The sequence below is a fragment of the Triticum aestivum genome, chromosome 1D (assembly GCF_018294505.1).
Source record: "Triticum aestivum cultivar Chinese Spring chromosome 1D, IWGSC CS RefSeq v2.1, whole genome shotgun sequence".
Classification (NCBI taxonomy): Eukaryota; Viridiplantae; Streptophyta; class Magnoliopsida; order Poales; family Poaceae; genus Triticum; species Triticum aestivum.
In genome coordinates this window covers 84,114,764-84,186,852 of record NC_057796.1, presented here as the reverse complement: position 1 = coordinate 84,186,852, position 72,089 = coordinate 84,114,764, and positions in this window count along the sequence as shown.

The window sequence follows — 72,089 nt, the reverse complement described above, 5'->3', positions numbered from 1 at the left end:
CCGATGAATATTGAGGCTCGCGGCGGGTATCATTATTTTCTGACCTTCATAGATGATTTGAGCAGATATGGGTATATCTACTTGATGAAACATAAGTCTGAAACATTTGAAAAGTTCAAAGAATTTCATAGTGAAGTGGAGAATCATCGTAACAAGAAAATAAAAGTTTCTACGATATGATCGCAGAGGTAAAATATTTGAGTTACGAGTTTGGCCTTCAGTTAAAACAATGTGAAATAGTTTCACTACTCACGCCACCTGGAACACCACAGTGTAATGGTGTGTCCGAACGTCATAACCGTACTTTATTGGATATAGTGCAATCTATGATGTCTCTTACCGATATACCACTATCGTTTTGGGGTTATGCATTAAAGACAATCAAATTCACGTTAAAAAGGGGCACCATCTAAATCCGTTGAGACGACACCGTATGAACCGTGGTTTGGCAAGAAACCAAAGTTGTTGTTTCTTAAAGTTTGGGGTTGTGATGCTTATATGAAAAAGTTTCATCCTAATAAGCTCAAACCCAAATCGGAGAATTGTGTCTTCATAGGATACCCAAAGGAGACTGTTGGGTACACCTTCTATCACAGATCCGAAGGCAAGATCTTTGTTGCTAAGAATGGATCCTTTCTGGAGAAGGAGTTTCTCTCGAAAGAAGTGAGTGGGTGGAAAAGTAGAAGTTGATAAGGTAACTGTACCTGCTCCCTTATTGGAAAGTAGTTCATCACAGAAATCTGTTTCTGTGACTCCTACACCAATTAGTGAGGAAGCTAATGATGATCATGTAACTTTAGATCAAGTTACTACTGAACCTTGTAGGTAAACCAGAATGAGACCTGCACCAGAGTGGTACGGTAATCCTGTTCTGGAGGTCATGTTACTTGACCATGACAAACCTACGAACTATGAGGAAGCGATGATGAGCCCAGATTCCGCAAAATGGCTTGAGGCCATGAAATCTGAGATGGGATCCATGAATGAGAAGAAAGTATGGACTTTGGTTGACTTGCCCGATGATCGGCAAGCCATAGAAAATAAATGGATCTTCAAGAGGAAGACGGACGCCGATAGTAGTGTTACTATCTACAAAGCTAAACTTGTCGAAAAGGGTTTTTGACAAAGTTCAAAGGTGTTGACTACGATGAGACTTTCTCACTTGTAGCGATGCTTGAGTCTGTCCGAATCATGTTAGCAAAATTGCCACATTTTATGAAATCTGGCAAATGGATGTCAAAACTACATTCCTTAATGGATTTCTTAAAGAAGAGTTGTATATGATGCAACCAGAAGGTTTTTTCGATCCTAAAGGTGCTAACAAAGTGAGCAAGCTCCAGCGATCCATCTATGGATTGGTGCAAGCATCTCGGAGTTGGAATATATGCTTTGATAAAGTGATCAAAACATATGGTTTTATACAGACTTGCGGTGAAGCCTGTACAAGAAAGTGAGTGGGAGCACTACAACATTTCTGATTAGTATATGTGAATGACATATTGTTGATCGGAAATAATGTAGAATTTTCTGGAAAGCATAAAGGAGTGTTTGAAAAGAGTTTTTCAAAGAAAGACCTCGGTAAAGCTGCTTACATATTGAGCAACAAGATCTATAGAGATAGATCAAGACGCTTGATAAGTTTTTTCAATAAGTACATACCTTGACAAGATTTTGAAGTAGTTCAAAATGGAACAGTCAAAAGAGTTCTTGCTTGTGTTACAAGGTGTGAAATTGAGTAAGACACAAAGCCCGACCATGGCAAAAGATAGAAAAAGAATGAAAGTCATTCCCTATGCCTCAGCCATAGGTTCTATAAAGTATGTCATGCTGTGTACCAGATCTATTGTATACCCTACACTGATTTTGGCAAGGGAGTACAATAGTGATCTAGGAGTAGATCACTGGACAACGGTCAAAATTATCCTTAGTGGAATAAGGATATGTCTCTCGATCATGGAGGTAACAAAAGGTTCGTCGTAAAGGGTTACGTCAATGCAAGTTTTGACACTGATCCAGATGACTCTAAGTCTTGATCTGGATACATATTGAAAGTGGGAGCAATTAGCTAAAGTAGCTCCATGCAGAGCATTGTAGACATAGAAATTTGCAAAATACATACGGATCTGAATGTAGCAGACCCGTTGACTAAACTTCTCTCACAAGCAAAACATGATCACACCTTAGTACTCTTTGGGTGTTAATCACATAGCGATGTGAACTAGATTATTGACTCTAGTAAACCCTTTGGGTGGTGGTCACATGACGATGTGAACTATGGGTGTTAATCACATGGTGATGTGAACTATTGGTGTTAAATCACATGGCGATGTGAACTAGATTATTGACTCTAGTGCAAGTGGGAGACTGAAGAAAATATGCCCTAGAGGCAATAATAAAGTTATTATTTATTTCCTTATTCTCATGATAAATGTTTATTATTCATGCTAGAATTGTATTAACCGGAAATGTAATACATGTGTGAATACATAGATAAACAGAGTGTCACTAGTATGCCTCTACTTTACTAGCTCGTTGATCAAAGATGGTTATGTTTCCTAGCCATAGACATGAGTTGTCATTTGATTAACGGGATCACATCATCAAGAGAATGATGTGATTGACTTGACCCATTCTGTTAGCTTAGCACACGATCATTTAGTATTCCGCTATTGCTTTCTTCATGACCTATACATGTTCCTATAACTATGAGATTATGCAACTCCCGTTTACCGGAGGAACACTTTTTGTGCTACCAAACGTCACAACGTAACTGGGTGATTATGAAGGTGCTCTACAGGTGTCTCCAAAGGTACTTGTTGGGTTGGCGTATTTTGAGATTAAGATTTGTCACTCCGATTGTCGGAGAGGTATCTCTGGGCCCACTCGGTAATGCACATCACTATAAGCCTTGCAAGCATTGCAACTAATGAGTTAGTTGCGGGATGATGTATTACAGAACGAGTAAAGAGACTTGCCGGTAACGAGATTGAACTAGGTATTGAGATACCGACGATCGAATCTCGGGCAAGTAACATATCGATGACAAAGGGAACAACGTATGTTGTTATGCGGTCTGACCGATAAAGATCTTCGTAGAATATGTGGCAGCTAATATGAGCATCCAGGTTCCGCTATTGGTTATTGACCAGAGACATGTCTCGGTCATGTCTACATAGTTCTCGAACCCGTAGGGTCCGCACGCTAAAAGTTTGATGATGGTTATATTATGAGTTTATGTGTTTTGATGTACCGAAGGTTGTTCGGAGTCCCGGATGTGATCACGGACATGGCGAGGAGTCTCGAAATGGTCGAGACGTAAAGATCGATATATTGGATGACTATGTTTGGACACCGGAAAGGTTCCGAAAGGTTTCAGACATTTATCGGAGTACCGGGGGTTACCGGAACCCCTCGGGAACTAATGGGCCTTGTTGGGCCCTAGTGGAGAGAGAGAGGGGCTGGCCAGGGCAAGAGGCGCGCCCCCTCCCCTTGAATCCGAATAGGACAAGGAAGGGGGGTGGCGCCCCCCTTGCCTTTCCTCTCTCCCACTCCTTCCTTCCCCTCCTTCTTGGACTAGGAAAGGGAGGGGCAAACCTACTTGGAGTAGGTTTCCCCCTCCTAGGGCGCGCCACCCCCTTGGACGGCCCTCTCCTCCTCCCCCCTTTATATACGGAGGAGGGGGGCACCCCATAGACACAACAATTGATCTCTTGATCTCTTAGCCGTGTGTGGTGCCCCCCTCCACCATAATTCACCTCGATAATATTGTAGCGGTGCTTAGGCGAAGCCCTGCGTCGGTACAACATCATCATCGTCACCACGCCGTCGTGCTAACAAAACTCTCCCTCAACACTCGGCTGGATCGGAGTTTGAGGGACGTCATCGAGTTGAACGTGTGCAGAACTCGGAGGTGCCGTGCGTTCGGTGCTTGATCGGTCGGATCGTGAAGACGTACGAGTACATCAACCGCGTCATGCTAACGCTTCCGCTTTCGGTCTACGAGGGTACGTGGACAACACTCTCCCCTCTCGTTGCTATGCATCACTATGATCTTGCGTGTGCGTATGAATTTTTTTGAAATTACTACGTTCCCCAACATTAGTTTCATCGAACCGCACATCTATAGTATAAAACAACCTTGTGAAGAACGTTGTTGAAGACTCTGTAGGTGCGCGAGTCCTTTCCGTAACCAAGCATGAAACCTTCATGTGCTTTCGGTGCAAATTTAGAGTTGTGATGGGGATCTCTAATCCAGCATTTAGCACCGAAGACTTTGAAATAACTCACATTGGGTTTGTTGTCAGTGAGGAGTTCATAGGCAGTCTTCTTGAAGAATTTGTGAAGATATACTCTGTTGATGATGTGGCACGCAGTATCAATTGCATCAATCCAGAAACGATGAGGCGTTTTGTATTCATCAAGCATAGTGCAAGCCATCTCAGCAAGAGTCCTGTTCTTGCGCTCCACGACGCCATTCTGCTGAGGAGTATAAGGAGCAGATAACTCATGAGTAATACCAAGTTCATCAAGATAGTCATCAAGACCAGAATTCTTGAACTTAGTTCCATTGTCACTTCTGATGTCCTTGATCTTCGCACCAAAGTTGGTTGAAGCCCTCGAGGAAAATCGTTTGAAGACTTCCTGCACTTCATGTTTGTAAGTAACAATGTGTACCCATATGTAACGAGAGTAATCATCAACAATAACAAAGCCATATTGAGATGCTTCATTTGAAACTGCAGAATAATCATTAGGACCGAAGAGATCCATATGAAGCAATTCAAATGGTCGAGTAGTGGTCATGATAGTCTTCGCTGGATGCTTAGCCTTTGTCATCTTTCCAGCTTCACAGGCTCCGCATAAGTGATCCATGAGGAATTTGACATTCTCGATGCCAATGACATGCTTCTTCTTTGCAAGCGTGTGCAAATACCTCATGCCTGCATGACCAAGTCGTCGATGCCATAGCCAGCCTTCTGAAGCTTTTGCAAGTAGGCACACGGCTGGTTGTGGTCCTGTAGAGAAATCAACAATATACAAGTCTCCTCTCCTAAAGCCTTCAAAGACTTTGGAATTGTCAGCTTCCATGATCACAACACAACGGTACTTGCCAAAGACAACAACCATATCAAGATCACAAAGCATTGAGACACACATGAGGTTGTATCCTAAGGACTCGACAAGCATGACTTTGTCCATGTGCCGATCCTTTGAGATAGCAACCTTACCTAGACCCAATACCTGACTTTTGCCTTTGTCAGCGAAGATGATATGCTTCAGATGCGATGGAGATAAGGAAGCATCCATCAATAGATTCTTGTCACCAGTCATGTGATTTGTACATCCACTATCGAGGACCCACTCAGTGCCTTTGGGTTGATCATCCTGCAGATGAATTAGTGCAGCTTACGAACTCATATACTTCATCAGTGAAGAATATGACATCACAATTCATCAGATCAATTTCATCAAGCAATAGAACAGATAAAGCAGTATGAGGACGTGAGAAATGAAAGTTCATTTCTTCATGATTAGCCTGCATCCTTTTAGGCACTCTCAGGTCTCCAGCAAATTCTTCAGACGTTTATGCACGTCTGGAGACCTGACCCTGCAGAAGAGATTAGTTCTTTTTCTTCACCACCCACATCTGAAGGGGTGGCAAAAAGTTCATCACTCTGCGAGCTCCATACGAGAAAGGCGGCATAGAAGCCAGTCCATTTCGTTTCACATAAGAGGAACTAGGATAAGCATATGAATAAGCAGAGAAATTCTTCGAGGACTTATGAACATAATGGTTAGAAGAATAATGCTCATATTCATAGCCCTTAACTCTTCCCTGCGAAACAGAGTTGTTAGCATGATGATATTCATATGAGGACTTTGATCCTTTTAAAGAATTTGATCCACGTGAGGAATTTGGTCCGTATGAGGACTTGGATCCATATGAAGAATTTGATCTAAGGTTCCTATTCTTCACAGGTGGTGTCATGAGGACTTTCACCTGAAGACTTTCAAGGCACCTTTTGGGAACCCAGATTTTTTTCATAGGGGAACCGTTCCTGCAGTTAGTGCCAACATATCTAGCAAATACTTCACCATTCTGATTTTTGAACAGTTTATATTTGGAGTCAAATGACTCATCAGAAGAATGAGGAGATTCACATGTAAAACCAGATAAATTGGATGGATCAACTGGAGGTCCCTTTGCAGCAACCCATTAGGTTTTGGGGTACTGCTCAGGCTTCCAATAAGTACCATCAGCATTGAGTTTCCTCTCAAAGGCAATACCCTCTTTCCTAGGGTTCCTGTTGAGGATCTGCTTTTTAAGCACATCACAAAGAGTCTGATGCCCTTTGAGGCTTTTGTACATGCCTGTCATGTACAATTCCTTCAGCCCTGCATCATCAATGATACTAGCAATGTCCTCAGATGAGGAATTAGGGATAGCAGAGGCAGGTGAAGAATTTGTAACATTAGAAGCATTTGAACATTCAGGTGAAGAATTAGCTGATTCACGTTCAATGCACTTCAAACATGGAGGAACAAATTCTTCCTGAGCAGTGCTGATTTGTTGAGCAAGTAATGAATCGCGCTCCTTCTGAAGATCTTCATAACTCACTCTTAGCTTCTCAAGGTCTTGCTTTCTTTGAAGAAATTCATAAGAAAGCTTCTCATGATCAGATAAGAGAGTGTTATGATGACCTTGAAGGTTGTCAAACCTAGACTGAAGTCTCTGAAGATTTTCAGTCAAGGTTTTAGCGCGATCCATTTCTTCACCCAACATATCATCACTTTTGTCTAGCATGTTTTGACCCTTTTCAAAAGCCTTTTGTTGTTTCACAGCAATCTTAGCAAATTTAGAGTAGCTAGGCTTGAGGTTTTCATCAGATTCATTCTCACTTGATTCAGAGGAGGTATATTTGAGTACCTTGGCACCCTTTGCCATGAAGCAATAGGTGGGAGCATAGTCATCATTGTCTTCATCAGCCTTGTTGGTGAGGTCAGTCTCTTCAGAGTTGAAGATAGACTTACTGACGAATGCAGTAGCGAGGGCTAGGCTCGCCACACCAGACTCGGACTCCTCAGATGCCTCCTCTTCCTCATGTTCCTCAGATTCAGCCTCAGAGTCCATTTCCTTGCCAATGCATGCCCGAGCCTTCTTGGAGCTGCTCTTCTTGTGAGATGAAGACTTCGAGGATTTTGATGATGAAGATTTTGAGGATTTCTTCTTTTTCTTCGCATCATCAGAACTGTAATCCTTGTATTTCTTCTTCTTTGATTCCTTTTCCCACTGAGGACAATCTTGAATGTAGTGTCCAGGTTTCTTGCATTTGTGACAAAGTCTCTTCTTGTAGTCACTGGATGAGGAATCATTGCTCCTTGAGGGTTTTCCAAAGCGACCACGTCTTGAGAACTTCTGGAATTTCTTCACGAGCAATGCTAGCTCATGGCTCAGTTCTTCAGGATCACCAAGGCTGCTACCAGAATCTTCATCTTCAGACTCAGAAACTGCCTTGCCCTTCAGTGCACGTGATCTGCCATAGCTCGAACCATAGAGATCTCTCTTTTCAGCAAGCTGGAACACATGAGTATTTAGCCTCTCGAGGATATCAGCGGGATCAAGTGACTTGTAGTCAGCACGCTCTTGTATCATCAGTGCTAGAGTATCAAATGAGGAATCAAGCGATCTCAGCAATTTCTTCACCACCCCATGGTCGGTGATGTCAGTGGCACCAAATGCTTCAAGCTCATTTGAGATGTCAGTGAGGCGATCGAAGGTTTGTTGAACGTTTTCATTGCCGAGTCTTTTGAAGTGGTTGAAGAGATTCCGAAGAACATCAACTCGAGAGTCACGCTGCGTTGAGACTCCTTCATTGACTTTGGACAGCCTATCCCAGATAAGCTTAGCAGTTTCCAAAGCACTCACTCTTCCATACTGTCCTTTGCTCAGATGGCCGCATATGATATTCTTCGCTTGAGAGTCGAGTTGCTTGAATCTCTTCACATCAGCAGCATTCAGAGAAGGTGTGACTGAGGGAACACCATTTTCCACAACATACCAGAGATCATTATCAATTGCCTCAAGATGCATTCGCATCTTATTCTTCCAGTAGGGGTAGTCCGTCCCATTGAAGGTAGGACAACCAACAGAGACCTTGATCATACCTGCGGTCGACATAACTAAAACTCCAGGCGGTTAAACCAAAATCACACAGAACAAGGGAGTACCTTGCTCTGATACCAATTGAAAGTGCGTTATATCGACAAGAGGGGGGTGAATAGGCGATTTTTATGAATTCTTCACTGAGGAATTTGCGGGTGAGGAAATTCCTTAGCGAATAACTACTAGCAACGGAATAAGTACTCAAAAGTAAACATAACAGAATACAAGCATGGTCATCATGATGAAATGAAGACAAGCACAGAGTACAGAAAGCGTAAACACAGGATAGCACAGGATGAAGACAAACAGACTGAAGAAATTGAACTAAGGAAATTGAGAAAGTCTTCAGTCAAAAATCTTCAAACGCAAATATGAGGAAATGAAAGAGTTGAGGAAATAGAACCAGTAAGCTTGGTGAAGACAATGATTTGGTAGACCAGTTCCAACTGCTGTCTCGGTTGTACGTATGGTTGGAGCGGCTAGGTATTTAAACCCGAGGACACACAGTCCCGGACACACAGTCCTCACCGTATTCTCCTTAAGCTAAGGTCACACAGACCTCGCCCAATCACTCGTGGTAAGTCTTCAGGTGACTTCCGAACCTTCACAAACTCGGTCACTCGGCGATCCACGATTCCTCTTGGATGCTCTAGACCATGACGCCTAACCGTCTGGAAGAAGCACAGTCTTCAAAGGTAACAAGCGTCAGATCCACGCAGGATCAATCTCTTCAGTGATGCTCAATCACTTTGGGTGTGTAGGTGTTTGGGTTTGGGTTTTCCTCACTTGATGATTTTCGCTCAAAGTCCTCGGTGGATGGGATGCTCTCAAATGACAAGTGTCAGTTTCTCTCGGAGCAGCCAACCAGCTAGTGGTTGTAGGGGGCGGCGATTTATAGCCTAGGGAGCAGCCCGACATGATAAGACATAAATTCCCTTCAATGATATGACCGTTAGGTGGGCAGATATTTTGGGACAGCTGGCGCGTAGCACAGCAACAGCCGGAATTTTGAGTATCAAATTCCTCAGGGCTATCATGTTCCTCACTATGTAGGCAATCCACACTGGCGAATTCCTAACTCCTCAGTCAGAACAAATTCCTCAGAGACCAGAAGAACTTTGTCTCTGTCACTGAAGAATATGACTGAACTGTATGAGATTTCCAATGGCTTCATTCTAAGGGATTGGTAGGTGTAGGATTTTGAGTTGAGCATCACATGGAAATTTTTCCTTAGTATTTCCTCGACCCCCTTTAACAGTACAGTGTTTCCTACGACTCAAGAAAGAGAAAATGAAACTACGAAAACAAAATTCTTCACGCTTCATGTTCCTCGAATGAATACCAAGTCTTCAAGGTCACACCAATTTCTTCACTTTCAAAGTCTTCAGAAAGTCTTCAGAAATCCAAAGTCTTCAGTCGAAGAACTTCATTTTTAGGGGTCGACTTTCTCTGTAAATATCAAACTCCTCATAGACTTATAGACCTGTGTACACTCATAAACACATTAGTCCCTTAACCTATAAGTCTTCAATACACCAAAATCACTAAGGGGCACTAGATGCACTTACAATCTCACGTGATGATCGGACATGGTTTAGTTGATATGGATCACGTGATCACTTAGATGATTAGAGGGATGTCTATCTAAGTGGGAGTTCTTTAATAATTTGATTAACTGAACTTTAATTTATCATGAACTTAGTACCTGATAGTATTTTGCATGTCTATGTTGTTGTAGATAGATGGCCCGTGCTGTTGTTCCGTTGAATTTTAATGTGTTCCTTGAGAAAGCAAAGTTGAAAGATGATGGTAGCAATTACACAGACTGGGTTCGTAACTTGAGGATTATCCTCATTGCTGCACAGAAGAATTACGTCCTGGAAGCACCGCTAGGTGCCAAACCTGCTGCAGGAGCTGAACCAGATGTTATGAACGTCTGGCAAAGCAAAGCTGATGACTACTCAATAGTTCAGTGTGCCATGCTTTACGGCTTAGGACCGGGACTTCAACGACGTTTTGAACGTCATGGAGCATATGAGATGTTCCAGGAGTTGAAGTTAATATTTGAAGCAAATGCCCGGATTGAGAGATATGAAGTCTCCAATAAGTTCTACAGCTGCAAGATGGAGGACAATAGTTCTGTTAGTGAACATATACTCAAAATGTCTGGGTATAATAATCACTTGATTCAACTGGGAGTTAATCTTCCGGATGATAGTGTTATTGACAGAATTCTTCAATCACTGCCACCAAGCTACAAGAGCTTTGTGATGAACTATAATATCCAAGGGATAGATAAGACAATTCCCGAGCTCTTCGCGATGCTAAAGGCTGCAGAGGTAGAAATCAAGAAGGAGCATCAAGTGTTGATGGTCAACAAGACCACCAGTTTCAAGAAAAAGGGCAAAGGGAAGAAGAAGGGGAACTTCAAGAAGAACGACAAACAAGTTGCTGTTCAGGAGAAAAAACCCAAGTCTGGACCTAAGCCTGAGACTGGGTGCTTCTACTGCAAGCAAACTGGTCACTGGAAGCGGAACTGCCCCAAGTATTTGGCGGATAAGAAGGATGACAAAGGTATATGTGATATACATGTTATTGATGTGTACCTTACTAATGCTCGTAGTAGCACCTGGGTATTTGATACTGGTTCAGTTGCTAATATTTGCAACTCGAAACAGGGGCTACGGATTAAGCGAAGATTGGCTAAGGACGAGGTGACGATGCGCATGGGAAATAGTTCCAAATTCGATGTGATCGCGATCGGCACTCTACCTCTACATCTACCTTCGGGATTAGTTTTAGACCTAAATAATTGTTATTTGGTGCCAGCGTTGAGCATGAACATTATATCTGGATCTTGTTTGATGCGAGACGGCTATTCATTTAAATCAGAGAAATTATGGTTGTTCTATTTATATGAGTAATATCTTTTATGGTCATGCACCCTTGAGGAGTGGTCTATTTATATTAAATCTCGATAGTAGTGATACACATATTCATAATATTGAAGCCAAAAGATGCAGAGTTGATAATGATAGTGCAACTTATTTGTGGCACTGCCATTTAGGTCAGATTGGTGTAAAGCGCATGAAGAAACTCCATTCCGATCGACTTTTGGAATCACTTGGTACTTGCGAACCATGCCTCATGGGCAAGATAACTAAAATGCCGTTCTCCGGAACTATGGAGCGAGCAACAGATTTGTTGGAAATCATACATACTGATGTATGTGGTCCAATGAATGTTGAGGCTCGCGGCGGCTATCGTTATTTTCTCATCTTCACAGATGATTTGAGCAGATATGGGTATATCTACTTAATGAAACATAAGTCTGAAACATTTGAAAAGTTCAAAGAATTTCAGAGTGAAGTAGAAAATAATCGTAACAAGAAAATAAAGTTTCTACGATTTGATCGTGGAGGAGAATATTTGAGTTACGAGTTTGGTCTTCATTTGAAACAATGCGGAATAGTTTCGCAACTCACGCCACCCGGAACACCACAGCGTAATGGTGTGTCCGAATGTCGTAAACGTACTTTACTAGATATGGTGCGATCTATGATGTCTCTTACTGATTTACCGCTATCATTTTGGGTTATGCTTTAGAGACGGCTGCATTCACGTTAAATAGGGCACGATCTAAATCTGTTGAGACGACGCCTTATGAACTATGGTTTGGCAATAAACCAAAGTTGTCGTTTCTTAAAGTTTGGGGTTGCGATGCTTATGTGAAAAAGCTTCAACTTGATAAGCTCGAACCCAAATCGGAGAAATGTGTCTTCATAGGATACCCAAAGGAGACCGTTGGGTACACCTTCTATCACAGATCCGAAGGCAAGACTTTTGTTGCTAAATTTGGATCCTTTCTAGAGAAGGAGTTTCTCTCGAAAGAAGTGAGTGGGAGGCAAGTAGAACTTGATGAGGTAACTGTACCTGCTTCCTTATTGGAAAGTAGTTCATCACAGAAACCGGTTCCTGTGACACCTACACCAATTAATGAGGAAGTTAATGATGATGATCATGAAACTTCAGATCAAGTTACTACCGAACCTCGTAGGTCAACCAGAGTAAGATCCGTACCAGAGTGGTACGGTAATCCTGTTCTGGAGGTCATGTTACAAGACCATGGCGAACCTACGAACTATGAGGAAGCGATGATGAGCCCAGATTCCGCAAAATGGCTTGAGGCCATGAAATCTGAGATGGGATCCATGTATGAGAACAAAGTATGGACTTTGGTTGACTTGCCGGATGATCGGCAAGCCATCAAAAATAAATGGATCTTCAAGAAGAAGACAGACGCTGATGGTAATGTTACTGTCTACAAAGCTCGGCTTGTTGCGAAAGGTTTTCGACAAGTTCAAGAAGTTGACTACGATGAGACCTTCTCACCCGTAGCAATGCTTAAGTCCGTCCGAATCATGTTAGCAATTGCCGCATTTTATGATTATGAAATTTGGCAAATGGATGTAAAGACTGCATTCCTGAATGGATTTCTGGAAGAAGAGTTGTATATGATGCAACCTGAAGGTTTTATCGATCCAAAGGGTGCTAACAAAGTGTGCAAGCTCCAGCGATCCATTTATGGACTGGTGCAAGCCTCTCGGAGTTCGAATAAACGTTTTGATAGTGTGATCAAAGCATATGGTTTTATACAGACTTTTGGAGAAGCCTGTATTTACAAGAAAGTGAGTGGGAGCTCTGTAGCATTTCTAATATTATATGTGGATGACATATTGTTGATTGGAAATGATGTAGAATTTCTGGATAGCATAAAAGGATACTTGAATAAGAGTTTTTCAATGAAAGACCTCGGTGAAGCTGCTTACATATTGGGCATCAAGATCTATAGAGATAGATCAAGATGCTTAATTGGACTTTCACAAAGCACAATCCTTGACAAAGTTTTTAAGAAGTTCAAAATAGATCAGGCAAAGAAAGGGTTCTTGCCTGTGTTACAAGGTGTGAAGTTGAGTAAGACTCAATGCCCGACCACTGCAGAAGATAGAGAGAAAATGAAATATGTTCCCTATGCTTCAGCCATAGGCTCTATCATGTATGCAATGTTGTGTACCATACCTGATGTGTGCCTTGCTATTAGTTTAGCAGGGAGGTACCAAAGTAATCCAGGAGTGGATCACTGGACAGCGGTCAAGAACATCCTGAAATACCTGAAAAGGACTAAGGATATGTTTCTCGTTTATGGAGGTGACAAAGAGCTCATCGTAAATGGTTACGTTGATGCAAGCTTTGACACTGATCCGGACGATTCTAAATCGCAAACCGGATACGTATTTATATTGAACGGTGGAGCTGTCAGTTGGAGCAGTTCTAAACAAAGCGTCGTGGCGGGATCTACGTGTGAAGCGGAGTACATTGCTGCTTCGGAAGCAGCGAATGAAGGACTCTGGATGAAGGAGTTCATATCCGATCTAGGTGTAATACCTAGTGCATCGGGTCCAATGAAAATCTTTTGTGACAATACTGGTGCAATTGCCTTGGAAAGGAATCCAGATTTCACAAGAGAACCAAGCACATCAAGAGACGCTTCAACTCCATCCGGGATCAAGTCCAGGTGGGAGACATAGAGATTTGCAAGATACATACGGATCTGAATGTTGCAGACCCGTTGACTAAGCCTCTTCCACGAGCAAAACATGATCACACTACTAGGAAAAGGGCTATAGATGGAATGGCCACTAATGGCGCACCGGACATGTGGTGCGCCATTAGTGTGAAAGACACTAATGGCGCACCAGACAAACGGTGAGCCATTAGTAACAATTTTTTTTGCCAGACATACTAATGGCGCACCGGCAGCATAGTGCGCCACTACAATAATTTTTTTATTTTTTACTGTTTTGCAAAACTACTAATGGCGCACCAGGGGCAGTGCGCCATTACTAGTTTAAGCTAGTAATGGCGCACTGCTCCCCCGTGCGCCATTAGTGTATATTTCATGGACACTTGATCTCGATCCCCCTCCATCTCGATCGCTATCCCACCTCGTCAGATACGGTCCCCCTCGCCGCTGAGCACCCCCTGCACCCTCTACCCCGCTCCACCGGGCGCCGCCGCCGACCCCCCGCACCCTCCCCCGCTCCACCGCCGCCAACTACCCACCACACCCTAGCTCCCCTGCTCCACCGCCGCCGACGACCCACCGCACCCTCCCCGGCCCGCTCCACTGCCGCCGACGAGCCCCCGCACCCTCCCCCACTCTACCGCCGCCGACGACCCACCGCACCCTAGCTCCCCTGCTCCACCGCCGCCGACGACCCACCGCACCCTCCCCGGCCCGCTCCACCGCCGCCGACGACCCCCCGCACCCTCCCCCGCTCTACCGCCGCCGACGACCCACCGCACCCTCCCCGGCCCGCTCCACCGCCGCCGACGACCCCCCGCACCCTCCCCGGCCCGCTCCACCGCCGCCGACGACCCCCCGCACCCTCCCCGGCCCGCTCCACCGTCACAAATTATTACTGTTTTTGTAAAAAATTGTTACTGTTTCATATTCATATTCATTTTCTAAAAAATTTATTAGATGCAAAAAAAATAAAAAAATATTACTTATGGCGCACCTATGGCTGGTGCGCCATTGCTACATCAATTTTTTTTACTAATGGCGCACCCGTCGTGGGTGCGCCATTGCTATGTAAAAAAAACATTCTAATGGCGCATCGCTTCGGGGTGCGCCATTAGTAAGTTCCCCCCTTAGCTAATTCCTCCCCTCTCCCTCGCCAGTCCACCCGCGCGCTCACCTGACCCACGACGCCGCCGCCCCGACCCCCGCCGGACTCCACCCCCGTCGCCCCCGTGCCCCCCACCACTGCAGCTCCCCCGCGCCGCCGCCCCCGCGCCCTCCACAACTGCAGCTCCCCCGCGCCGCCCCGCGAAGCACGTGGCCGCCAGCCTCCCCACGACCAACCGAGGCGCCCAGGAGGACCGCCGCTGTCTTCCTCTTCGACTACGAGGACCCGGACGAGCTCGGACGCCCTCGAGCCATCCCTTCGACGCCGCCGCCGACCCCGACCCCAACCCCGACCCCGACCCCTCTGGCGACCGGCCGCGCCCGCCCAGGTACCTCTCCTCCTTCCTCCTTGTCCAGCGCACGCCGCCCCGACAGCATCTCCAGCAGCACCTCTGAGCAATTTGCTCCACTTGTTCATGCAAGCTAGTAAAACTGTTGTTCTTCTTCTTGCTCCTGTGATGGATTTTCTGAACCTTACATTCGTTCCTGCACTAGTACTTCTTCTGCTCTGTTTAGTCTCAGATAAGCAAGCATGATGCAATTATGATCTGGGCAACCGCAGATAAGTAGTAGGAGTAACTATGTTTGTAAATCAAAATTGCTTCACTCCTCGTGATAATCTGCAGATTCAAGTTGTGGCAAAAAAATGTTCTGTCTATTTACAGTGTGGAGTATACAGTTATTACAGTGTCAATGTTGATGATTTACAGTGTGGAGTAGTCATATTTTTCTTTGAAATCTAAGTGCAATTTCTCTGTCTTGTTGCTAACTGAATTTACAGTACTAAGTGGTCTCTAAATTCTGCAGCATTTATGTTCATGACTTTACTGAACTATGTTGTCTTTTCTAACAGTGCCTTGATTTAAATAGTTATATTTTAGCTTCATGGTTTTGTGTAATTTGTGCCTTGATTTTCTGTCATCTCTGAATTTTGCTGTTCCTGTGCTTGCTACTCCTTAATTCACACATGTACAGGAGGTACAAGAGGTTAAATTGAATCTAACCCTCCAATGTTATATGTTTTGAACTCCTTCCTGAAATCCCTTCTATTATTTTTATCCCAAACAAGTACCCAGGTTTATAAAGATCTAGTGAGCATTGCCAGTGTTGGGGAGGGAGTGATCTGAATTGGTTTATGTGACTCATCCTCATTAACTTTTCTCTCTAACCTTTTTTACAGTACAAATAAATTGTTCCCTTCTTCTGTATTTGACCACTGTTTATTGTGGTTTTGATTTTGTTACAGTGTTCTCAAGTATAACAACATAGTGGGATCATTTGTCAACATAGTGGGATCATTTTGCAGATTCCAGCAAACAACATAGTGGGATCATTTGTCAAGGCCAGCATCGGAGTGCTAATTTACAGGTATAAATAGATAAAAGATTCAGAGTGTAGCTCTTTGTGCTCCCTGCATCCTTTTTCTGAGCTGTTTGTGCTCCCTGCATCTTTCAGCTCTCATTTTCAGTGGAGTTGTTGAATTATATGCTCTTATTGGACATGTTTTACGTGTTGATCCATCAATTGCTAGTTTGCTGGGTTTTGTCTGCGACCATCGTGTCGTGATGATTTTGCAGGTACCCCGAGAGGCCCTTGAGTTTGCCGGAATGTCGATTAACTTCCGTTCCGGCAAATTCGGGTACTCCATATGTCCTATTTTCAGCAAAGGTCATGCTGAAATTTTTCCGTGAATTTTAGCATGACTTTGCTAAAAATAGGACATATGGGGCACTTCCGACTAATGCATGGGCCGGGGTATCTTAGTACTTAATTAAGTAGGATCAACTGCCTCTTGTGTTATTCATATAGAAGTGTGATATCTACTCATAGTTATTACTAATGTCAGTTGCTCGTCATCGATAAACCCTAATCTGGTAGGATGACCTACTAAAAAAGCCCATACCACATATTCTATTTGGATGGGCGTGTTTTCACCACACTGTGGATTATCTTATTGGACCCAACAGAGATGATGTAGTTTTGAATTATGAACATAGGAAATGTCGTCATCGGACGACGAAAGTCTCTCGGGGGAGTGCGACTGGTGCCACGACGGTCGAGGTCTATGCGACAGGCCTCACCTGGACGATGATCGGCGCTTCAGCATTAAGCTCGAGGAGACCTTCGAAGTTGAAACGGTACGCAACGACGATAAGTGTTTTTTCATAATTAAGCATGACTTCAACTATTCCAACGTGTAATTTCATCTTTTACAATTCGAGTATAGTTTATCCCATGCCATGCAAGACGCTATGTCTTGGAGAGGATGGATTTTGAAGATCATGAAAATTTTGAAACGAAGAAAATTCACCTAAGGACACATCATGATGTGGATTTTGAAGTAAATCTGTATAATGCTGAGAGCGTAACCCATTTTGGTTGCAAAAATTGGGAAGCATTTTGCAAGATGTATGGTTTTGATGAGGGTATGCTTGTCACCATGGATCTTGGTGATCCTGGCATCGACCAAGACAATATGGACATTTGGGTCCTTGTTGATACGCCTCCAGTTCTACCGCTATGTGAGTTTCTCAAACATAGTTAATTATTAACTAATCTATATTGTTTATTTCAAAATAGTTGACAACTTATTTCCATTGACAGCTTATTTTGATTGTTCAAAAAATGTGCGGAAAATGGTAGACAAAACCCACTACACCGATGGCTCCGAGTTAACTTATCAGGAGAAAAATCATCTGGTCGGATTTTGTACTGATCTTGAGAATTACAATATCTACAATCAAACTCCTCAACATTATGGTCAATACGTGCCACTAGTGCACGTGTTGAACTACGGTAACTACCATGGAGATACCCTGGTAAGATTTTTTACTATTACGACATCCGTGCATCTTTTGCATACTTCTAAAACTAGTACATCATTGCTAACTATGAAGTTATTACTATGTTTTTCAACAGAGAATCCCAGAGGATTGTGTGCCTCATTTGATGTATCAGAATGGCAGCCTTCAAGTTTTGAACTTATATCCAGGTCATCCTACAAATCTCAACTGTCCATACCGGATTTCTAGAAGAAGTGGAGACATGCTAATCAGAGAATGGAAAAAATGTATGGACAGTCGTAAGGAGGTTCTTGGAAGCAAAAGGAAGCGCCGCGCAAGAATTGGAGACAGGATGATCTCCATTCTCCATAATGGAGAGTCAGGGTCTATATTGTTTTATGCTATTTTACCTTAAATAGGGTATTTTAGGTCCTGCCTAATACTGATGATCATGTGCTAAGAACAATTAAGTAGGGTTGGTTCGATGACTATCAGGATGATGATCGTATGACTTGTTATTAATAACGAGTAGAAGTTGTATGATGATGATTAGTAGGACTTGTTAGGATTAGTATTAATTTCGACAAACTCGCTACTCGCGGTCTCGAGACTTGTAATGTTCTATCTTTGTTCGGTCTTTTGATTTCGGAGACTAATATGATGAATTGTATTCGGAGACTAATCTTCTATTGTATTCGATGAATCTGCTGTTGCTGTGTGGTGCTGTTTATATTCTGTCCAATAATATATTTTATAATGTGCAAATATCAGAAAAGAAAAAAATCCCTAATATACATACTAATGGCGCATCACCCAGATGTGCGCCATTAGTATGCCAAAGGATACTAATGGCACATCACCCAGCAGTGCGCCATTAGTATGGCAAAGCACATGCCCACTGGGAGGCATACTAATGGCGCACCGGGGCCTATACTAATGGCGCACTGCCCGGTGCGCCATTAGAGTACCAGATACTAATGGCGCACCAGTGATGCGCCATTAGTAAAAATTACTAGTGGCGTGATGCTAGTGGCGCACCAGTAGTGCGCCATTAGTGGGCAAAACTGGTGCGCCACTAGTAAGCCTTTTTCTAGTAGTGTCAGCACCAAGGCTCCATGGGTGTTAGAATCATTACTGTGTAATCTAGATTATTGACTCTAGTGCAAGTGGGAGACTGAAGGAAATATGCCTTAGAGGCAATAATAAAGTTATTATTTATTTCCTTATATCATGATAAATGTTTATTATTCATGCTAGAATTGTATTAATCGGAAACATGACACATGTGTGAATACATAGACAAACAGAGTGTCACTAGTATGCCTCTACTTGACTAGCTCGTTGATCAAAGATGGTTATGTTTCCTAGCCATAGACATGAGTTGTCATTTGATTAACGGGATCACATCATTAGGAGAATGATGTGATTGACTTGACCCATTCCGTTAGCTTAGCACTTGATCGTTTAGTATGTTGTTATTGCTTTCTTCATGACTTATACATGTTCCTATGACTATGAGATTATGCAACTCCCGTTTACCGGAGGAACACTTTGTGTGCTATCAAACGTCACAACGTAACTGGGTGATTATAAAGGTGCTCTACAGGTGTCTCCGAAGGTACTTGTTGAGTTGGCGTATTTCGAGATTAGGATTTGTCACTCCGATTGTCGAAGAGGTATCTCTGGGCCCACTCGGTAATACACATCACTATAAGCCTTGCAAGCATTGTAACTAATGTGTTAGTTGTGGGACGATGTATTACGGAACGAGTAAAGAGACTTGCCGGTAACAAGATTGAACTAGGTATTGAGATACCAACGATCGAACCTCGGGCAAGTAACATAGCGATGACAAAGGGAACAACGTATGTTGTTATGCGGTTTGACCGATAAAGATCTTCGTAGAATATGTGGGAGCCAATATGAGCATCCAGGTTCCGCTATTGGTTATTGACCGGAGACGTGTCTCGGTCATGTCTACATTGTTCTCGAACCCGTAGGGTCCGCACGCTTAAAGTTCGGTGACGATCGGTATTATGAGTTTTAGTGTTTTGATGTACCAAAGGTAGTTCGGAGTCCCGGATATGATCACAGACATGACGAGGAGTCTCGAAATGGTCGAGACGTAAAGATCGATATATTGGACGACTATGTTTGGACACCGGAAGGGTTCCGGGAGGTTTCGGGCATATACCGGAGTACCGGGGGGTTACCGGAACCCCCCGGGGAGTTAATTGGGCCTCATGGGCCTTAGTGGGAGAAGAGGAGGGGCGGCAAGGGCAGCCGCGCCCCCCTCCCCCTCTAGTCCGAATTGGACAAGGAGGGAGGGCGGCGCCCCCCCTTTTCCTTCTCTTCCTCTCTGCCTTCCTTCCCTTCTCCTACTCCTACTTGGAAGGGGGGAGTCCTACTCCCGGTGGGAGTAGGACTCCTCATGGGGCGCGCCTAGGGAGGCCGGCCTCCTCCCCCTCCTCCACTCCTTTATATACGGGGAGGGGGGCACCCCTTGGAGACACTACAATTGATCATTGATCTCTTAGCCGTGTGCGGTGCCCCCCTCAACCATAATCCACCTCGATAATATCGTAGCGGTGCTTAGGCAAAGCCCTGCGTCGGTAGCATCATCATCACCGTCATCACGCCGTCGTGCTGACGAAACTCTCCGGCGAAGCTCTGCTGGATCGGAGCTCGCGGGACGTCATCGAGTTGAACGTGTGCTGAACTCGGAGGTGCCGTGCGTTTGATACTTGGATCGGTCGGATCGTGAAGATGTACGACTACATCAACCGCGTTGTGCTAACGCTTCCGCTTTCGGTCTACGAGGGTACGTGGACACACTCTCCCCTCTCGTTGCTATGCATCACCATGATCCTGCGTGTGGGTAGGATTTTTTTTGAAAATACTACGTTCCCCAACAGGTAGATCAAAGTGATTGAAGACTTTGTGAAGGTGTTTTAAAAGTAAAGCCTTGTTATAAGTCTAAATATCCAACACACCCAATACTCCTTCTTTCTTCCCCATACAGACCTTCTCCCAGACTAGTAAAGTTGTGCCTCTGTCCTCCATGCCATATTTTTCCTCCAGAAACAGTGCTTGAGGTATTTGTTTAGCTGAACCACCACAGATTTGGATAGCTTCAAAGTGGACATAAAGACGGTTGGCAAACTAGAGAAAACTAACTTGATCAACTGCAATTTCTCCCCATAAGATACTAAGGTTGAGCATCCAGAGAGTCTATTTGCAGTTCTTTTTAAAAAATGGAACAAAATATTCAATTCTTGGCCTGGTGGTGCCAAGAGGTAAACCAAGATAGGTGGGGAAGGAACCAATAGCATAACCAATCATCTCTGGTATCAACTGTAACCTAGCTTCAGGAAAATTAATGGGAATCATGAAGGATTTGCTGAAGTTTATTCTGAGGGCCAGTGAAAATAGAGAAGTGCATGAGCAGATTCTGTTATTGATGAAGCTAAACAGGACAAGCATGCATCATTATGACAGTGTCATAAGCATACTGCACCACAGTGAAATCAGAGTTAGATCGAATTCCCCTGGCGAACATCAGGTAGATATCACAGTTCAACAATTTTACATGGCAATTTTGAGGTTTATATAAATACTAGAATCATTTTCAGACCAAAGTGATGCTAAAGTTATTTTTTGGCACTAAAACGTCTAACCAAATAATAACAATTCATAGGCAAGATTGAAACTCCGGTTATTTCTTGACAAGTGATTAAATTTAAATATGAATTTTATGGCATGGAAGATGCATCTCGAGTCAACTCTCTAATTGTTCCATTGTTTTAACTTCTTGATTATAGTACTCTATTTGCTTTTGTATACAGGTTGCGTCAATTAATTCGGATTAGAGGGAGTAGCATGACTTTTGAGCATAGTGACACAGCACTATCACTCGATATCTGCTCTCGTAGTACCTAGGTTCAAGATCCTCATCGTCAATCTTCGGTGACCCCAACGGAAATAAAATTGCCTCAAAAAATTATGGATATTTAAACATGCAATAGTTAGTCTTCTTTATATACGTGTAAGATGTTTTGGACATAAAAATGTTTTTGTGCTGGGAGAAACAATATTGTCTTGTAAAATTAGTTTGAAGTGCTACTTGTTTGTTCAGACATGTCACAAACTTGTTTTAATGACAACTTATAAGCACAGAAAGACTTCGAAAATCAGTTGTGTATGTTTGTAAACAGTTACAACATTTGCTCTTTTTGACTTTGGAGCATGTGCGCCCAGACGCGTGTGGGTGACCTTCCTGTCACGTTTTCTAAATGTTGAACTAGATTAAAATTCAATTCAAATTAGATCCACATTTTGGCCTAAATTCATCATATTGTGATGAATTTTTGTGAGTAACATTGGAAATTTCGGCCATTCTACTTGAGGGCCTAAACATTTCTGTTATTCTGAATTTTAAACCCTGCGTCAGACAAAGCAACCGTCAGTTCCTCTTCCCCGTCGACCCTCCCCTGCACACTAGGCATGCCGCCGGCCGCCGCTCCGATGGACGACATGGTGGAGGAGATCCTCCTCCGCTTCCCGTCCGAAGACCCCGGGCGCCTCTTCCGCGCCTCCCTCGTCAGCAAGCCCTGGCGCAGCCTCCTCACAAGCTCCGCCTTCTCTCGCCGCTACCACCAGTTCCACCGGACGCTGCCTTTGCTGGGATTCTTCGTCAACAACAACTTCGGCGGCTCCCGGTTCTCCCCCTTATCCCCAACTTCCCCATTCCTCCCGTTCCGTTCCGACGGCCGTACGCTGGTCGTGGTCGACTCCCGCCACGGCCTCGTCCTCCTGAAAGTAAATCTTCTCTGGGAGGGAAAAACCCCACCCTCATCGTATGGGACCCCGTCGGCCGCCGTCAGTGGGAGCTTCCCCCTCCAGATATGGCGCACACCACCAATACCTACAATGACGCTGTAGTGCTCTGCGCCGCCGACGGCTGCGACCACCTCGGCTGCTCTGGCGGCCCCTTCCTCGTGGCCTACATGCGCACCGATCTCTACGGGGCTGTCTACGCATCCGTCTTCTCTTCACAGACTCGTGCCTGGAGCCTCGTTACCTCGTGTCAGGGCCCTGGCGTTTATTTCAGAATCATCAGTGGTAAGCTCAAAGCCTTTGTGGGGAACGCACTCTACTTCATGTGTGATCCTCCTCCTATGACTACAATACTGCGGTGCGACTTGGTCAGCCAGGAACTGTCAATGATCGACGGGCCGAACGTGAAGTGGGATGATTATGTCCTCATGACAACAGATGACGGCGGGCTGGGATGTGCCTATGTGGATAGATTTTCCAGCATGTGCCTGTGGTCAATGGAGACTCGTCCCGACGGAGCTGTGGCATGGATTAACCACAATGCCGTCGGGCTCGAGAAGCTGCTCCCCTCACCTGTCACCCGTGTTATTAATGTTATTAGCTTTGCGGCTGGAGTTGGTGTCTTTTTCTTGAAAACAGAAGATGGCATCTTCACAATTGAGCTTAAGTCAGGTCGAGTCAAGATGGTATCTAAGTCAGGTCGAGTCAAGATGGTATCCACCAGCAGGTTCGGTGTCACTCCTGGGTGTGGGGCCTGGTGGAGGAGTCGAAAACATGTTCATCCACTGGGTGTGCTGCGACATCTGAGCCTGTATGTTGTCCTCGGGATGTTGATCACCCCCCCACGTATCATGTGATGCCGACATAGACGCCTGATATCCATAGGCCCCTACGTGATGGAACGGTTCATCATGAAGAATGAGGTCGCGTCAATTAATATTGAAAACAATAAATATGAAGACACATACCTGCTGGGTGTGACGTCCGCTCTGGCTGAAACACGAAACTAGACGAGGGACCGTGCTGCTGTGGCTGTGGAGAAAACACGAAGCTCGACGAGGGACCGTGTTGCTGTGGCTGTCGAGAAAACACGAAGCTCGACGTGGGACCATAGTGTTGCGGGTGCCACGTAGAACTGCCAGGTTGGTCAGGACGGGGTGGCCTGGTTGTCGGCTGCTGTGCTAGGCGTGGACGTGGTTGATGTCGTTGCATGGAGTGACGCGGCTGCTCCTGCTCGTGCTGAACAACATCGGTTCTCCGGGTGCACGTGATAGCCTCGTACACAGTCCGTATCTTATTCTGAATTCTTTCCAAGAAGGGCTGTACCACTGGACGATGATGAAGAAGAGGTCCAGACGATAGTGATCGTCCAAAGGTGGTCACGTCGTCGTACAGTTCGCGTGTCAAGGTAGCCTGCAAATTTCCATGACGATTAATAATGTCTGTCTCTTGCACGTCAAAGTATGTGACAACATTACGTAAAGAAAAAATATCTTACCGCGTACTGCCTAGAGCCCGAAGTATCATAGCTCGGGTACATATCCGATGGAGTAGGATCCGGTAACTCCTCTGAGTGGGAGTACTCAACAATGCGTAACCGTGTTCCGGTCATGTAGCGCCGCAAATAGAGATTGAATTCATCGAGATCGAAATTGTGATTCTCGTGCCATAGATTTGTGTTTGCTGTCTCCCATTCTAACTAGCCAGTCAGCAGTTGTCCTGTTCATGCCCTTCCTTGTCGTCCTAAAATTGTGGTGTGTGTTCAACAATTACCTAAAGCTTCGAATGGAGTACTATGAAAGAAAATGCAACATTGAAAAACTGGTTAATACCTGTGGATGTCTGCTGGCACCGGGTTCTCTATAGGGGGAGGTAGCTCCAACTGCAGAAGACCAAATTGCCTCATAACCCTCTGTTGTGCCATCTCCTCGACGAAGACATCGAAGATGATCTTCGATTTTGTCATCCAGTAATCTCGGTCCCTTGTGCATAGCACAGACATACCAGCAGGGTATCTCGCTTGTATGGCTGCTTCCGTGTAGGGCTGCCAGATGACCCCGGTGTACGCATCGAACTGCTCGTTCAATGCTGTGTACGCCTTCCTGGTCTGATCACTAGCAAAGCGTCTCTGCAGAGAATAAAAGTTAGTAGCCGCTAGCATCGATCGATCTCTTGTGCAGAAAAAGTTGCATTAAACTACAACACGGTGCATACCTTGCGACGAGTCCAACACAGACAGAAAGTAGGCATGTCGATGCCGTCAACATCAAACATGGCGTCTATAGGCTCATGAACACGTACATCTGGTCGCCCTATAGAGAACCTCTCCCACGACCACAGCTGTAGGAATAGAGGGCATCCAAGAAGGGCTGGCTTTCTCGATGTAAGCTGGCAACCGTTGCACATACCTCGGTATGTAGCCGCTAACACCGCCGAACCCCAACTCCTCTGTCTGATCTGATCCGCCATCTGAGCGCTCGCTATCTCGAGTGCCATAGGGATGTAGAGGGCGCTAATAGTGGTGACATGGTTCTCCGTGAACATCACCTTGCCGAAAAGCCACAGTAAGTAGGCCTCGAGGCTCCGAGCGATCTGTTCCGCAGTCAACGGCGCCCGGAAGTTCTGGATCTGCATTAAGCGAAGAGAAAGTTTTAGTAAGCCGCAATTATTTTCTGTAAAACTTTATGCGCGATAACTTGAAGAGAATAGGTAGGGAAAATTACCCGGAAATTTAGCAACCGCTCATACTTAGGTCCGTGATGCTCCCATACCGGATCGGGAGCATCCGGAAAAACACCGTGAAAACATTCTGTAAGAGCTCGCTCCCAACCAGCCGGTGCGTCCAACGGTCCTACGGCATGACCTGCCAATGGTAGTCCGAGCAAAAGTGACACATCCTCCAGAGTAGGAGCCATCTCTCCCCATCTGAAGTGAAACGTGTGGGTCTCTGGCCTCCAACGGTCCACTAAGCAGCTCAGCAAAGACCCATCGATGGCGACGCGTTTCTCACCCGGGATAGACTCAACCAGACGCGTGAAAGGTAAAAGGCCGGCCCATTTCAACCTTCATCAGAGAACTTTTCAGTTACTGTCTCCCATTTCAACCATTAATATGCATGTCAGTGTGCAAATTAATAAAGCACGTACCGCTGAAGCCATCCTGAGTGTATCTTCCAGTTTTCCTTAGGAGTGCGAGTGACGAGAGGCTCAAGCTTGCGCTCATACCATATCGCACCACGATGACCCTTATCAATGTCCCCATTCAGCAACCACAATCCCGACATTCCTGCACATACAAAATTCAGAACAAAGTGCCACACTTAATAAAAATTCATAACATAGTGCCACACTTAATAAAAATTCAGAACATAGTGCCACACTTAATAAAAATTCAGAACATAGTGTCACACTTAATAAAAATTCAGAACAAAGTGCCACACTTAATAAAAATTCATAACATAGTGGCACACTTAATAAAAATTCAGAACATACTGTCACACTTAATAAAAATTCAGAACATAGTGCCACACTTAATACAAATTTCAGAACATAGTGCCACAGCACACTTAATATAAATTCAGAACAAACTAGTGCTAGCTTAGCTTCTTCCTCTCGCCCTTACTCCTCTACTACCTCTACCTCCTCTTCTTCCCCGGTTGCCTCGTCCACGCCCAGTGACGAAAGTGGGACAATTAGTGTCCCTATGGCCAAATTCATTGCATAGAATGCATTGCCTAGTCGGACCTCCTGCTTCAGATTCATCCATATCATTTCGGATGCGCTGACACTGCCGTCTGCCTCTACTTGTACGCATATGCTCTGGGTTTGGAATGTAACGCCTATCGGCGGGGTTGACGCTGTTGAAATTACCCATTGATCGAAAACCCATCAGCTCACCTGTCCAGGTATTGAGGACAGCCTCTTTCAGAAAATATGGAGACACAAACGATATTGCGTCCATTCCAAGCTGCCCGCAAGCAGCAAGTACATGTGAGCAAGGTAGGTGAAGCAATTTCGGTTTATTGCATGTGCACTCACACGTTGGCCAGGCTTCATTGCCAATTTTCACCTCATGCGTCCTCAACTCATTTGCACATCCGAATTTTTTGTTGGCTAAGCGGACCTCAAACCTTCTTTCTTGATTACCGATGGCGACTACAGTGTGTGACCTAGCTTTTTGCATCTTGTTGTCCATGTACTTTGTGACTCTTTCACAGTACCGTGTATTTGGGTTGTTCAAGATATGCTGCTCTGCTATTTTACGTCTGTCTCTGAAATACTTGACGGTGCCATAGAAAATACCCTCAACGATGGCTGTAAGTGGCAATGCCCGGTTTCCTCTGAGGACAAAGTTGTATGTTTCTGCGAGGTTCGTTGTCATGACACCGTACCTTGCTCCATGTGTGTCATGTAGCAAAGACCACCTCTCCAGAGGCTCATGCTCTATCCACTGCTCGAAGGTTTTAATCGACCTCCCGAGCCTTCTCCTAGTACCAGGTGGGTCAAAGCCTGGCAGGTCACATAGCCCAACAGCCTCCTCCTCCACGGCCGCTGTTCTTGTTGCCAACTGTGCAGCTACTGCTTCAACATGTGCCCTCACCGATGCATCTCTTGCAGCTTTCCTGTCCCTCACCTGTCTCTGCGTGCACACATTAAGTCTGTCGCGTATCAAATTGTACTTCCATAACTGGTTCCGCTTGCAGAGTTTTTTGAACAGATTCATCAGGTTCTTATTTCTAAACTGCGAGAAGAAATTAGCCCCGAGATGGCGCATGCACCAACGGCTCTGCAAGTCCTGCCATGGAACTTGTTCCTCAGGGCCTGGGTTTGTCAGTGTCCTTATCGCACTGAGTATACCTGCATGCCTGTCATGAAGGATGCACACATTCGGCTTCTCCTTGACAACTGATATTTTCAACTGCCTGAAGAACCATGTCCAACTTTCAATGTTCTCACTCACCACAAAAGCAAATGCCAGTGGGACGACTTGATTTTGGCCGTCTTGACCTATGGCTGTCAGTATCTGACCCTTGTACTTGCCTGTGAGAAAAGTACCGTCAACACATATCACCGGTCGGCAATGCCTGAAAGCTTCGATGCATACACCGAAAGAGAAGAAGAGACGATGCAAAACCCTCACAGTTGGGAACTCTGGCATGAACATGTCTTGGATATCGATATAGGTGCCTGGATTCCGCTGCTGCAGGGTGTGGAGGAGGTGGACAACAGAGTCATATGCACCAAAATAAGAACCAAATCTCCTCTCAAGCGCTGCATGCTTAGCCCTCCAAGCCTTGCCATAAGAAATTCTGTACTTCAACCTGGCGAACACTTTTGTCTGCACTGCCTTCACTTCCATAGCTTTGCCTTGCACTATCTCATCGTAAAACAGTCGAGCAATAAGCGTGGATGAAAGGTTGGCATGATCTTGAGGGATGCAGGGAATAAGACAAGTGTGATTAACTAAGTCACTTATCACCCAACTTGTGCCATACTTAGGGAGAAAGCCGTGCACCCTTGCGGGACAATCTGCATTCTTGCATACCATTGTGAGGAATTTCTGACTGGACACCTCAGCTTTGAAAACCCTTTGCGTGGACATTGCCCAATTAATTATTGCATCCTTCAGGGCTTGCTTGTTCGGATACATAGCACCCGTCGCAATATTGTTCTGGTGATATTGCCAGGCTGAATCATGTCCATCATTCACGGTCATTGCAGATGATAAGTCATGATTCCACCATGCAGGATTCGGGACCTCCTCTGCATTTTCTTCTTCATCTGACTCGTCAGAATCATCGGCATGACCCCTTTCAACATCGGTGTCTTCTTCTTCCATCTGGTTCTGCATGTGCCCATCTACCTCGTCAGCGTCCACCTCGCCATTGTAATCACCATCGGCATTTCCTCCTTCTACCTGACTACTCTGTCCTGGTTCATAACCATAAGCATTTCCTCCTTCTACCTGACTGCTCTGTCCTTGTTCGTAACCATAAGCATTTCCTCCTTCTACATGACTGCTCTGTCCTTCGTAGCCACCCTCCCCTTCATGTGCAGTGACCTCCTTCACGACGGGAAGCACTAAAGCAACAGGATTGCATCCCCTTCGTTCACAACCTTGTAACCACCGCACCCAATCGGAGTCTCCCTCTATTGGCCTCAAATAAAAGTAAATTTTTAAACTTGACCGTGTCCACAATGCATGAACACCGACGGTGTGTGTTTCAGTATCAAGACCTAAACTTGCCGCAATCCATTCTTTCAACTGACTAACAGACCATGTTTGTGGTGCGCTGATTGCAACCTCTATGTGAGTAAATTCACTCAGATCTGCTCCCAACTCATTTGTTTGGACAGTACCAGGACCATAGTAAAATCTCAACTTCACTACATCGGACATCTCGACTCACCTATTTTTTTTCAACATAGAAATACAAGTATTAGACATGTCTATATATATTACCAGGACCATAGTAAATAATATAATAAATAGGCCCATGTTTACTAATAATAAATAGGCCTCAAATAATAATAATAATATAACTGACAAATATGATAATTCAGTTTATTTGAATTATATGGCCATGTTGATGTATTTTTTATTTTAATCTATGTTAAAATAATTTAGAAAAAGGCATGCGTCTTATTTCTACGATCATGTAAAATTCTTCCTTGCAAAGAAGTTTTTTTGTTAAACTACAGCGTGGCCGTTTAAAAAAAAACAGTGTGGCATTGCTTGTTATGGGTTAAACTTTAGAAAATACGCATAATAAAGGTTAGCGGGTAATCCGCTTCATATTGGCATCGGGTACGGACTGAAACGTTTTTTAACATGTAGTTCTACTTTTCCTATTTTTTGTTTGCTTATTAAATTTTCATCAAACTGACATGCTATGCACATGCCGACCCCAACTCTTCAAAAAAAAACTTGTCTCTTCTTTCCAACTTTTTATTCATGTTTCCAACTTCTTATCCCGCACCTGTGTACGTGTCAAGTATTAAGCAACAACTTATTATCCCACTAACAACTAATACAATTCACACACCTACAACTATATTACGAATATTTGCCGTAGCAACTACAAATATTTACGTATACTACCGGGGCAAATAACAATAATCGCACACAAATTTATTTTCACATCGAACGAAGCGTGCGTGCGAACGAATAATATTTACGTATACTACCGGGGCAAATAACAATATTTCCGTATACTACCGGGCCAAAAAACAATAATCGCACACAAATATTTACATATACTACCGCGGCAAATAACAATATTTACGTATACTCCCGGAGCACCTACGAAAAATAAAATGAGGGCTGAAATATACCCTTAAAGCGTGCGTGCGAACGAAGAACGAAGAACGAAGAACCACGAACGACGAACGACGAACGACGAACGACGAACGACGAACGACCTCCACCACCACCACCTCCACCACCTCCACCACCTCCACCACCACCACCACCACCACCACCTCACCACCCCAACTGCCCCAACTTCACCACCACCACCTCCACCAAAATGCTCACCACGACCACCACGAGCTACCCCGTCAGTAGATCGACACCTCTTTTGGCTGCCCTAAATGAGTTGAACCCATTCACGGTGCCAAAATCGCGAAAATGTAGCTCATTTAGGTGTACAAATGTGTGCCATTTTTCTGTAGAGAGAGGAGGAGGAAGAACACAGCAGAATGAGCCACGGGAGAAGAATAATGGAGGAAGGAGAGGATATGGGCGGGCAGGGGAGAAGAAATAATGCAGGAAAGAGAGAAGGAGAGGATAAGGGCGGGCTGGCCAGCGCGCGTCAGGTCGGCAGCACCCTGTCGGCCACCAGGTGGCCGATCGGCGGGCGGCAGCCCGACAGGGGCGCACCACGCCGACAGGCCGCTGCCTCCCCCCTTGCGACGTGGCACGACCAACCACAGGCCGCCGCGTGGCTGCCCGGCCTGCAGTCGGCCTCCTGATAGCCGATCGGCCTGCTGTGGGCCGACTGGGCTCAGTCGGCCTGCAGTGGGCCGACGGTGTATTATTCTTGTAAATTCTTTTTTCTGCGTATTATTTCTGTAATTTAAAAAAAATTGTATTATTTAAAAAAATTTAGCTACTCCAGGTGTGTGCTAGCTTTATTTTCATCTTCAAACATGTACAAGCTTGCATATATTTGCTTTGATTTCTTTAATTTTGTGAATGATTACGTAGTCCAAGTAATGTTGTTTCTGCCAGATCAAGCTAGGGCCATGACGCTGCCATCAACCATGGCATCCTCCTTAGAGAATGTTGAGGCGGCTCGAGATTGGTACCATGATCAGCCGCTGCTGCAATCAAGCAGGCAGATGGGTGACCTGGAGGGGAAATGGGAGGAAAAGTGCGATAATAAGGCGGAGGGCGATGACTATGAGGAGGAAAAAACTGCGTAGGAGCTGTTCGGCAAGGGTTCAAAGGCAATAAAGATGGGGACTTCGTTGGCGCTGTAGACTGCCTTAGCCGCGTCCTCGAGATCAGGTTAGGCCATTAGCGTTCTTCATTTCCACCTGCTGCTCTTATTCCAAAGCCTGGCTGAGGCGTAGATACATATGGATTGTTGGATACAAATTTCCAATTCGTTCATATCTCCTTGTGGATATTATTGGTGTGTTTTCATCATATGTTGGATACAAACTTGCAATTAGTTTCTTTGCAATTTTGACTTATGTAGCCTGGTCTGGGAGATGAGTTAAGCTAGGTTTAGGATGTTATACACTTATACTGATCAGTGCAAGGTGGTTAATTACTAACACTATTTGGGAGTTCAAACTTGGCCTTCTTACGCTATGATGTGTGCATTATAACAAGCACCCCACCAAAGTGTATGTTCTTCAGCCATAGGTGTTATTCTACTTAGGTATTCCGTCGCAGTACTGTTTATACTTGAAAAAGTGACACTTAATAATCTGCATGAGCAATAGGCAGTTATTAGAACTTACAAATCAATAATGAACATAGTTAGCACCTTTGTCCTGAGATACTGCGGCAGTTAGTTTTGATTGCCGCGTTCTTTCACGGTCTTATGTTATATGCTCAACCGTGACGCGCCAACAAATTTACGGCCTGCTATCACCTAGGGGGTAAATTAAGTTTCTCCGAAGTGTTTTGGCACATATGGAAAATATGGATATAGCTATACAGAACCCAAGAGTGCAGTGAAACAAAAAAGTGAAGGTAGGGCCGGCACTATGTTTCTGAGAGCCCTGGGGTGGAGTCGACCATAGGGGCCCTTAAGGCTATATATAAGTATGTGTAAACACGTATATATACATGTATGTGTCTACTTTCACCTGCAAAATATTAAAATTAATTTCCAGCCACACATTCTTAGTTTGAGATGTCTAATAATGATTGTTGAGCAACACCATACTGCGATAAAAAGACTAAAAGAATAGTATGGTTATCTGAGATAAGAATCAAATTTGGATAACTCCATAGACAATAATACTTCTGTGCTTTAGAAAAAAGCTTCTCCGGGCATTCCTTGATGCAAAATAATTAATGACAAAATTAAGATTAATGGTGTCTAAGATATCCCCCTATTTTCTTTGTGCTTCAATAAACGGGTCCACATTTTAACACCTGAATTTGTGAAGGAGAGTAAATACATAATAAAATTATAATTTTAGAAACTAGAACTCCAACATGCTTGGGTGGGGTACTGGTAAGGAGATGAGGATAAATAATTGATGGACGTACATGTACTAATGTACTAATGTGTGGGTGGCGCTCTTAGTCTCTCGTCTGTGTGGAGGCGCTCCTGGGAGGAGATAACGGCCAGCCCCTCCTTTCCTAGGTCAGTCATGGGCTGGGCCCTATGAGCTGAAATGGAGATGGGCCAAGCCCTATACCGGTTCAACACTCTCCCTCAATATGGGTGGTAAATATCTATCAACCCCATCTTGTCACATGCCAAGTTAGAGTCCTTTGTTCCCAGTCCCTTCGTCAAGCAATCTGAAACCTGATGCCCAGAGCTGACATGAGTAAGGTTGATGATTCCAACATCTTCTCATTAATGAAGAAGCGATCAATTTCCACATGTTTTGTCCTATCATGTAGAACTGGGTTATTGCTTTGCTTATAGCTGACTGATTGTCACACCACACTCTCAAGGGTCCCTTCCTCAGAAGTTTCAACTCGCTCAGTAGGTTCTTCACCCCGAGCATCTCACTCAACCCTTGAGATAAAGCTCTATACCCAGCTTCTGCTGTTGATCTAGATACAACTGCTTGTTTCTTGCGTCTCCATGACACCAAATTTCCTCCCACAAACACACAGTAGCTTGAAGTTGATCTTCTATCATCTAGATAACTGCCCCAATCAGTCACTATAGCCATCCACATCAAGGAGTCCACTCTTCACATACTACAACCCTTTACCCGCAGTGCCCTTCAAGTATCTCAGGATTCTGTGCACTGTATCACGATGCCCACTCCTTGGTCCATGCATGTATCTGCTCACCACTTCCACGGCATACGCAAGCCTGGTATGACACAAGTATAGTACCTCCCAACCAGTTTATGATAATCTTCCTTATTTACTAGCTCACCTGATTGAGCTGTCACTTGATAATTTTGTGCAATCGACATAGGGGTTGCACGACATCCCATCATGCCCATGTCACTCAAGAGATCGAAGGTGTATTTCCGTTCTCACAAAGATATTCCCTTCTTTGTTCGGTCCACTTCAATGCCATGGAAGTATTATAGGTTGCCCAAATCCTTTACGCACCCCTTCAATCTCTTTATTTCCTCACCATCTCTAGCGATGACAATGTCATCCACGTAAACTGCAAGAATGGTGATCTTCCGATGAGTGTATGTAGAACACCGTGTGGTCACCATTACATTGACCATTCCCCGTAGCATAGACAACACATTTGAACCTATCGAACCAAACCCTCGGCGATTGCTTCAGTCCATACGAGGATTCTTCAGTCTACGTACCTTCCCTGTAGTCTGTTCCGTATCAAAACCTGGTGGTATACTGTTATGACCGGCTTACTGTATAGCCGAAGGAGGCCCAATGGCGCAGGCAATTAGGGGCCTGGCCCAAGTTATCTTATCGTTTAGGGGCTTAGCCCAATTATCGTATTACGAGGATTATATAAACTCATGTAAAGACTCGTTTTGAAGTTAAGCAGAAGCATTCATATTTGCTCGGCTTCCTTAAGGAGCTGGGAACCCTAACCCTAGCCGCACCCTGCGCCCCCCCTCTCTCTCTCTCTCGCGATCACGGCGCCCCAGCGCCATCAGCCGCGCCCTCCTCCTCGCCAACCCTCCTCCTCGCCAACCCTCCTTCCACCCCTATAACTTGAGAGCTCGTCCTGGTAGGGGCCCGGTTCCTATCAATCTGGTATCAGGTGTCTCAGGCTCGATCATGTCTGCGCCGCCGCCCACCCCCTCCCTCTCGCTGCCGATCGCCTCTTCGTCATCGCTGACCACCGCGGCCGGTACGCCGTCCCTCACCGCTCCGCTCTCCTCCGCCGCCGGGACATCACCCGTGGCCGCCCCTGCCGTCCTCACCCCAGAGGAGATGTCGGCGGCGCCCCGCGACCTTACTTAGGCGGTCCAGGGCATCCGCCACTTCCTCGCGGGGCCCTATGGGCCGCAGCCGGCCACCCCTATCGCCGCCATCACCGGGCCGCCGCAGCTCCCGTGGTAGCCGCCACCCCCGGCGCTCTCAGTCGCCCCCAGCCTACCGTTGCTGCAGCAGCTGCAGCTGACGCCGCTGCCACCGGCAACCTCGGGGCCGAGCCTTCCGCTGATGGCGGCCGGGTTACCCATCCACCAGGTTCGGTTTCCCCCGTCGCCTTCTCCGCTGCGCGGTCCTCCGCATCGGTCTACACCATGGCTCCGGGCCAGCCGCACGTGTTGTCCTTGCCGGCGTCGCCCCCGACCATCCCGTTCGGCGAGAGTCCGGGCTCCGCCGAATCCTACGCCGGCGTCGACGGGCCCCTCTTCCAGGGTGGCCCCCTCATGCCCACCTACTCGGCGGCATCGTCCTTGCTGCTCCGCGCCGATGAGGTGTACCCCTTCGTCGTCCACGGCCAGACACCACCGCGCTTCTCCAAGCTTGAGTTTGGCACCTACGACGGCACCGTGGACCCCTGAACTAGATCAATCAGCACGACCAATTTTTCAGGGGGCAACGCACGCTCGTGTCTGACCGCACTTGGTTCGCTTCCTATCATCTACGAGGCGCCGCCCAGACGTGGTATTACGCCCTCGAGCAGGACGAGGGCGGCATGCCCCCATGGGAGCGCTTCCGCGAGCTTTGCCTCTTGCGCTTCGGGCCGCCGGTACGCGGGAGTCGCTGGCGGAGCACGGGCGCCTACCCTTCACCTCTACGGTGCAAGACTTCACCGACCGCTTCCAGGCCCTGGCATGCCACGTGCCCGGCGTGACGGCTCGCTAGCGGGCCGAGTTCTTCGTTGGCGGTCTGCCGGATCATATCCGCGTGGACGTGGAGATGCGGGGCCCACAGGATCTCCAGACGGCCATGTACTATGCCCGTGCCTTCGAGCGCCGCGCGGTGACCATCCAACAGGCATCACCATCCTGGGGCGCCCGCCCGGCTGCCCGGCCGCCACCGACACCACCAGCGCCGGGGCATCCTGCCCAGGCTGCCGCGGCGCCCAACCCCCTGGCAGCGCCACGCCCTTTCCGTCGGCTCACCCCTGCCGAGCAGCTCGAGCGCCGTCGCCAGGGTCTGTGCTACAACTGCGATGAGCTCCACGTGTCGGGCCATGTCTGTCCGCGACTCTTTTACTTGGAGGTTGCGGATTACATTGAGGACACCGTCGCCGACGGGCTCGGCGATCTGCCCGCCCTAGTCGCCGCGGAGGTAGCGCCGGCACCCGCTCCGGCGACCGCCCTCTTGGTCTTCCTCCATGCCCTAGCGGGTATACGAGCGGAGAAGGCTGCTGCTGCCGGTGATGATCAACGGCGAGCGCCTCCTGACATAGCTGGATACGGGCTCCACCCATAACTTCCTGCCAGCGTCGACCATGCGTCACTTGGCGCTCCAGCCGACGGGCGGGGAGCAACTCAGGGTTACCGTGGCTAACGGTGATCGCCTCCACTATTAGGGGATTGCGCGACATGTTCCCATCATCGTCGGCGACGAGCACTTCACCATCACGTGTTGGCATTGACTTGGGCTGCTTTGACTTCATCCTCGACGTCGACTTTTTGCGGACCGTGGGTCCCATCCTCTAGGACTTTGATGCTTTGATGATGGTCTTCTAGCGCCTGGGTGGCCCTTCTTCAGCAGCGCTCCATCCACAGCTGACGGCGACCGCCGCCGAGCCCAAGCAGCCCCTGTTGGCGCGTCTCTTGCAACAGAACAATGACCTCTTCGACGAGCCCTAGGGCCTCCCGCCAGCCCGAGTCTACGACCACAGCATTCACCTGCTCCCTGGCACAGCTCCCGTGGCGGTCCGTCCATACCGCTACCTCCAGCTGCAGAAGGACGAGCTGGAGCGGCAGTGTGCGGTCATGCTTGCCCTGGGCATCATCCGGATCTCGACCTCGCCGTTTTCGGCGCCGGTTCTCCTCGTTCGCAAGGCGAACGACACATGGCGCTTCTGCATCGACTATCATGCTCTTAACGCCAAGTCGCTCAAGGACAAATTTCCCATTCCGGTCATCGATGAGCTCCTGGATGAGCTACATGGGGTGTGTTTCTTCACCAAGCTCGGCCTCCGTTCGGGAAATCACCGGGTGTGGATGCATCCGGATGATGTCGAGAAGACGGCCTTTCACACTCACCACGGCCACTTCGAGTTTTTGGTGATGCCTTTTGGCCTCTCCAATGTCCCGACGACATTTCAGGCTTTCATGAACGATGTCCTCTGCTCCTACTTGCGCCGGTTTGTGCTCATTTTCTTTGATGATATTCTTATCTACAACTCATCGTGGTCGGAGCACCTACATCACGTGGCCATCGTCTTCAACGAGCTTCGAGCGCACCATCTGCACTTCAAGCGCTCGAAGTGCTCGTTCGGCACGATATCGGTTGCCTACCTCAGCCACGTCATCTCGGTGGAGGATTCGCTATAGATGCCGAAAAGGTGGCGGCTGTCGCAGCTTGGCCGACGCCGCACTCGCCGCGGGCCCTCTGCGGTTTCCTGGGCCTCGCGGGCTACTACCGGAAGTTCATCCGGGAGTTCGGCCTCATCGCGGCTCCGCTCACGCGCCTGTTGCGCCGCGACGCCTTCTCCTGGGATACTGAGGCGACCGAGGCGTTTTAGACCCTCAAGCAGGCTCTCACTACGGGGTCAGTCCTCCAGATGCCTGAATTCGACAAGTTGTTAATGGTGGACTGCGACGCCTCGGGCGTGGGGTTTGGCGCCGTCCTTCATCAGGGCGACGGGCCACTCGCCTTCTTCAGCAATCCTTTCGCCGTGCATCATCACAAGCTCGCGGCCTATGAGAGGAAGCTTATCGGCCGCAGCCTATGAGAGGAAGCTCATCGGCTTGGTACAGGCTGTGCGCCACTGGCGGCCATATCTATGGGGGCGACCGTTCCGTGTTCGCACGGATCACTACGGCCTCAAGTTCTTGTTGGACCAGTGCCTCTCCACCGTGCCGCAGCATCAGTGGATCAGCAAGTTGTTCGGCTTCGACTTCACCGTCGAGTACCGCCCGGGTCGCCTCAACACTGTGGCGGACACGCTGTCCCACCGCGACGCCGACCCCGACTCAGACGCCGTCGACACCGCGGGGACGGTGCTCTGCATCCGCTCGGGGCCCTCCTTTGCCTTCATCGACGACATCCGCCGTGCCACCGCGAGCGCCCCGGATGCACAGCTCCTCCGTCAGCGCCTCACGGACGGCGACCTGGAGGAACCATGGCGCCTGGACGACGGCTTGCTTCTGCACGGGCGCCGACTCTTCGTGCCGGATCACGGCGACCTCCGCCACCAGGGCCTGTTGCTGTCTCACTCGGCCGGCCACAAGGGTGTGCAGAAGACCCTCCACTGTCTCCGAGCAGATTTCTACATCCCCGGCGACCGCGCGCTGGTACGAGACTGGGTGCGGTCTTGTGTGATTGTGCCAGCGCAACAAGACGGAGACACCGCAGCCGGCGGGATTGTTACAGCCCCTTGAGGTGCCCTCTCAGATCTGGGCCGACATCTCCATGGACTTCATCGAGGGCCTTCCTAAGGTGGGCGGCAAGTCCGTCATCCTTACGGTGGTCGACCGCTTCTCCAACTATGCACACTTCATCGCGCTCGGCCATCTCTACACCGCCACCTCCGTCGCGCGGGCCTTCTTCGACGGCATCGTCCGCCTCCACGGGTTCCCCTCTTTGATTGTCAGCCCGTGATTCAGTGTTCACTGGCCATGTCTGGCGCGATCTTTTTCGGATGGCGGGCGTGCAGCTGCGCCTCAGTACGACATTCAACCCCCAGACGAACGGCTAGTCCGAGGTGTTCAACAAGGTGATTGCTATGTACTTACATTCTGTTACATGTGATCGGCCACGTGCTTGGGTGGACTGGCTCTCTTGGGCGGAGTACTGCTACAACACCTCCTACCACTCCGCCCTGCGTGCCACGCCCTTCGAGGTGGTCTATGGTCGCCCTCCACCACCCATCCTGCCGTTTCAGCCTGAGACGGCCCGGACTGAGGCGGCGGCCGAGCTTCTCCGCAGCCGGGATGAGATCCTTGCCGAGGTGCACCAGCGTCTTCTCCACGCCCTTCGAGGTGGTCTATGGTCGCCCTCCACCACCCATCTTGCCGTTTCAGCCTGAGACGGCCCAGACTGAGGCGGCGGCCGAGCTTATCCGCAGCCGGGATGAGATCCTTGCCGAGGTGCGCCAGCGTCTTCTCCAGGCCCAGCAGTTGTCCAAGAAGTACTACGACGCACACCACCACGAGGCAGAGTATGCGGTGGGAGACTGAGTGTGGCTGCGTCTGCTCCACCACACTACGCAGTCACTGGACCCGCGCGCTAAGCGCAAGCTGGGTCCCCGCTATGCGGGGCCGTTTCCGGTGCTGGAGCGCATCGGCAACGTCGCCTACTGCCTTCAGCTGCCATCTGGCGTTCGCATCCATGACTTCTTCCATGTGGGCTTGTTGAAGCCTTTCCGTGGCGAGCCACCGGCGGCCACGCCGGACCTCCCTCCGACCTCCGAGGGCCGTATCCTTCCTAGTCCAGTGAAGGTGTTGAAGGCACAACAGAGTTGCGGTGTTTGGCGCTTGTTGATCCACTGGCAAGGCCTTCCGAAGAGGACGCCACTTGGGAGCTCCTCGACGAGTTTCGCAAGCACTTCTCGGACTTCCAGCTCGAGGACGAGCTCTTTGCGTAGGCCGGGAGAGATGTTATGACCGGCTTACAGTATAGCCGGAGGAGGCCCAATGGCGCAGGCAATTAGGGGCCTGGCCCAAGTTATCTTATCGTTTTAGGGGCTTAGCCCAATTATCGTATTACAAGGATTTTAGAAACTCATGTAAAGACTCGTTTTGAAGTTAAGCAGAAGCAATCATATTTGCTCGGCTTCCTTAAGGAGACGGGAACCCTAACCCTAGCCGCACCCTGGGCCCCCTCTCTCTCTCCCTCGCGATCACAAGGGCATAGCAATCAGTTTCAGGTGCATAGAATTCTCATGCCCTTGTGAAGGAGGGTTGGCGAGGAGGAGGTCAGTCTTGATCACCTGCACCTGAAACTGATTCTTCACAAGGGCATGAGAATTCTGGAAACAACTAAACGCCTCATCCTTATGACGCATCAAATAAATCCAAGTCATACGAGAATAACATTCGATAAAGGTAACAAAGCACTTATTCCGTTCACTGCTGGGCCAGTCCATACATCCGAATGAATAAGCATAAAAGGAGCTATGCTCCTAAGCCCCTTCCTCACATATGAGGCTCTTGTGTGTTTTGCATATTCTCAAGCATCACATGTCAACTTGCCCTTGCCTATTCCACACATAACATCCGGAGATATTCTACTCATCTTATCAAGATACATGTTCCATCCTACAGTGATGGATTATCGACTGCTTCTCCTTGTCCTCCATTGTCGCAGCACACCAAGTCCGGTTGCACCCCGTTGTCCATATACTAGAGCCCCCTATGCCTAGTGCTAGTCCCAACTGTCTGCCTCGTTTGTCGCTCCTCAATCAAGCAAATGAACTTGTCAAGAGTCACACGACGGTCTATTTGCTCAATTAGAGCACTAAAAGAGACCAAATTGACATGAAAACCTGACACATGTAAAAACATCTGATAGGGAAATGGTCGAAGTGCACTTTACTGTGCCAACCCCTTTGATAGGTTGTTTTGTACAATCGACACTTTGAATGGTGCCGTTATGAGTAGCAGGGTGCTTATTGTAAGACTCAAACACACCGACTTTACCCGCAACATGCTTATATGCACCAGAGTCTAGAGCCCACTCTAGACCAGTCCTGTGAGCAGCAATTGTGGCCTTCTCACTGTCACCTTCATCTTTCCCTAATAATAAAGCTTGGATGTCTGAACCCCTAAATTTAAATGTAAAACTGGGATCAAAATTACAATTTCTGCGCTCCCTATGTTATAGGAAGTAGAATCAAGATCTTTGTTTATATGTTAGATAAGATTGTTGGTATAATCTTTGTGTGGTCCTTTTCTATTGTCAAATTATATTATGCAGACTTTCATGATACACACAGATTGACGTCGCCTCTGACCTCCGCCTGTTGTGCTCCTGTTGATGTCCACGCCACCCACATCCACCCGGCAACTGCCCGTGTCGGCTGCCATCGTCAGTCTACCACGAGCCCACGCCGTACCCATCCGCATCTGCCTCGCCTTGAGGCCACAGCAGCACCCCTGCCCTCCTGCCCCTGCTGGCAGCCGCGACCCTCGGCCTATCGCTGTAGCAACACTGCTCCCATGTGTTGGCCTCACTATCTCATCTCACTACCGGACTCGCGCCCTATGCCTACAGCCCAGGGCCGTCGGCATAGGTCCTTTGCCGTCGGCATAGATCTATGCCTACGGCTGCCGTCGGCATAGCCCCGTCGGCGTAGATCACGTCAGCGTAGTCCTGTCAGACCGTCGGCGTAGTATAGCCGTCGACATAGTTTAGCCGTCGGCAGTGTTTTTCGCCTGACGGCAACGGGCGGCGCCGTCAAAAGAGCTAACGATTCACGGAATGCCACGTGGCAGAGGTATGCCGACGGCCAAGCCGTCGGCATACCACTGCCACGTGGCACTCCGTGGTGCCTCCTGGTGGCAGGGCTATGCCTACGGCAAAGCCGTAGGCATAGATGAAATCTATCATCTATGCCTACGGCTTTGCCGTAGGCATAGCCGTGCCACGTGTCGTCCCCTGGTGCCTCTTGGCGGCAGGGCTATGCCTACGGCAAAGCCGTCGGCATATGTTTCCATCTATGCCGACGGCTTTGCCGTAGGCATAGCTCTGCCACGTGGCGCGTCCTGGGAAGTCCTGGGCTTATATATGCCGACGGCTTTGCCGTAGGCATAGTTTCTTTTTTTCCCTGTTTTCTCTTTTTCAATTCATTTGACAGCATTTCAAAGCACAATAATATGGGATTATGCAGAAATATGACAGTTCATCATCTAAACATACTCAAGTCCATCATCATCATTTAAACATAGTCAAGTTCATCATCTAAAACTCATCATCGGCGAAAGTTCATGAACATAAAAGTAGTGCAAGACATGGAACATCATAAAAGTAGGAACATGAAAGGTATGGCACGACGGCCACATGCACGGAATCATCATCGACATCAAGCAAGACCACCTCCGCCAAAACCACCACCGCCAAGACCACATCCGCCAAAATTGCCACCGCCAAAACCGCCACCGCGACCACCATCACTCTGGAAGATCGGAGTGACTGGGGTCGATGGAGCAGGAGTCGAGCCACCGGTCCCCTACATGTTTGAGAGAAGATTCTAACGGTAAATATGATATGATAGTGTTGAATGAATGAGAACTAGTTTGTCAGTAGTTAGGCAAATGTACTAACCAGACTATTACTGCCTAGTGCCACCCATTCATCGAACGTGGGCACGTGTGGGGGTTCTCCCGCAGGTGGTGGTGGGGGTCCCATTTGTGGTGGATCCATGCGGTTACTCCAAGACGCCAACATAGCCTGGATGTTAGTTAAACAAGCAAACTAGAAGGTCAGAAGGAATGAAAGTGCAAAAATTTAGCTTGGTTTTAAGAGGGCAAAACTAACCGCCATCATATGACGGTTGTAATCATCGTTTGCCTTCACTCGTTGCAAGTACTCTCGCACCTCGAGATTCCTATGCTCAACAAAGGCCTTATATGCCTACATAATTTAGGTTGTTTCTAAGTGAGCAATGCTGAAAATAAACTGAGAATGCTAGAGAGAAAAAGATAAAGGGGAAGTACTTACAACATGTTGGCGGGCTAAGGGAGTCTGTGAACGCCCCGTACTCTCTAGCTGGCTCGAGTAGGTAGACCGAAGTCGTGTGTACGAGATCGAAGGAGTGATCAAGCCATCGAAACACGGATACCGGCCATGTGACTTCCCCTGGATGGCCACCACCGCCGTGTCATCGATCTGAGACTGGGCGACCTCAGCAACAGGAACATCCGAATGCAACTTCTGAAAGTGCTGAGTGTAAGACTCCAGGTGCTCCTCGGTCTTGCCGTAGTACTGGCTCTCGCCCTCCTTGGGATCACTCCGCTCGCGGGCCAGCTTCCACGACTCAATGTCTGAGAGGGGCCTCTTCAACTTGTCCTCCTGCAACGTCAAACAGAAGTTAGCCATACATAAGAACATGACGGTAAAGAAGAACAAAAATGCATCATGCATATAGATATACCTTCATGGCCTTGAAGCCCCAGTGGTTCCTGTTTCCTTGGCCGTGTGTCCCGTTTTTTCCACGGTTAGCCCGGGCCTTGATGCTCTTGGCAGCAAACTCTGCATCGTCGCCGAGCCACCTATCCACCAAACTCGCCCATCCGTCATGCCTTCCGTAGCACCAACGAGGAACAACCTATGCAAATTTTGGAAGCATGACATGTGAGCACGAAACATATAGTTGACTGCTTGAAACAATGAAAAGTTAGTAATAGTTACCATCATGAACTGCTCCCTATTCAAGGTAAGTTGTTGCTTCTGCGCTTGAGTTTTGGTCATCTTTTGGTGCAGGTAGGAGTGGTAGTACTGCGAGACGGCAACCCAGCGCACCTCGTACTGCAACTGACGAGCTTTTTTCTTCACAGCCGCAAGCAAGACCACGTCGGCTCTGGCCTTGTGCTCATCAAGAACTCTATAGAGTTGCTGCAATCATGCATAAACCAGAAGCAAACAAGGCATGAGTTGAGTGATTCAATGATAAACTATGAACGAAACTGAAGACAAGTGATTCAGAAGAGAACTTACCCAAAATTTGGTGATCACGGCCTTAGCGGCCGTCCCGTACTCCGCGTTGCTGCGAGCCTCGTAGTGGGCCCAGCTCGTGGCCAAAACCCGCAGCTGCGGGTCCCTGTCTGGCCGCGGGCAGAATAGGCCAGGCCAAAAATCCTTCAACAGGACAGTGATAATGCCGTTCGGTTTACGGCCCTTTCCGCGAAGGATCCAGTTACTACAAAAGAATCAAAGGATTGCCATGTGTACAATAAGAAAATGTTGTCTTGTGTTGAAAATATGATTGAGAGGCACTTACTCTGTCCCCGCGGGTTCAATGAGCCACTTGTGCGCCTCGATAGAAGGTGGTGTAAGTAGTCCGGCATTACCACGCAGCCACCCCTGCGGAGCACCTGGTGGCAAGGTACCCCACAACTCGCGATCAACCTCCCCTCCACCACCCTCCTGGCCCTCCTCCTCACCCTCCTCCTCGGCCTCCTCCTCCTCGGCCTCCTCCTCCTCGCCCTCCTCCTCCTCACCCTCCTCCTCCTCAGTCTTTTTATAAAATCAAGATACCGAAGAACCTTCACAGGGATTTTTAGTTGCTGCTTCTGACCATGCTTATCGACCACCTCAATATACCGAGAGGAACCGCACTTCCTACAGTAGTTGTCATCCGCATACTCATGCCTAAACAAAAGGCAATTCTTTGGACAAACATGTATTTTCTCATAGTCCATGGAGAGCGCCTTCATGATTTTCTTCGTAGCGTACATGCTTTTTGGCAGTTCATGGCCCTCAGGCAGGCTGTTAGCCCATACTCCCAGAAATGCTTCGAAGCAACCTCGACTACAGCCGTACTCAGCCTTGACTGCCATCAGTTGCGAGATGGCATCCAGCACAGACAGCTTGGCACCCTCATAGAGAGGTTTCTTTGACGAGGCCAAGATTTCCAGGAAGGCCTTTGCGGTTTCCTCCGGCTCCTCCGGTTCATTCGCTGAATGTGACGGAGGTGTCGGCTGTGCAGCAAAGACATCATCTAGCATGTCTCTAACCCCATCGTCCTCATAACCAGCGACGCGTTGTCGTATCACCTCCTCTCTACCACGGTCCCGTTGGGCAAAGTTTATCGGCATATTAAAGTTGGGCATAAATCCATGCGTGCGAAGGTGCTTAGTCATTTCACTCTTATCTCTGCGGATATGTCTCTTACATTTGGCACACGGGCATTCTGGCACCATCCTCATTGGACTACGGAATATCTGTTTCAAAAACACATCAGTTTTCTCGACCCACTCTGTTGTTACTTGATTCCGACGGAAAAACCCACTATACATCCACTGATTATCTGCCATCTCTGCTTTATTGGAAGCCACACAACAAAATTAAGGATTCATTTAAATTACTCACATCAATATTTTATTTTTTTACAAGGTTGACGAGAAATGACATTTAATCCACCTACATCTCTAATAGGTAAAGATGGGTCCTAATCCCACCCGAGAATGTGTAGATTGAGTACGTTGTCCATGCTCTACCCCATTCCGAGACAAAATTTCGGCATCACCTCCCCGCTGTTCTCCAAATACACGTCTCGGCAAAATGCCGAGAGAATGTGCATCCGGAGAACAACAGGGAGGCGCCGCCGAAATCCTGTCTCGGAACGGTGTAGAGCATGAACAACGTACCCAATCTACACATCCTCGGGCTGTCCTTGGAAAGCGCTGGACAATCCGAAAGAGATGCGATGATAAATATGCAATTGAATGCATATTTATCGATGCAACCCTTTCGGACGGGAGACCTAGGTTACGCGACTAGATGTGAAAATTTAATCTAGTGACATGGAAAAAAAAAGTGGACGAGGTCATGGAATTGTTGCTCACCCTCTGATGTAGTCGATCAAAGGAGAGGGACGATCGTGGACCAACACCTCCAACGTCGACAATCACTCCACGAAGATGGAACACTACAAATCCTGTTAATTACACCGAGTGGAAAAAATTTAGGTCATCACCTCACATTAAGCATTGATACTTTTAACTATGAAAAAAAATCATGTTTCGTCAAGTGTCAAATTTTGTCCTTCAATTTTTTTAGCAAGATCATCATGATTAAATAACCACTCATCATATCATAATTTTGCAGCACATCTCACATAGCTACTTAACATTAAGCATTGACACTTAAAACTATGAAAAAAATCATATTTTGTCAAGTGTCAAATTTTGTCCGGTTTAATCACATCCAACATCTAACATCTCATCCATCTAACATAACCACTCACATCCAACATCTCACATAACCACTCATCACATCCAACATCTAACATCCAACATCCATCTAACATCCAAATGACAAGATCTCAAATGACAAGATCATCATCTAACCTAACAATCTAACATCCAACATCCATCCATGCATTCATTCATCCATCCAACAGTACCAAAAAATGAAAAAAAAAATGAAGAAAAAAAAGTAGCTCACCGAGAGGGGCGTGGCAGGGGGCGCGGCGGTGGAGGGGATGGTGAGGCAGGGGCGGTCGGGGACGGGAGGGACGGGGCCGGACGGAGCCGCGGCCGGCTGCAGGAGCAGCGGCGGGGTCGGGGGAGGCCGGGGCAGCACGCGGTCGGGGGAGGCCGGGGCAGCGGCGGGGTCGGGAGAAGGCCGGGGCGACGGCGGGTGGAGACGGCGGGTGTGGAGGCGGGGGCGGCGACGCGGCTGGAGTGGGAGGTGCGGCGGCGGCAGGGGAGGGGTGTGCAGGAGAGTGGGAGGTGCGGCGGCGGCAGGGGAGGGGTGTGCAGGAGAGTGGGAGGTGCGGCGGCGGCAGGGGGCGTGCTGGAGTGGGAGGTGCGGCGGCAGGGGAGGGGTGGGGCGTGCGGCGGCGGCGCTCAGCTGGTCGGGGTCGGGGGAGATAGAATGAGTGGCCCGGGGTCGACGCGAGGGGATAAGGGGTATCTATGCCGACGGCTAAGCCGTCGGCATCGCTGAGGTCGCCACGTGGCACCTATGCCGACGGCTTAGCCGTAGGCATATATATATATTATTTTTTTATTTTTTTTGAATGACACATGGTATATAATTATATTAAAAATGATACATGGTATACATATTTTTTACATGCATGAACATTATTTACAATGTACAACAATTTTCATGATCCTTTTTTTTAATGGTTTGAAACATTATTTTTAATTACATGATCCTTTTTTTATATTGTACAACAATTTTCTAAAATATCACGTATATTTTTTTCTGAACCGAATTTTTTCTATGGTCAGCAACATTTCTTTATGATATAAATATTTGCTAAATTGTACTAACAAAAAATGTACATTGTGTTAAAATATTTCGAAATAAATTGAGGGGGGCAACATTTCTTTATGATATAAATATTTTTTATGGTCTCGCGAAAGGTGATACATAGGAGAGCAACTGACTGAGGGGTACCGTTACCGAGTGCCTGATCCGGTAACTATGCGAGTGCCTGATCCGTCTACTACCGTTTCCCCCCTCCAGGTGCCGGCGGCGGCGCCGTCCGTGAGGGGGGGCACACCCCGGAGACGCGTGCCGCTTCTTCGGACACGCCCCGCACGTATGAGGGCCGGGTACGACGCTCCGGTGGCATTGCTACCCCTAGGGCCCCCGTCCCGACTAACCCAGGAGCGGTTGACCACGAGATCTAGCCCTTTGACTTCCCACGGACGGGCTTTGACCAGTGGACCTCTCCACCCGGTTGTGTCAGGTCCGCCCATAGGGACACCCGGGAGCAACATCCAGGCCAAACCCACAGCTAAATCCACTCCGTGTAGACCCGACGCGTCTGTTTCCCCCTCCAGGTGCCGGCGGCGGCGCCGTCCGTGAGGGGGGCCACGCACCGGAGACGCGTGCCGCCTCTTCGGACATGCCACAACACCATCCCGCATGTATGAGGGCCCGGTACGACGCTCCGGTGGCATTGCTACCCCCCAGGGCCCCCGTCCCGCCTAACCCTGGAGCAGCTGACCACGAGATCTAGCCCATTGACTTCCGACGGACGGGCTTTGACCAGTGGACCTCTCCACCCGGTTGTGTCAGTTCGGCTCATAGGGACACCCGGGAGCAACATCCGGGCCATACCCACAGCTACATCCACTCTGTGTAGACCCGACGCGTCCGTTTCCCCCCTCCCGGTGCCGGCGGCGGCGCTGTCCGTGAGGGGGGCCACGCACCGGAGACGCGTGTCGCCTCCTCGGACATGCCACAACACCACCCCGCATGTATGAGGGCCCGGTACGACGCTCCGGTGGCATTGCTACCCCCAGGGCCCCCGTCCCGACTAACCCTGGAGCGGTTGACCACGAGATCTAGCCCTTTGACTTCCCACGGACGGGCTTTGACCAGTGGACCTCTCCACCCGGTTGTGTCAGGTCCGCCCATAGGGACACCCGGGAGCAACATCCGGGCCAAACCCACAGCTAAATCCACTCCGTGTAGACCCGATACATCCGTTTCCCCCTCCAGGTGTCGGCGGCGGCGCTGTCCGTGAGGGGGGCCACGCACCGGAGACGCGTGCCGCCTCTTCGGACATGCCACAACACCACCCCGCATGTATGAGGGCCCGGTACGACGCTCCGGTGGCATTGCTACCCCCCAGGGCCCCCGTCCCGCCTAACCCTGGAGCGGTTGACCAAGAGATCTAGCCCATTGACTTCCGACGGACGGGCTTTGACCAGTCGACCTCTCCACCCGGTTGTGTCAGTTCGGCTCATAGGGACACCCGGGAGCAACATCCGGGCCAAACCCACAGCTACATCCACTCTGTGTAGACCCGACGCGTCCGTTTCCCCCCTTCCGGTGCCGGCGGCGGCGCCGTCCGTGAGGGGGGCCACGCACCGGAGACGCGTGTCGCCTCCTCGGACATGCCACAACACCACCCCGCATGTATGAGGGCCCGGTACGACGCTCCGGTGGCATTGCTACCCCCAGGGCCCCCGTCCCGCCTAACCCTGTAGCGTTTGACCATGGGATCTAGCCCTTTGACTTTGCACGGACGGGCTTTGACCAGTGGACCTCCCACCCGGTTGTGTTAGGTCAGCCCATAGGAACACTTTGGAGCAACATCCGGGCCAGACCCACAGCAAGATCCCCTCCGTGTAGACCCGACGCGTCCGTTTCCCCCCTCCAGGTGCCGGCGGCGGCGCCGTCCGTGAGGGGTCCACGCACCGGAGACGCGTGCCGCCTCTTCGGACATGCCACAACACCACCCCGCATGTATGAGGGCCCGGTACGACGCTCCGGTGGCATTGCTACCCCCCTAGGGCCCCCGTCCCGCCTAACCCTGGCGCGGTTGACCACGAGATCTAGCCCTTTGACTTTGCACGGACGGGCTTTGACCAGTGGAACTCTCCACCCGGTTGTGTCAGGTCGGCCCGTAGGGACACCCGGGAGCAACATCCGGGGCAAACCCACAGCTACATCCACTCCGTGTAGACCCGACGCGTCCGTTTCCCCCCTCCAGGTGCCGGCGGCGGCGCCGTCCATGGGGGGGCACACCGCGGACGTGAGGGGGGTCACACTCTGGAGACGGGTGTCGGGCGTTTGCAACCGCCACAAAACTTCTGTCGGCATAGCTGTTTTTGATTTTCATAAAATATAAGGATCTACATTCAAAAGAACATGACCGCACATTATTAACGTGCTCGAAAAATACAAACTATATATATATATATATATATATATATATATATATATATATATATATATATATATATATTCATAATATATGAAAAAAAATACAAACTACATATATATTCATATGTATGTTTATATTTAACATGCTACATGTTAGTTGATATAATAATACATAAAAAAGCATAAAAAATATATAGGAAAAAAATATCTAACTATGCCGAGAGACGGCCAGGGTTTAGGCGGCGGGCGGTGTGTCGCGGATCGCTGACGTGGCATATATGCCGACGGCAGCCGTCGGCATAGGTCCTGGACGGTGCGGCCCGGATCGGTGACGTGGCATGCGGACCTATGCCGACGGCCCCTCGTCTCGGCCGTCGGCATAACTCCGACGACGTTAGCCGCCCGTCACCAGCGGGGTCGCCGGGCCCACTAGTATGCCGATGGCTGTTGTAAGCTGACGGCAGCTGTCGGCGTACTTGCAGCTAGGCCGACGGCCGTTCTATGCCGACGGTTGCCGTCGGCTTAGCTCTGTGTAGCCCGACGGCCAGAATACGCCGACGGCCAGGGCCAGGCTGTCGGCATAGCTCCGAAGAGGCCGACGGGAGCCGTCGGCATTGTTTTGGCCGTCGGGGTAGCACCCTGTTCCGGTAGTGTCTCGTCTCTCTTATGTTTGGGTCTGATGTCAGTGTGATGTGTGTGGGGATGGATATGGTCCTATCATGGTGTCTGTATTGCTTCAGGGGAAGTTTTTATAACTGTTTTGGGGTTGTATTTATGTCAAAGAGGCATGGAGGGAGCTGGAACAAATTTGTGATTTCTCATGGACACTTTCCTCTAAAAGGAAAAGGGCAGATTGCCTTGTGATCTAAATTTGTGGATCTTAAATACAACCTCTTCCCTACAGGAAGAGCACCAGTGTATGTGGCTTAGAATGTTGCATGAACAGAGGTGAGGCATTCCATAATCCAAAGTAGTTGCCCAGGAGGGTGTGTCATGCTACGGAGGGCTTGGCAAGCATTATTTTGCTGCTGATAATAAGCAGGTTAAGGAGAAGGAGAAGTGGGTGCTTGGATGCAGATGGTACCGGAGCAGTAATTCGAACCTGGTTTTGCTGAGTTATTAGCAGTGCATATGAGTATGACAATGGAGTATGCGTATGACAATCGAGCATGACTATGCGGAGGTAGTAAAAAATTAGTGTAATGGGTTAAATAGATATCATGTTGGCTCTTCTGTTCAGGAAATTAGGGAGATGTGTACGGAGTAATATTCAGGTGGAGTTGTTTGATGCAGAGTAGCAAATACGTGTGCTCATCTTTTAGCTAAAGCTGGTGTAAGGCTGCTGAGTGCTAAAGATGGTCCACTCTGCCAATGCTGGAGCATTTGTATCATGTGCTATATGAATGGAATACAAGTTTTCTCGACACAAACAAACTGCTGCAAGTGAATTGTTTGTATGAACCTACATAGTTTTCGCACAAGCTTCGTTTGGCACTGAGAAGATGAACCATCTTTTCTTAAACAATTTGTTATGTTCGCTTCAGAAGCTGAATCCACCTATGGCTAACCATTTTTGCAAAGATAATTAAACGACACAAATCGGAGCTATGTATCCTTACACATCTGCAATTCCTTACTGTTTGTGTAAGCACAAACAAGGTAACCCACCCAATGCGTAAAGCTCAATTCCATCAGATGTTATGGTTTAAGGGCCAAGTAAATAGGCCCCATTTTCTTGCAGTAATTTAACTTGGAGATGGGGATGACTCTCGAGCCCGCACCGCTACCATGCTAATGATCTGCTCTCCACTATGTCACCTCCTACCTGCCCGGTTGTCATTGCGCCACTGAGCCCATCCCACCATGATGCCTTCCATATCCCAACGATGCACGACAACAACACCCCACTCACGATGCCGGTTCCCTCGACGGCCTCTTGCTGCGATTGCAGTGCGATGCCTTAGACCAGGTGCATGTATGGTGTATTTTGTGGAGGGCGGCCCTCACATCTAGCTCAAGGAGAATATATTTTGTTTCTGCCAAAAAAGGAGAATATAATTTTCTGTTTCAGACATTCCCTGACACACGTGCCGTGCATGGTTGGGAACTCGGAATTGACATGTGGGGTATTGAGCTGTGCTTATTAGATTGGTGGTGTGATTTTTTCCATTGAATTAGAGGTGTGCGATTTTTTCCCCATTGCAACGCACGAGCATTTTTGCTAGTTAGTATAAATAAAAAGGACCGAACTTATCCTCGTTGATCGCTGCCTATTTGACATCCCTGATGAAGGTTGTCGTGTTCATCATGCGAGCCACCCTTGCCCGCGCAGCGTCGAATGTCGCTTTGGCGGAGGCCAGACGTGCGCGCAGCATAGCTTCCTCCTGGATGGCGGTGAGCAGGGCTTCCTCCAAGTCTCTGCTTGCTGAGGCACGCAGCCCCCAACACCTGCACCCAGCTACATCTCTGCCTCCTCTCAGCACTTCATCTCGTACATGCCTTCCTCCTTCCTCTGCACCACACGAACATCCATCATCCGACCACATTGAATCCATGACCCTGGACTCCTCACCAAGTCGTTGAACATATCCATGACCTCACCACTTGTCATCTTCCTCCCAGGAAACCACACGCAGCAGCAACATCCCCTTCTCCTCCTGGCGAGCAGCAGCAGCCACTGCCACCTTCTCTCCAAACAGCAGCAGCTGCAACACACAGCAGTGCAGACCATCAGCAGCAGTTCCAGCAGCACACTCAGCCGCACCAACAGCAAGCAGCAGCGACTGCAGTTCTGCGAGCCTCCATGCTCACCGCACCAACAGCAAGGAGCAGCTTCAGCCCTTGCTCGACAGCACAGCCCTACTTCTTCCTCCCACGCAGCAATAGCAGTAGCAACATCCAGCAGCCACAACAGCAGCAGCCTTCACGGGAGGGACACCACCATCCAGCCGCTCGCAGCAGCTTCCGAGCAGCTGGCACAAGTCACAGCACCTCGCACCTGCGCCAGTCGCTGCCCCCTCCCAGCCGCCGCCACGAAATTAGCCCCACCGCCTCCTCTTCCCTTCAGGTCCTATGGGCTGAAGCGCGAGCAGAGGACGTCGAGCGATCCGGCGATGACAACCAGGGTATGTTTTTCCTTGGCGAGCAAGCCCTATTCACGACGGTTCATTTCCTCCCTAACATTCATGCACACAACAGTCCATCAACCTACGGGCCTAACAGGGTCATCAACCGTGCTGCCGGCTGGGCTAAGCCATGGGCCTTTTCTTTAGAACAGCTATGATCCTTCTATGTATGGATATGTGTGTATGCAAATATATGGATTTATGAGCGCCTCCCAAGGATTGCGCCCTAGGCGGTCGCCCCTCTGGCCTAGCCCACAGCCGGCCCTGAGTGAAGGATACAGCCATCAAGAACGATATTGAAGTGTATGCATTGCCCCTTGGCCTCATAGTCACACACACTGAAAAACATTGTTATTCTCTACATGTAGTTGATAACGTTACTGGTTATGATTTAAGATTTTGTCTCGTCATCATCTTTGGGATTCCACTTGCATTTTTTTTTAGAAAAGGAGGATGACACCCCCCCCCCCCCCGGCCTCTGTATCTGGGAGATGCATACGGCCACTTTATTGATTATTCTTAAGGACCTTACAAAGTATTACAACAATGTGCCTGAATCCACCATCTTGGCAACATATGCCGCTACTCCTATCCAAAATGATGAAGGGGTGCTAGCTGGGCCACTACCCAGACCACTCACCTAAGCCTAACATCAAAAGCCGGAAGCCGAAACACATTCGGAAGCCCCAGCCGAGCCACATACCGGGTCTGGGGCACAATCCGATCAGACGCACTCGTGTGTCGTCGCCGCCATCTTTCACAGGTCCGTCTTCAGATCAAATTGAGGCTTCTACCTTGTCTGGCCACTCAGCCATCGGCGTCACCACGACACCAGACAGCTTCGTCCTCCTGCGCGAGTCCATCGTCACACATCGAACGCCGAATCTCCACTGCGCCACGCCGCCGAGATACGCCGCCATCAATGAGTAGAATGAAGCACCGCAGCCGAGACCGGCAGGGCTGCTGAGAACCAATCCGCCGCCAAGCAACCAAAGCATCACATCCACCCCAAGCTCACCACAAACGACACCCCCAAGAGGGTGACGACGCCCGGAGTGCCGCTGTCGCTCGATCCGGCAAGGATTTGGGCTTTCGCCCGGCATACGAGCTGGGTGGAAGGAAGAGGGGAAGGAGGCAACCTGGACGGCGCCTGCAAGAAGGGTACGGCGCCCTCGGGCGTCGCCGCCGTCGTGACCAACACTGCTGGCCTCGGATTTCTCCGGAGCCACCTCCCACCTCCAGCCGCCAAACAGGTACAACTACGGCGACAAAGGCCGCCCAAAGCAGGACCATCGGAGGCAGCCCTGGTTGAAGTAGACGGAGGCCTTCAGATCTGGATCGGGCGCCGCCGAGACGCCCGCACCACAGCCGCCACCTTGCATGGCCATCAAAGGTTTTCATATCATTCTGCACCTGCAAAGGAGTCTAATTTCACTATCCAGCAAGTGGTTCTCCAGGAGTATATGGAAGCTTTATTTTATTTACCTCTGTCCCATGCGGCTTATCAGTAATCTGTTCAAATGCAAGAATTATGTACATATGGCCCTATTAGCACAGCATGTTCAATCAAAGTATTTTGGGGGGTTTTCTTAGTTATTTTGCCATCAAGATTTATAATCTCCTAATATATTGGTCATCAGCCATTTCAGCGCCCCCCCCCCCCCCCCCCCCCTCCTCATATTAGCTGGATATGGAAATTTTCTTGCCAGGACAAACACGAAGTTTCTTGTAGGTACTTCTCCATGATCGGCTAAATACAATGATTTTTCTTCATCGGAAGAAACTTGTCCAATCATATAATTTGCTTTGCTAGATTGTCAAACAGAACTTCAAAGTTTATTCTGGACATGCCCTTTTCCTATCACCTATGGTGTTAAATTAACTTTATCCAAAGTGTTTGAACACATATTACAAGCGCAATTTTTATTCCATGTGCTCCTAGTCACTCTGTCCTAGCCACGCTCTCTCCCTCACTAATCACGACCTCCTACCTCATCCCTCCTAGCTAAACCATGGCGGATCTAGCTGCATCACAGCCCTTGTTCCAGGTCACCGCCCGACAATTCCTCCCTTAGCCGTTGGGACCTTCCCTCCAATCCTCTCCTGCTTGCTGCCGTGCCAAATACCATCAGCATTGCCAAGGAGGAAGTCGCCTCACCCTCGTCCTTTGCCAAGCTGGAGACGAACGATGTGTCCTTGCCATCTCAGGTGTTTCCTTGAAGTTCCCTTCCCCTCATCAAGCGGCGACCGTCAGCTCCATCTTGATATCTTACATCCTAGTGCTATGACAACTGAAGCAGCCAGGAATACCGTCCATGAGGACCATGATAGCCTCTTTGACAGGCAACGAGTTTGTTTCATCACCGTCTTGATACCATGGCCGGTATCCTGTGTAATGCATGCGACATGCTCGATGATTTTCCTGCTACGTTCGTGTTCGCCTACCCCAATTTGTTTGGGTCTAAAGGCTTAGTTGTTGTTTGTATTCTAGCCAAGTTGTTTTCAGGGTGTGGCATTGCAAACAGTGGCGGATCTGGCAGTCATGGCATCATTTTTGGAGGTGTTACCGCTAGATGTAAAAAAAAAAAAAAAAAAAAACTGCGATGAGTAAACTTCTATCCAGGATCGGTTTGGGTCAACCTTTTGGTACAACTAAAAGATACCCCGCGCGTTGTTGCGGGAACTTAGAGCAAAGAATTTGCAAGATAAAAATATGGACTATGTTATATACATGTGATAGCAAACCATGTTTTAAAGTAGTAGAGCCATGTATTGATGATCAGTGTATCAAATGGTGTTTCAAACACAACATGTCATATGTGGTAAACTATCTCGAACCCCAATATATATATATATATACCAGAAAATGGTGTTTCAAACATTCAGAATAAATTTTCAAAACGTCTAAAAGCAGTGAGTATAAAAATTAATCTTTCATGCTCATGCTTCGGGTTAGGCTAAAGGTTTCATAACATAACATCTCGGCATTCTCACATTTGCAGAAGTCAGTCAGCAGCTAGCAAACTTCAAGCCCTCAAATGACCAAAAATACTTTAGTATGTAAGTTCACTGTCTCCAATTCAGTCTAAATGCTGCAGAAAAATATCAGATGGATGCCATAGGAAACAATGAAATATGTTATCAGTAAGTATTTGGGAAAAGGAATTGGCACCTGAAACCAAAACTTCCTTTGGCTACTTGTGTCTTCTTGTTTCTTATATGGCATAACACTGCAGCGGCAGGTGCTATACTGAAGTTACTATCTGTAAAAAAAAGAGCCATTTCAAAAATATGTTTGAACAACTGCATGATCTATTTGATGGAATGAGATAGATGGAATTAACTTGACTAATTATTGCAGAAATTGAATTGGATAGAGCAAGTAAAGATAGTGATAGCTAGTCAACAATATATTCTAAAAAGATAAGTATATTTTTCGTCCTCGAACTCTTCCGAGTTTAGAAATCATCCCTCTACTCCAAACCGGATAGTTTTCGTCCCTCAACTATCAAAACCGGATAGTTTTCGTCCCTCGTGCCGCTTCGGGCTGTTTTAGTACGTAGTGAACAGTAACTGAAGCCTCTTTGATGCCAAAAAGTTTCATATATGCTTTGCTTTTTTTAAAAAATTTACTGTTCATCGACGTATATATTTACAGTTTTTTGTTTGCCATGAGCTGCTCGAATGTCGAAACACCACAAATTTTGCACGGGTCTTGCGCACCAGAGTATCTTCGATGCTGTAAAATTTCAGATTTTTTTGATATTTTTTCTTTTTTTTTTCGATTTTACTGTTCACCAAGTTAGTGTTCACCGCGTACTAAAACCGCCCGAAGCGGCACGAGGGACGAAAACTATCCGGTTTTGATAGTTGAGGGACCAAAACTATCCGGTTTGAAGTTGAGGGACGATTTCTAAACTCTCGGAAGAGTTCGAGGACGAAAAATATACTTATCCCTATTCTAAATACTACAAAACAGAGAAACGTCCTTACCTCCTTTAGGATTACAAATTCTGTAGGCAGAATAGCATTTTGTCATGCATCATCAGACAATCTAGCAACCTTTAATCAACATTTGTTTTCAAATAAAATGGAGAGTACAGTACATAAATTAGTAAATGCACCCGCAAAAAAGGGTAGTGCATTCATGTGTAGCATGACTGTCCAACAAAAATAAATTTGTAGAATAGGAAGTCATCAGAGAGCAAACAACTTTTTTGTGATCAGGCAGGCAAACCATTGATGTAATGCTTGAGGGAGAAACCGCAGCAGTCACAAGTGGTGCGTGGTGTCACCAACAGATGAGTGTTGTTAGCTCTGACACAAAGACCAGTGAGAGGAAACAAATAATCAGAAGGGATAACAAAACACACAAATGATTATGCAATGTAGATAAGAAGGGGCTACATAGTTGTCGGATCATAGCTTTAATTAACTGATGAAATGCCAAGTAGTAATCTGTCAATCCTTGAAACGAACAGTTCATTTGGTTAATCTAACCACAAATGCATGGCTAAAGATACAACCAAACCTCCCATCTACCTCGGTACAGGACATAAATCCATCAATCTTTCTCATCTTTCTTCTGAACTCTAAAAAAGACTCCAGTTGGTAGCTAAAAGATCCCAAACACTAACTGAGCTGGAGTTGAGAAATTGTACATAACATATCACTGCTGTACATATTATATCAGATGGTCATACCTTCAGTGTATACAATATAATGTACTGGGAAATCTCCAATAACAATCTAATATTAAATGGAGGAGGTGTCTTTGCATATTCTAACAAACAAACGATCATATGTTACACAACCATGTCAAGCGACCCCATTACCTATGTGCATACGGGTTGACTTCAATCCAAGGGCAACATGAAAAAAATGGAGGATAATGAAACTGAACAACAGAGGCGTAAATAAAATAAAATATGAGGAAATAAATAGAAATACACGCAGTCACACACTAAAAAAGAGAGGTAGGAATCAGAGAAAGAAGGTGAGGGAGAAAGAGCCTGAAGAATCCCTCCTGATCCCCAACAGTGCGCCTCTGAGGCATGGTCGGCGGCGGCAGACAGCATCCTTCCCCAAGGACGTTCCCAAGCAACGGGCCACATCTAGCGTTGGTTGAGACTTGAGACCCCTTCCTCTCCGCCCAAGGAGTGAAGTTCGGCAACCGGCGCTGCTGGTCTGCGGAGGAGGCACGTCGCCCCGATTGGTGGCAGATTTGACAGGCGAAACAAGCAGATGGCGCAGCGGAGGCCGACTTGGTTTGGAATAAGAGGACTGAAACTGAAGGGGAAGAGGCCATGGTGGCTGCGTTCTAGGAGGTGAGGAGCCGAGATGTGATTGGATGATGACGTGGCTATGTTGCATGTTGAAATAAATCAAATAATGGGGTGAACTTCTTAAGTGTATAGGATTAATTTACTTACCTATTAAGACTTGCTTTTGCTATGCTTCGGTGGGTTCCGTTCCCTTAACCAAGCCACTGCCTATGAGTCGCCGGCTCATTCTTCAACAGGCACGAGGCCAGAGATCACTTTCCCCTCTCACTGTTGGGGAGCTCAACACGGTTTCACGTTCCATTTCACTATCTACTGGGGGTTCTTTTCACAGTCCACGAGGTGTTGCCAAGATCTCTGATGTAGATACCCGTACTCGAGTGTTTTCTTTTCTCTCTTGATTTAGATTCCCTTGATGATTAACGAATAAATACATTATGTGTATTTTTTTTTTGCGAGAAACTTTCAATCTATTCATCTTCAATCATGACACTACAAAGAACAACAGAGCTAATAAAAATTACAACCATGTCCGCGGACCACCTAGCGACAACTAGAAGCACCGAAGCGAGACGAAGGCATGCCGCCGTCCTCGCCCGTCCCTCACCGAAGTCGGCCAAACCTTGTTGTAGTAGACAGTCGGAAAGTCGTCGTGCTAAGGCCCCATAGGACTAGCGCACCAGAGTAGCAACCATCGCCGATGAAGAAAGTCGTAGATCAGAAGAATCAACCCTGTAAACACCTAAACGAAGACGAACGAAGACCAGATCCAAATAGATCCACCGAAGACCAACACCGACCTAATCCCGCAAGATCCGACAGAGACAAACCTTCACACGCTCTCCGACGATGCTAGACGCACCATCGAGACGGGGATAGAATGTGGGAGGCATTATTCCTACTAAGGGACGTCGCCGCCGCCACACAGCCCCAACCAACACGCTGACTCTAACAAGAACGGGAACATGGTCCCTCCCGCCGGCGGGGGGCCGGGATGCCCGCACCTCCATGGCCTAGAGGCCATCGGAGACGGGACGGACTGGCGGCGCCGACGGGAGAAGAGCTTTTCTTGTGGAGGAGGAAAGAGATCTCTCACTGGTGAGTTCTTTGATCGCCACGTTTAAATTTTTTTATCACTATGGGCGTGTTTGGTTGCCTGCATGAGGCCCAACCAGACCCGCGCGGGAAGAAAATGGCCTGTTTGGTTGGCTGCATACACTGTTGGGCCTGCATGGCACGATGTTTAAAGCACTCCTGGGCCTGGCTCCTTGGGAACGCTCGAATCAATAGTTTCTCCAGAGCCAGGCCCGAGCGGTGCATGTGGGCAGCGGTGGCTGCACGCGTGCGGCCATGCTCGAGAAGCCGCGTTGCTTCCCGAAGCACTGACAATTATTAGCCTCACCGCCCCTCACCACTCCCTCTCCCCACTCTCGCCCACTCTCCCAACTCTCATCGGCGGCGGCGGATCGGAGGAGAGCAAGAAGACCACTGGACTCCATCACCGGCGAGCGGATCATCACCTGGCCCGCGGCAATGGCGGTAAGCACATCTCTGTTCGTCATGCACTGCTTTTCCGCGTTCGATCCGGCGGTACATTCGATCCACGGCGAAGAGGGGAATGGGGAATAGAGGTAGATAAGCATGGCCATTCATACTAGTTCATACGAGTTCATACTAGTTCATGCAAGATCGGAATAGAGGTAGATGCGGATGGAGTAGAAGGGGGATTGAGGGATTGGGGGTACACAACAGACACTGGCTAACCGCGGTGGCCGTTGAGGCGTGCGGGGCGGCGGGTCGAGTGGCTAGCCTTCATCTTCTTGTCCATCGTCGTGCGGGGCGGCGGGTTGTCGTCGTCCTCACCGGAGTCGAGGTCGATCTGCCAGGTAGGACGGCCTGGCTCCGGCGCCCTCACTGGCATCTGCACTGGTTCTTCCTCCTCCTTAGGCTCCCCATCGTTGACCGCCGGCGGCACGATTGTCGTCTTCCAGTACACTGCGGCACAGCGGTCATTAGGAGCCCATTAGTTCTTGTACTTGGACCACCTCTTCATCTGTTTAGCGTCGTTGGAGACGGCCTGATTCATGGCCCAACGAATGATGTCGACTGCCATCGTGCCCTTCGCTGGGTTAGGAATCAACGTATGACGCCTAGATAATTAAGCTACACTAATCTCCTGCTAATGATGCCATGTCATCACTTTTACGCTTGCTAAATCACTTGATCCAAATCACTATTCAAATTCAAATTCAAATTAAAGTCCAAAATTCAAATTTCTCAAAAAGGCAAAATAAAAAGTTCAAAGTGTGGCAAATATTCCATAACTAATTATGGTGGTGACCCAACACTTTTGTAGAGTACTTAAATACCCTTTTGTGAATGTAATAGTGGCTAAAATATAATTATTAAATGCTTTTTAAACTATAAAAATACTAAACTATTTTATTTTAACCTCAAACTAAATGTGGCAGTGGTATAATTAGTAAAACCAATTTTGGTGCTCTTCCTATGTTTTATAAAGCTATTTATAAATACATGAAAGGAAACTTAATTGAAAACAAAAACTACAAAAAGAAAAAAAACAACAAAACGGTTAAAACAAAAGGAAACCCCCTGGCTCCTCCCGGGCCTCGGCCCACTCCCACCCATCCAGCCCAATCCCCCCCCCCCGCACCGGGTGCCCCTCTCCCTGCTTCCTGTTCCTCGGTCTCAGACCGCAACAAGGACGTGCTCCCGCCCGACCACCTCGCTGGCCACGCCGACGAGGGGATAAGGACGCCGTCGTAGCGCCCCCTCGGGTTCCCCTCCCCCCTTTCCCCACACCCTCCTCTCCCCCTGTCCCAGATCCACCCCGGCCGCGCCCCGTCATCGCTGTGGATCTCGCTTCGCCGCGGCGACGTCGACCGCCGGCCCCCGTCCCTCTCCGACGCGTCCAAGGACTCCGCCGGCCTCGACCTCACCCTCGGCCTACACCAGCTGGAGCCGGGGAGGCCCCACGTCGTCTGCATCGAGCTCGCCTCCCCGCCGGGCGTCGTCGTCTGCCGCGGTCGATCCGGCCACTCTGCTGCTACTAAGCTCCCGCCGGCCATCGTGTGCCTCAACGTGAGCCCCTCCGTCGTTCCCCTCCTCCCCCCTCTCGATTTCGTCGCTGTAGCCGTCGATCCCAAGCTTGTGGCCGCCACGGCCGAAGCTCGTTCGAGCTGCCGTTCGCTGCCGCTTCCGCGTACGCGTCCCCGCTGCCTGTTTCGCTATTGCTCGTTGATGCTGCCGCTCCTAGCCGCTTCCTACTGCTACTACTACTGGTTGTTGCCATTTTGCTGCTGCACTACCCCGCGCCACTCGCCACCGCCGCGCGCCCGCCACTGCTGCCGATCGCGCCATGCCTTCGCCGCCCGCGACCGCTCAGGCCGCCTCGCTCGCCCCGCTGCCAAGCCCCTGCCTCACGCGTACCCCGCCGTTGGCCGCCGCTGCTGCCGCCCGCCGGTGCCTCGCCGCCCCGCGCCCACCTCCGCAGACGCCCGCCTCCTCCTAGCGCTCGTGCCCAACCCGGACACGCCCCGTGCAACCGCCCGTGCTGCCTGCACTCGCCGCTGACAGCCATGGCCGGAGCCCCGCTCCCCTGCGCACGCCCACACCCCTGCGCCCTCGCTCGCCCGAGCCGGCGCCCAACGGCCTAGCGCGGCCGCGGTCGCCTCCGCCGGGGCTGAGCCGGCCCCCCTGCTGCATGTCGCGCCCCTTGGCTGGCCATGGACGCCCGTGCATGGGCTGTGCCTCTGGCCACTCGGGCTGTCCCTTTTAAAGAAAAATAAAATTATTAAATAAAAGAATTAATTAGTGAAATAGTTAATTAGTTGATTAGTTAATCTAGTTAATTAACCTAATCACACTGACTTGTGGACCCCCCATCTAAATTATCTTAACTAGCTAATAAAACTCCTGTTAATAAAACACCCTATGACACCTGGGCCCCACTGCCCACTTTGACCAGTCAACTGGGACTGTTGACTGCTGACTCAGCAGTCAACAGGTCCCGCCTGTCCTACACATACACACACTGCTGGGTACACTTCTGTGTACCCATAGCAGTTTCTGTTTATTAATATTTTAAATTAAATTAAATCCAGGAAAATAGGAAATCTTTTAAAACTTTAAAAATTGATAGAAAATAACGCGTAAGTCAGATAAAAAAGTTTTATACATGAAAGTTGCTTAGAACGACGAGATGAATCGGAATACGCTCTCCGTTCATCTGTCACATGCCCCTAGCATAGCGAACATCGAACTTTTCCCCTCTGGTTCGTCTGTCTGAAAATGCCTAACTCTGGGAAAACTTTCCGGATGTTATCACCCTTCGCCGGTATCGTGTAGCACTGCGTTAGAACACGTCTAGCTCTGCATGTTGTCCTGTTATGCTCTTGCTTGCTATGTATTTACTGTTTCTCTCCCTCGTCTCTTCAGTAGACCCCGTGACGGCTGCCGATGCCACTGTGATCGACTACGTCGACGACGACCCCTCCTTCTCGCCTGAGCAACCAGGCAAGCACCCCCTTTGATCATCCCGATATCGCCCATTCCATTCTCTAATGATTGCATTAGATTTTGCTACTCTTATTGTTTGCTCCTATTCTGATGCATAGCCTGCTTTTGTACCTGCTATTGTTACCTACCTGCTTATCCTAAACTGCTTAGTATAGGTTGGTTAGTGATCCATCAGTGACCCCCACCTTGTCCTTGTTGCCCATGCTTCATCATCGACGACTCGATCAACGTGATCGACGACCAGAGCCCGACACCTCACATCACATCACGCCCCTTTTTGTTGCTCGACTCTGCAGAGTTACCATCGAGTGCCGAGGGTGGAACCTCATACATCACTCCTGATGAGATCTCTGTAGTGTAGCTATTCGGTCGTGGTCATCGAGGGTGATTCCTCTTTAACCACTTCCGGTACGACTCTGTTGTGCAACACCTCAAGTGTGAACCTCGAGGGTGGTTCCTCTTACGTTCACCTTGATGATTACATCGAGTGGAATACTCCGAGGGTGATTCATGGGTTTTCCCCTTGATATTTGGACACACGGTTACCTTGACTTTACTTGAGACATTGGTGAAAGTCGGGCGGGCACGGAGAGCACCCGAGGAGTTACGGTGGCGGCTGGCTGTTTAGCGGTATCACCCAGGAGGGGGTGATAGCTCCAGACTTGTCCCGACAGCCGTCACTTATTTTAATAATGCACTAACAGGTTTGGGTATTTGTTCTGAGTTGGCCTCTGGCCTTTACGCACTAACCACCACGCGAGAATAGTTATGGGCCTCGACGTCGCAGTATCAACCAAAGCTTTGTCAGACGTCCAGTTCAGTATTGTGGCATGGTCGGATCGTACTGGCCATCCGAGGCGGTGCTGGTATCCACCATGCACACAACGACACGGAGTGCAACGGGCAACGGGCCTAGACCCCGGAGTGCTTAAGATATAGACCGGCGGGGACCTCTCTGCTGAGCCTAGGTAGGGCTACGACGTGTTGATATTCCGAGGCATTGACCTAGAAAAGTGTGTCCGGCCAGAGTAATCAAGCGTGTTGGAAAACATGGTGCACCCCTGCAGGGAAGACATATATTCGGATACCGTGTCCACGATAATGGACGTTCAGACTTGTATCCTGATCTTATACAACTAGAAATGGATACTTGATATGTGATGGATATGTGGCCCCGGGATTGCTTCCTCGCAGGGAGTCGAGGAAGGATCTCTGGGCATTAATATTACAACATGCTTATTAATATAAAATGCTATTATTTACTCTTCTACATGTTGCAAGATGCTTGGAGCTGCTTGAAGATGCTAGTCTTCGATAGGCTAGGCCTTTCCCTCTATTCTGGCATTCTGCAGTTCAGTCCACAGACACAACCCTTCCATTTGATATCATTGCATACTTAGTTTAGATCTGATGCTTGCGAGTACTTTGGATGAGTACTCACGGTTGCTTTGCTCCCCCTTTCCCCCCTTCTTTCTTCTTTCTAGTTGTTGCAACCAGTTGGTGGATCCCTGGAGCCAGATGCCACCGCCGATGCCTACTTCTACGTCAAGACCACCGACGACCAGGAGTAGTTAGGAGGTCCCAAGCAGGAGCCCTTGCCTCTTCGATCGTTGATATTTGTGATAGCCTTCTTAAGGCATCCTTGTCTAACTTATGTCTGTACTCAGATATTGTTGCTTCCGCTGACTCTTGTGTATGGAGCTATGTATTTGAGCCCTCGAGGCCCCTGGCTTGTAATATGAAGCTTGTATTATTTTATTTGTGTCTAGAGTTGTGTTGTGATATCTTCCCGTGAGTCCCTGATCTTGATCGTACACATTTGCGTGTATGATTAGTGTACGGTCGAATCGGGGGCGTCACACAACGTCTTCAACTCTTGTGTAGTGGCCCTCATGACCACTGCATCAGATTCCTTTCTGCATGTCACGCAATGAGGGCCACTGCATCAGATTCCTTCTGCATGTCAGGCATGGAGCCGAAGTTCGAGCACACCTCCATGGTGTTCTCGAACTTGGTGCGGTCACCACCCGACCACCCGAGGAAGAAGGCCCTCCAGCCAATACCCCAAAGGAAGGGGTTGGCGTCGGAGCTGGAGCTGGAGCTCATGGCGATGGAGAGGAGGAAGGTTGATAGTGAGAGAAGAGAGGGGGTGGGTAAGTGCTACCTCTTGAGCACTGCGTTGGTTTTTCCTTGAAGAGGAAAGGGTGATGCAGCAAAGTAGCGTAAGTATTTCCCTAAGTTTTTGAGAACCAAGGTATCAATCCAGTAGGAGGCCACGCACGAGTCCCTCGCACCTACACAAACAAATAAATCCTCGCAACCAACGCAATAAAGGGGTTGTCAATCCCTTCACGGTCACTTATGAGAGTGAGATCTGATAGATATGATAGAATAATATTTTTGGTATTTTTATGATAAAGATGCAAAGTAAAATAAAAGGCAATAAAAATAGCTAAGTGTTGGAAGATTAATATGATAGAAAATAGACCCCGGGGCCATAGGTTTCACTAGAGGCTTCTCTCGAGAGCATAAGTATTACGGTGGGTGAACAAATTAATGTTGAGCAATTGACAGAATTGAGCATAGTTATGAGAATATCTAGGTATGATCATGTATATAGGCATCACGTCCGAGACAAGTAGACCGACTCCTGCCTGCATCTACTACTATTACTCCACACATCGACCGCTATCCAGCATGCATCTAGAGTATTAAATTCATAAGAATAGAGTAACGCTTTAAGCAAGATGACATGATGTAGAGGGATAAACTCATGCACTATGATATAAACCCCACCTTGTTATCCTCGATGGCAACAATACAATACGTGCCTTGCTGCCCCTACTGTCACTGGGAAAGGACACCGCAAGATTGAACCCAAAGCTAAGCACTTCTCCCATTGCAAGCAAGTCAATCTAGTAGGCCAAACCAAACTGATAATTCGAAGAGACTGCAAAGATAACCAATCATACATAAAAGAATTCAGAGAAGATTCAAATATTATTCATAGATAAACTTGACCATAAACCCACAATTCATCGGTCTCAACAAACACACCGCAAAAGAAGATTACATCGAATAGATCTCCACAAGAGAGGGGGAGAACATTGTATTGAGATCCAAAAAGAGAGAAGAAGCCATCTAGCTAATAACTATGGACCCGAAGGTCTGAGGTAAACTACTCACACATCATCGGAGAGGCTATGGTGTTGATGTAGAAGCCCTCCGTGATCGATGCCCCCTCCGGCGGAGCTCCGAAAAAGGCCCCAAGATGGGACCTCACGGGTACAGAAGGTTGCGGCGGTGGAATTAGGTTTTTGGTTCCGTATCTGGTAGTTTGGGGGTACATGGGTATATATAGGAGGAAGAAGTACGTCCGTGGAGCAACGTGGGGCCCACGAGGTTGGAGGGCGCGCCAAGGGGGGTAGGCGCTCCCCCTACCTCGTGTCCTCCTGGTTGATGTCTTGACGTAGGGTCCAAGTCCTCTGGATCACGTTTGTTCCAAAAATAACGTTCCCGAAGGTTTCATTCCGTTTGGACTCCGTTTGATATTCTTTTTCTGCGAAACTCTGAAATAGGCAAAAAACAGCAATTCTGGGCTGGGCCTCCGGTTAATAGGTTAGTCCCAAAAATAATATAAAAGTGTAAAATAAATCCCATTAATGTCCAAAACAGACTATAATATAGCATGGAACAATACAAAATTATAGATACGTTGGAGACGTATCAAGCATCCCCAAGATTAATTCCTGCTCATCCTCGAGTAGGTAAATGATAAAAACAGAATTTTTGATGTGGAATGCTACTTGGCATAATTTCAATGTAATTCTCTTAATTGTGGTATGAATATTCAGATCCGAAAGATTCAAGATAAAGGTTTAATATTGACATAAAAGTAACAATACTTCAAGCATACTGACTAAGCAATTATGCCCTCTGAAAATAACATGGCCAAAGAAAGTTCATCCCTACAAAATCATATAGTTTAGTCATGCTCCATTTCCGTCACACAAGAATGCTCTCATCATGCACAACCCCGATGACAAGCCAAGCAATTGTTTCATACTTTAGTAATCTCAAACTTTTTTCAACCTTCACGCAATACATGAGCGTGAGCCATGGATATAGCACTATGGGTGGAATAGAATATAATGATGGGGGTTATGTGGAGAGACAAAAAAGGAGAAAGTCTCACATCAACGAGGCTAATCAATGAGCTATGGAGATGCCCATCGATTGATGTTAATGCAAGGAGTAGGGATTGCCATGCAACCGATGCACTAGAGCTATAAATGCATGAAAGCTCAACAAAAGAAACTAAGTGGGTGTGCATCCTACTTGCTTGCTCACGAAGACCTAGGGCATTTGAGGAAGCCCATTGTTGGAATATACAAGCCAAGTTCTATAATGGAAGGTTCCCACTAGTATATGAAAGTGACAAAACAAAAGACTCTCTATCATGAAGATTATGGTGCTACTTTGAAGCACAAGTGTGGTAAAAGGATAGTAGCATTGTCCCTTTTTTTGGGCCTTTCTCTTTTTTTGGGACAATGCTCTATGAATGATGATCATCACACTTCTATTTATTTACAACTCAATGATTACACCTCGATACTAGAACAAGGTATGACTCTATATGAATGCCTCCGGCGGTATACCGGGGTAACAATGAATCAAGAGAGACATGTATGAAAAATTATGAACGGTGGCTTTGCCACAAATACGATGTCAACTACATGATCATGCAAAGCAATATGACAATGATGAGTGTGTCATAATAAACGGAACGGTAGAAAGTTGCATGGCAATATATCTCGGAATGGCTATGGAAATGCCATAATAGGTAGGTATGGTGGCTGTTTTGAAGAAGATATAAGGAGGTTTATGTGTGAAAGAGCGTATCATATCACGGGGTTTGGATGCACCGGCGAAGTTTGCACCAACTCTCAATGTGAGAAAGGGCAATGCATGGTACCGAAGAGGCTAGCAATGATGGAAGGGTAAGAGTGCGTATAATCCATGGACTCAACATTAGTCATAAAGAACTCACATACTTATTGCAAAAATCTACAAGTCATCAAAAACCAAGCACTACGCGCATGCTCCTAGGGGGATAGATTGGTAGGAAAAGACCATCGCTCGTCCCCGACCGCCACTCATAAGGAGGACAATTAAAGAACACCTCATGTTTCAAATTTGTTACATAACGTTTAACATACGTGCATGCTACGGGACTTGCAAACTTCAACACAAGTATTTCTCAAATTCGCAACTACTCAACTAGCACAACTTTAATATCACTACCTCCATATCTCAAAACAATCATCAAGCATCAAACTTCTCTTAGTATTCAGCACACTGATAAGAAAGTTTTTTTACTAGTCTTGAATACCTAGCATATTAGGATTATTTAAGAAAATTACCATGCTGTTTAAGACTCTCAAAATAATATAAGTGAAGCATGAGAGAATAGTAGTTTCTATAAAACAAAACCACCACCGTGCTCTAAAAGATATAAGTGAAGCACTAGAGCAAAAACTATATAGCTCAAAAGATTTAAGTGAAGCGCATAGAGTATTCTAATAAATTCTGAATCATGTGTGTCTCTCTCAAAAGGTGTGTCCAAAAAAGATGATTGTGGTAAACTAAAAAGCAAAGACTCAAATCATACAAGACGCTCCAAGCAAAACACATATCATGTGGTGAATAAAAATATAGCTCCAAGTAAAGTTACCGATGGAAGTAGACGAAACAGGGGATGCCTTCTGGGGCATCCCCAAGCTTTGGCTTTTTGGTGTCCTTAGATTATCTTGGGGTGCCATGGGCATCCCCAAGCTTAGGCTCTTGCCACTCCTTGTTCCATAATCCACCAAATCTTTTACCCAAAACTTGAAAACTTCACAACACAAAACTTAACAGAAAATCTCGTGAGCTCCGTTAGCGAAAGAAAACAAAACACCACTTTAAGGTACTGTAATGAACTCATTATGTATTTATATTGGTGTTAAACCTAATGTATTCCAACTTCTCTATGGTTTATAAACTATTTTACTAGCCATAGATTCATCAAAATAAGCAAACAACACACGAAAAACAGAATCTGTCAAAAACAGAACAATCTGTAGTAATCTGTAACTAACGCAAACTTCTGGAACTCCAAAAATTCAGCCAAAATAGTAAGACCTAGAGAATTTGTTTATTGATCAGCAGCAATTGGAATAAATATTTTATCACGTTCTGGTGATTTTTAACAATTATTTTCGTGAACAGAAAGTTTCTGCAATTTTCAACAAGATCAAATAACTATCATCCAAGAAGATCCTATAGGTTTAACTTGGCACAAACACTAATTAAAACATAAAAACACATCTAACCAGAGGCTAGATCAAAGATTTATTCCTAAACAGAAGAAAAAAAGCAAAAAACTAAAAATAAAATTGGGTTGCCTCCCAACAAGCGTTATCGTTTAACGCCCCTAGCTAGGCATAAAAGCAAGGATAGATCTAGGTATTGCCATCTTTGGTAGGCAATCCATAAGTGGCTCTCATGATAGATTCATATGGCAATTTTATTTTATTTCTAGGAAAGTGTTCCATGCCTTTCCTTAACGGAAATTGGAATCTAATATTTCCTTCCTTCATATCAATAATTGCACTGATCGTTCTAAGGAAAGGTCTACCAAGAATAATAGGACATGAAGGATTGCAATCTATATCAAGAACAATAAAATCTACGGGCACATAATTCCTATTTGCAATAATAAAAACATCATTAATTCTTCCCATAGGTTTCTTAATGGTGGAATCCGCAAGGTGCAAGTTTAAAGAGCAATTATCAAAATCACGGAAACCTAGCAAATCGCACAAAGTCTTTGGAATCGTGGAAACACTAGCACCCAAATCACACAAAGCATAGCATTCATGATCTTTAATTTTAGTTTTAATAGTAGGTTCCCACTCATCATAAAGTTTTCTAGGGATAGAAACTTCCAACTCAAGTTTTTCTTCATAAGATTGCATCAAAGCATCAACGATATGTTTAGTAAAAGCTTTATTTTGACTATAAGCATGAGGAGAATTTAGCACAGATTGCAACAAGGAAATACAATCTATCAAAGAGCAATTATCATAATTAAATTTCTTGAAATCCAAAATAGTGGGTTCATTAATATCTAAAGCTTTGATCTCTTCAATCCCACTTTTACCAATTTTTGCATCAAGATCTAAAAACTCCGAATTTTTGGAACGCCTTATAGGTAAAGGTGGATCATATTCAGTCCCATCATTATCAAGATTCATATTGCAAAACAAAGATTTAATAGGGGACACATCAATAACTTTTAGATATTCATCTTTATTTTCATAGAAACTAGAAGAACACGCTTTCACAAAGCAATCTTTCTTAGCACGCATCCTAGCGGTTCTTTCTTTGCACTCATCAATGGAAATTCTCATGGCTTTGAGAGACTCATTGATATCATGCTTAGGTGGAATAGATCTAAGTTTTAAAGGATCAACATCAAGAGAAATCCTATCAACGTTCCTAGCCAATTCATCAACTTTAAGCAATTTTTCTTCAAGCAAAGCATTGAAATTCTTTTGCGAATTCATAAATTCCTTAACACTAGGCTCAAATTAAGAAGGCACCTTATTAAAGTTCCCATAAGAATTGTTGTAGGAATTACCATAATTATTAGAGGAATTACTAGGATAAGGCCTAGGATTAAAGTTTCCTCTATACGCGTTGTTACCAAAATTATTCCTACCAACAAAATTCACATCCATAGATTCATTATTATTCTCAATCAAAGTAGACAAAGGCATATCATTAGGATCAGAAGAAACACTCTTAGTAGCAAATAATTTCATAAGTTCATCCATCTTTTCACTCAAAACATTAATTTCCTCTATCGCATGCACTTTTTTACTAGTAGATCTTTCAGTGTGCCATTGAGAATAATAAACCATAATATTATTGAGGAGTTTAGTAGCTTCTCCTAAAGTGATTTCCATAAAAGTGCCTCCCGCGGCCGAATCTAAAAGATTTCTAGAAGCAAAATTTAATCCGGCACAAAAATTTTGTATGATCATCCATAAATTCAAACCATGTGTAGGACAATTACGTATCATTAATTTCATCCTCTCCCAAGCTTGTGCAACATGTTCATGATCAAGTTGCTTAAAATTCATAATATCGTTTCTAAGAGAGATGACCTTAGCGGGAGGAAAATATTTAGAGATAAAAGCATCTTTGCACTTATTCCAAGAATCAATACTATTTTTAGGCAAAGATGAAAACCAAGCTTTAGCATGATCTCTAAGCGAAAAAGGAAATAGCTTCAATTTAACAGTATCATTATCCACATCTTTCTTCTTTTGCATATCACACAAATCAACGAAGCTATTTAGATGGCTAGCGACATCTTCACTAGGAAGGCCGGCGAATTGATCTTTCATGACAAGATTCAACAAAGCAGCATTGATTTCACAAGATTCAGTATCGGTAAGAGCAGCAATCGGAGTGCTAAGGAAATCATTGTTGTTGGTATTGGTAAAGTCACACAACTTAGTATTATCTTGAGCCATCATGACAAGCAAGCAATCCAACACACGAGCAAACAAGAAGCAAGTGAAAAAAAAGGCGAACGTAAAAGAGAGGGCAAATAAAACAGCAAGGGTGAAGTGGGGGAGAGGAAAACGAGAGGCAAATGGCAAATAATGTAATGCGGGAGATAAGGGTTTGTGATGGGTACTTGGTATGTTGACTTTTGCGTAGACTCCCCGGCAACGGCGCCAGAAATGGCTCGTTGTCGGGAGTCCAAATCTTGACTTGACCTTGCGCAAGCCTCCCCGGCAACGGCGCCAAAAATCCTTCTTGCTACCTCTTGAGCACTGCGTTGGTTTTCCCTTGAAGAGGAAAGGGTGATGCAGCAAAGTAGCGTAAGTATTTCCCTCAGTTTTTGAGAACCAAGGTATCAATCCAGTAGGAGGCCATGCACGAGTCCCTCCCACCTACACAAACAAATAAATCCTCGCAACCAACGCAATAAAGGGGTTGTCAATCCCTTCACGGTCACTTACGAGAGTGAGATCTGATAGATATGATAGAATAATATTTTTGGTATTTTTATGATAAAGATGCAAAGTAAAATAAAAGGCAATAAAAATAGCTAAGTGTTGGAAGATTAATATGATAGAAAATAGACCCGGGGGCCATAGGTTTCACTAGAGGCTTCTCTCGAGAGCATAAGTATTACGGTGGGTGAACAAATTACTGTTGAGCAATTGACAGAATTGAGCATAGTTATGAGAATATCTAGGTATGATCATGTATATAGGCATCACGTCCGAGACAAGTAGACCGACTCCTGCCTGCATCTACTACTATTACTCCACACATCGACCGCTATCCAGCATGCATCTAGAGTATTAAGTTCATAAGAACAGAGTAACGCTTTAAGCAAGATGACATGATGTAGAGGGATAAACTCATGCAATATGCTATAAACCCCATCTTGTTATCCTCGATGGCAACAATACAATACGTGCCTTGCTGCCCCTACTGTCACTGGGAAAGGACACCGCAAGATTGAACCCAAAGCTAAGCACTTCTCCTATTGCAAGAAAGTCAATCTAGTAGGCCAAACCAAACTGATAATTCGAAGAGACTGCAAAGATAACCAATCATACATAAAAGAATTCAGAGAAGATTCAAATATTGTTCATAGATAAACTTGACCATAAACCCACAATTCATCGGTCTCAACAAACACACCGTAAAAGAAGATTACATCGAATAGATCTCCACAAGAGAGGGGGAGAACATTGTATTGAGATCCAAAAAGAGAGAAGAAGCCATCTAGCTAATAACTATGGACTCGAAGGTCTGAGGTAAACTACTCACACATCATCGGAGAGGCTATGGTGTTGATGTAGAAGCCCTCCGTGATCGATGCCCCCTCCGGCGGAGCTCCGGAAAAGGCCCCAAGATGGGATCTCACGGGTACAGAAGGTTGCGGCGGTGGAATTAGGTTTTTGGCTCCGTATCTGGTAGTTTGGGGGTACATGGGTATATATAGGAGGAAGAAGTACGTCGGTGGAGCAACGTGGGGCCCACGAGGGTGGAGGGCGCGCCCCCCTACCTCGTGCCCTCCTGGTTGATGTCTTGACGTAGGGTCCAAGTCCTCTGGATCACTTTTGTTCCGAAAATCACGTTCCCGAAGGTTTCATTCCGTTTGGACTCCGTTTGATATTGTTTTTCTGCGAAACTCTAAAATAGGCAAAAAAACAACAATTCTGGGCTGGGCCTGCAGTTAATAGGTTAGTCCTAAAAATAATATAAAAGTGTAAAATAAAGCCCATTAATGTCCAAAACAGAATATAATATAGCATGGAACAATCAAAAATTATAGATACGTTGGAGACGTATCAGTAAGTAGTGGTGGTTAGGGTGAGTAAATATAGGCGCGATGGAGAGGAGGAAGAGTGACAGTCATGCTGTTTTAACTACATGCTCTTCAATAAGCCATAAACTCTATGTTGTGTCTGACTC